At 44.2% G+C, this 72,089-nt stretch overlaps 1 protein-coding gene across 2 annotated transcripts; it reads left to right on the top strand.

Annotated features, from left to right (window-relative positions):
* The first annotated feature begins 22,459 nt into the window (after positions 1-22,459).
* Positions 22,460-40,431, top strand: UTP14A (UTP14A small subunit processome component). Of its 2 annotated transcripts, XM_045538003.1 has the most exons (15): positions 22,460-22,577; positions 23,600-23,675; positions 24,812-24,882; positions 25,455-25,519; positions 27,421-27,563; positions 27,865-28,020; positions 31,903-32,022; positions 32,120-32,214; positions 32,823-32,946; positions 33,038-33,115; positions 34,098-34,488; positions 36,352-36,755; positions 37,487-37,680; positions 37,810-37,909; positions 39,996-40,431. In XM_045538003.1, the coding sequence occupies exons 1-15, from the start codon at positions 22,552-22,554 to the stop codon at positions 40,266-40,268; spliced, it is 2,316 nt and encodes a 771-aa protein (XP_045393959.1). In that variant the 5' UTR covers positions 22,460-22,551; the 3' UTR covers positions 40,269-40,431. The 2 variants fall into 2 exon arrangements, with proteins under 2 accessions (XP_045393959.1, XP_045393960.1); XM_045538004.1 differs by lacking the exon at positions 39,996-40,431 and having other exon boundaries at positions 22,489-22,577; positions 37,487-37,588; positions 37,810-37,906.
* The last annotated feature ends 31,658 nt before the right edge of the window (positions 40,432-72,089 follow it).

Below are 72,089 nucleotides of genomic sequence, written 5' to 3' on the forward strand. Positions count from 1 at the left end.
CTGTAAATCTAAAATTATTCCAAAATTAAAAGTTTATTTAAAACAAACTTCATAAATCCAAAAGTAGACAAGGTCCTAGCACTCTGGGAGGCTGAGGCGGGAGGATTGCTCGAGGTCAGGAGTTCGAGACCAGCCTGAACAAGAGCGAGACCCCGTCTCTACTAAAAATAGAAAGAAATTATATGGGCAACTAAAAAAATATATATATATAAAATTAGCCAGGCATGGTGGTGCATGCCTGTAGTCCCAGCTACTCAGGAGGCTGAGGCAGGAGGATTGCTTGAGCCCAGGAGTTTGAGGTTGCTGTGAGCTGGGCTGATGCCACAGCACTCACCCAGGCAACAGAGCGAGACTCTGTCTCAAAAAAAAAAAAAAAAAAAACACTAGACGAGGAAAAAAGGAAACAAAGAGGAGATAGGACAAATATAAAACAAGTAGAAAGATAGTAAATATAAACCCTAATGTGTTAATAATTACATTAAATGTAACTGGATTAATACTCAAAGAAACAGTTTAGGGTGCACTGTACACTATTCAGGTGATAGGTACATTAAAAACCCAGATATCACCACTATACAATTCATCCATGTAACAAAAAACCACTTGTACCCCTAAATCTATTGAAATAAAAAAAAAAAAACAGTTCAACTATATTTTTAAAAAGTCAATTATATGCTGCTTGCAAGAGGCACATTTTAAATGTAAGGATATAAAATGATGAAAAGTTAACAAATGGCAAAAAGATATATCATGCAAGCAATAACCAAAATAAGTCAGAATAACTATGAATATCAGACAGAATACTATAAGGGAATCAGCATTACTAGAGACAAACAGGGACTTTTCATAGTGACAAAAGGTTGGCTTCAACAAGAAATGAGAACAATCTTAAATTTGTATATACTTAATAAAATGGTCACATAATATACAAGTAAAAACAGACAGAACTAAAAGAATAATTAAAGAAATTCACAATCACGTTGGGAGATTTATGCACATCACCCTCAGTAATTGACAGAAAAGTAGACAGAAAAAATGATTAAGCATACAGAAAAGTTGAACAACATGATCAACAAACTTGACCTGACAAGTATATAACACCATATCCAACAACTGAAGAATACACATTCTATTCAAGAACAAATGAAACATTTACCAAAATTATCCATGTTATGGGTCATAAAGCAAGTTTTAACAAACTTCAAAGGATTGACATCATAGAATATGTTATCTGACCACAGTGGAATTAAGCTAGGAATCAATAACAAAAAGAAAACAGGAATATCCCTAATTATTTGAAAACTATATAATACACATCCAAATGACCCAGGGATCAGTGGAGAAATAAATTATAATGAAAAGATAAGTTGCCCAAAAGTTTATGGGATACACCTAAAACAGCAAGGACATTTATAGCTCAAAAGGCAAATAGTAGAAAAGAAGTGAGAAATGCTAAAGGAAATTTTTTAAGTAGAAGGAAAATAACACCGGATGGAAATTCAGATCTTCAGGATGAAAAGAATATGAAAATATTAAAGTAAATAAAAATCTATTTTGTTCTTTCTTTAATTCTTTAAAAGTCAATTGATTGTTTAAAGCAAAATTAATAAAATAAATTATAGGATTTATAATATAGGAAAATATAAAATATATGACAATAGCACAAAGGACAAGATGAAGTGAAAATAGAATTATGTAGTTGTAATATTCCTATATAATATGTAAAGTTGTATAATTTTAATTGAGGTAGACTGGGATAAATTAAGGAGGCCTATTGTAATCCCTACAGTAACCACTAAAAAATAATATAGAATGTCTTCGCGATGGGCACCGTCTGGGGGATGGACACACTTGAAGCTCTACTCAGGTGGGGCAAGGGCAATATACGTAACGTAAACTTCTGTACCCCCATAATATGCTGAAATTTTAAAAAATTTAAAAAATATAAAGAGTTTTAGCTAAAAAGTCAACAGAATAGGTAGAATGGAATACTGAAAAAGAATTAATTAATCCAAAAGAAGATAAGAAAGAGGAAAAAAAGGAACAAAGCACAGAGGAGACAAGTAGGAAACAAAGAGCAGGATGATAGACTTACACCCAACTATATCAATAATTATATAAACTATAAATACCAAATAAAAAGCAAAGATTGTCAGACTGTATTTAAAAAAGGTAAGACCCAACTATATGATGCTTATAAAAATATACATTAAATATAATGACAGATAGTTTGAAAGTAGAAGGATGAAAAAAGATATTCCATGCAAACACTAAGCATAACAAATATGATATGGCTACATTAATATAAGGCACAGGCACAATGTACACTAAGACAAGGAGTATTGCCAGAGATCAGAGACAAAGAGGATTATTTTGGAAAAACAAAAGAATTGATTCATTAAAAAGACATAACAATCCAAAATACGAATGAACTTAATAACAAAGTCTTAAAATACACGAGCAAAACTGGACCAAATTAAAGAGATAAATAAGCAAATTCATAATCATTGGCAGAGATTTTAACATCCTCTCTCAGTATTGATGAAACAAGTGCACACAAAAAAAAATCAGTAAAGCTATGGAAGATTTGAACAACTGTATTAACTAATTGGACCTAACATTTATAGATTGTTATACCCAACAGCTGCAGAATGCATACTCTTTTCTAGAGCACATGGAACATCAACCAAGATAGACTATATACTGGGTCATAAAACATGTCAGTCAATTTAAAAGACTTAAATTCTTACAGAGTATATTCTGTAACAACAGTGGAATTAAATTAGAAAGCAATAGCAATAAGATATTAATATCTAGAAAATTCCCCAAATGATTGTTTCTGCTTCTGGACAAGATGGATTGAAAGTTACTCAATTTACCCTCTCACCTGAAGCAACCAAAGATCCCAGATAATATATATGAAATGGTTTTTAAAACACTGGACATCAAATAACAAAGGGCAATGATCCCTGAGAAATGGGGAACAAATGAGATTAGCTATATAATTTCTCCACCTTACTGTCCTGAGGGAGTTTCAAGGCTGTGGCACAGGAAGGAGAAACCCAGGCTGACGCCAGCAGACTCCCTAAGTTGAGATGGCGCTGAGAGTCTGGCGACAAAACCGTGACTAAAGTTCTCAGAATAGAATCCTAGAGAGAAGAGAGTGTTCTCCTTAAAGATATAGCTGAGCACTTCCCAGCACATGTGTGTGAGGAAACCACCAAAGGCTAGGAAAGAACCACCCAGAAGAATTAGACATAACAGTGCCTGGCCCTCTCATAGAGCACAAAAATTGCCTGTTTCCACCAGCCAGATGGAAAAGCTCAGGATTCACAGGGGAGTGAGTAGAGTACACGGAAAGGTCTTGCCTCAGTAGTGGGGAATAATTAGCCCTAGACTAAGCCCTAGACTAAGCACTACTCCATTTCCACAATTTTTTTTTTTTGAGACAGAGTCTCGCTCTGTTACCCGGGCTACAGTGAGTGCCGTGGCATCAGCCTTTCTCATAGAAACCTCAAACTCCTGGGCTCAAGCGATCCTTCTGCCTCAGCCTCCCAAGTAGCTGGGACTACAGGCATGCGCCACCATGCCCGGATAATTTTTCCTATACATGTATTTTTAGCTGTCCAGATCATTTCTTTCTATTTTTAGTAGAGACGGGGTCTTGCTCTTGTTCAGGCTGGTCTCAAACTTCTGACCTCAAGCAATCCTCCCGCCTTGGCCTCCCAGAGTGCTAGGATTATAGGCGTGAGCCACTGCACCCGGCACACAACAAATTTTAAACACAAGATTCAAAAGGATCAAACTGTTTCCAAGTAACTTAACTGCATCCCAAAACAAAATTCAACAATATTTATAAGAATACAAAAATATGCAACACCTAACAAGGTAAAATTCACAATGTCTGCTATCCAATCAAAAGTTACTAGGCATATTCTGAAATTATATTCTGTTGATGGTTGCACAAATCTGTGGAGAGAAAACTACAAATGAGTGGATTATATGGCATATGAATTACATCTCCAAAAGTTGTTAAAAAATGACTAGGCATGACAGGACTTCCAGAATGGCACAGTGAAGAGCTTGCCAAATCCTCTCCCCAAAAAGGAATGATGAAACTGGACAAAATTATAAAAATCAACCATTTCATGACCCTGGAAAGCATACAACACATTGAAAAGTCTTTGTACAAGAAAAGCTACTGAACCTCAGCAAGAACAATAGGGTCTGTGGTGTTTTAACTTAAAGCGCTTCCATGCCCCCAGTTCCATGGTGTAGTAGCCTTAAGGACTCAAGGACTGGCAGCTTCACTGTAGCTGAAGGGGGTTGGCCTTAATTTGAAGCTCTGCAGAAAAGCCCCATGCCCGATAGTGATCTCAGGGGCAAACATTCAGGGAAGGCCTACATCACAACTGCCTAAGGCTGCAATACTGTTTAGAACACAACAGATTAGTTAAAATATTTAAAAGAACATCTGGAAAATTAGATAGCTGTAAGGAGCTTTGATAAGCTCCTACATATTCCAAGGGATCTGGAAGGCTGTGTGCATGCACAGGGCTGCACACATATTCAGGGGAGACCAGAGATGTTCCCAGTTACCTGCTTATTCAGAGCTTGTGAACTGCCTGAAATTTGAATGAGTGTTCCAACAAGTGCATAGATTCCCCAGGAAAAGGGTAGAAATTTTACTGGCTCAAGGTGGTTAAGCAAAATTTCTAACCAATAATTGGCTGGTCACTAAGCTATGATGACCTAAGAGTGAACCCTAGGTAGCTAAGCTTAAAGACAAAAACAAGAATTTTTTTTAAACACTGAACAGAGATTCTGGTTGTTGTACATTGCACTGGAATAGATACTATGTGATTAGTCCAAGCACATCACTAAACAAAAACAAAAATATAAAATAAAAAACAGCAAAAAAAAAAAAATACCCTAAAAAATACCTGAGGAGGGGCAAATCAGAATCTACAGTTGTTATATCTAAAATGTTCAGTTTCTACCAAAAGCATATGAGATATGCAAAGAATCAAGGTATGGCCTATGAACAGAAACAAAAGCAGCTTATATAAGTTGTCTCTGGACTGGCCCTGATGATATTAATACATTTAGTACATAAAGGCTTCAAGTAAGCTATTATAAATATGTTCAAAGAACTGAATGAATATTGTTTAAAGAATTAAAGGAATGTATGATAATGACTCATCAAATAGAAAATATTAATAAAGAGATACAAATTATAATAGAGAAATGAATAGACTGGCCGGGCGTGGTGGCTCATGCCTATAATCCTAGCACTCTGGGAGGCCGAGGCCGGCGGATCGTTTGAGCTCAGGAGTTCGAGACCAGCCTGAGCAAGAGCGAGACCCCGTCTCTACTAAAAATAGAAAGAAATTATATGGACAGCTAAAAATTACATATATAGAAAAAATTAGCCAGGCATGGTGGCGCATGCCTGTAGTCCCAGCTACTCGGGAGGCTGAGGCAGGAGGATCGCTTGAGCCCAGGAGTTTGAGGTTGCTGTGAGCTAGGCTGATGCCACAGCACTCACTCTAGCCCGGGCAACAGAGTGAGACTCTGTCTCAAAAAAAAAAAAAAAAGAAAGAAAGAAAGAAATAAAAAAGAAAAAAAAGAGAAATAAATAGAAATTCTGAAGTTGAAAGGTACAACTTCTACAGAGGCTCAACAGCAGATTTGAGCATGCAGCAGAAAGAATCGGTAACCACAAAGATAAATCAATAGAGATTATCCAGTCTGAAGAACAGAATATTAAAAGAATGAAGAGAACTGAAGAACCTGAAAGACCTGTGAGACACCATCAAACATACTACATACAAATAATGGGAGTCTCAGAAGAGGAGAAAAGGAAACATAAAAAGCATGTGAAGAAATAATAGGTTAAAACTTCTCAAATTTGATAACAGAAATTAATCTACAATCCAAGAAATTCAGTAAACTACAAGTAGAGCAAACTCAAAAATATTCACACCTAAACAGATTAATAGTCCAACTGGCGGGGCGCGGTGGCTCACCCCTGTAATCCTAGCACTCTGGCAGGCCGAGGCGGGAGGATGGCTTGAGGTCAGGAGTTTGAGATCAGCCTGAGCAAGAGCAAGACCCCATCTCTACTAAAAATAGAAAAAATTAGCGGGCATGGTGGTGTGCACCTGTAGTCCCAGCTACTCGGGAGGCTGAGGCAGGAGGATCACTTGAGCCCAGGAGTTTGAGGTTGCTGTGAGCTAGGCTGATACCACAGCACTCGCCTGGGTGACAGAGTGAGACTCTGTCTCAAAAAAAAAAAAAAAAAAAAGTCAAACTATTGAAAGCCAAAGCCAAAGAGAAAATCTTGAAAATAGCAAGAGGAAACAACATGCTATGTACAAAGGAACCACTGATTTCTCAGCGGAAACAATGGAGATAAGAAGACAGTGACATGTATTCAAAGTGCTGGGGGGGGTGGATGGGGATTGTCATCCAAGAATTCTATACCTTGCAAAATAATCCTTCAAAAAACGAAGGCCAAAGACGTTCCCAGAAAAAACAAAGCCTAAGAGAACTAATTGTTACCAGACATGCCTTAAAGAAATAAACAAACAAAAGGAAGTCCTTCAGGCTGAAAAGAAATCATAACTCAAATCCACACAAAGAAATAAAGAGCATTAGTAAAGAAGACATAAAATATAATATGAATATTTTTTCTTCTCTTCTCATAACTGATTTTAAAAACATATGCATAAAACAATAATTATTAAAATATTGTAGGGTCTAGAATATATAAAGATGTAATGTAAATGACAATAATAGCACAGAGAAGGGAGAGAAGGGAGCTATACTGGAGCAAAACTTCCATATAATACAGGAAATAAATTAACATTAATGTCAAGTATATTGTTTTAAGTTAAGATGTGTATTGTAAGCCCCAGAGCAACCACTAAGAAAATAATTCAAAAAATAGAGTAAATAAAGGGAATTTAAATGGTACATTAGAAAATATCTATTTAATGCAAAAGTAGGCAGAAAGGAGAAATAGAGGAGAAAAATACATAAATCATATAGAACACAAATAACAAAACGGCAGTTATAAATCATTGTGTGGGAGAGGGCATATAATCATGGCTCTCCCGGTGCCCCAATGCTCGCACCATATCAAGGCACAAGCAGGAGAAATTCTAGCACATCACCTTGGAGGAGGACCAGGGAAAGCAGCAGCCAACCCTGGAGTTTGCAGATACAGCCCCAGTGACACCAGAGGCAGAGAGCTTGGGGCACCAATGAACCATCCAGGGAATGTTGATAAAATGAATGGGGACAGAGCAATGGTAAAGCAGCTTCGCTGGGAGGAGACTCACATCTGTAAGAAATTCCACCCTGGGCGACATAGCAAGACTCTGTCTCTAAAAAGAAAAAAAAAAATACAATATTCCTTCGACCTTAGAACCTTAAGTAGGATGCTCTCAAATGGATTTATTTTGATATTAGGGAGTCAATCAATGTGTGTGTTTTTGCTTATTTAAATACAGTTCAGCTAAAGCCCCAAGAGTGCCAACGTATTCCCCACACTTCCCAGATGCCCTTAGCCTTCATGAACACCAAAAGAGGTGGGCACCTAAATAGGGAATCTCAGGTGAGTTAATTTAGTTCACCAGTGCCTACTCTATTGAAAAACTCAGTTTTCATTCTAGAGAAGAAACTCATGGAAGGGCATGTTTCCTACCACAGGTTCAAATACTAATATATATATATATATTTTTTTTTTTTTTTTTTTGAGACAGGGTCTCACTCTGTCACTTGGGCTAGAGTGCAGTGGCACGATCATAACTCAGTGCAATCTCGAACTCCCTGGGCTCAAGCGATCCTCCTGCCTCAGCCTCCCAAGGAGCTGGGACCATGACGCCCAGCTAATTTTTCTTTCTTTTTCTTTTTTTCTCTTTTTGTAGAGACAGGGTCTTACTATGTTGCTTGGGCTGGTCTCAAACTCCTGGCCTCAAGTGATCCTCCCACCTTGGCTCCACAAAGTGCTAGGATTAGAGGCGTGAGCCACTGCACCCAGCCCCATATATTAATATTTTAAAAATATCCTTGGTGCAACTTATGCCAAGTAGTTATAAAGATTTGCCCCCTGAGTATTGCATGAAGGCTACAAAGTGGGAACAGGCAACTCCTGGATGTGAAAACTTTAATTTATATACCTCATTTATTTTTTATTTTTCTAGCTATAGTCTCTATATTCCTATTTTATGACCAATGAAGTATTCCCAGGCCCTGTCTTAAACCTAAGAATTGACTTATTGGTGGAAACAGCTGGATTTTCAAGATATTTTTGTGATTCCTTTTTTAATCCCTTTTTGTGTATGTAATAATACTGAGCAAACAATGAAACGTCTCTCTAACGGTTTAACAAGGAAAGAGAAAGAAAGACCCTAAATTTTTGGCGGAGAAGCTTTTCTCCTGTATGTATTATAAAAGGCTCTTCTTGAAATGTGGATCAAGACTGTTACCCAAAGTTTTGTCTCTTAAGTTATTGCAACGGACTTTAGGACCCAACTTTTTTTTCTAAGCTCTGCCTTTCCTTCTGAAATTGTAAGTGAACACTGTAATGGTGATAGCATTAGTAAGTTTTGAAAAATGGAGGTGAAAATTCTCTCATTGGCTCTTTTTCAAAGTTGTTTCACTATTCTGGGTCCTTGGCACTTCTATATACTATACATATTTTACGAGCAGTTTGCCAATTTCTACAAAAATAAAGCTTGCTGGAATTTTTGTAGGCATTCATTTCATTTACAGATCAATTTGGTGAGAACTGTCATCTTAGCAATATTGAGTCTTTCAATTCATGAACATGGAATTTCTCTCCATTTCTGTAGATCTATAATTTTCCTAAACAACGTTTTGTAGTTTTTGTGTATAAATCTACATTTTTTGCTAAATTTAATTCTAAGTACTTTATTTTTTTGGTGTTAACCTAAATAGAGTCTTCTTCCTACTTTCATTTTCACATTTTTCATTGCTAGTATGTAGATACATAATTTATTTTTTACATTCAATCTTTCATCTCACATCCTTGCTAAACTCATTTATTAGCCTAGAAGCTTTTTTTTCAGATTCTTTATGACTTTTTACATTGAGGATTGTCATCTGCAAATAAAGCTGGTTTTCCTTCCGTTTCCATTCTGGATGGCTTTTATTTCTTTTTCTTTCCTGATTACATTGGCTTTGAATCTCCAGCACAGTGTTGTATTGAATACAAGTTGCAAGAGTGGACGTCCTTTTTCTTTCTTTCTTTTTTTTAAGAGACAGAGTCTCACTCTGTCTCCCAGGCTGAAAGACAGTGGTGCATTCATAGCTCACTGCAGCCTTGAACTCCTGGGCTCAAGCCATTCTCCTGCCTCAGCCTCCCAAGTAGCTGAGACTACAGGTATGTGCCAACACACACAGCAAAAATCTATTTCATCTCTGTTTAAAATGCAGATAAAATAGAATCATAAAAATCACAATCCAAAAGAAGATAAGAAAAGAGAAAATAAAGGGAACAAAACAATTGAGTAAAATAAAAAATAATTACAGAAATAATAGATTTAAACTTAATCATATAAATAATCACATTAAATGATAATGGTCTAAATACTCCAATCAAAAGCAAAGATTATTAGATTGGATGAAAAAGCAAAAACCAACTATATACTTTCTATAACAAACACACTTTAAATATGAAGCCACAAATAAGTTAAAAAGTAAAAAGGATGAAAAAAGATACACATGCTAACACCAATGAAAAGAAAGCTCTAGGGGCTATATTAATATTGAATCAGACTTCAGAAGACGGAATATTACCAAGGATAAAAATGATCATTTTGTAATGATAAAGTGGTAAGTTCACCAAGAGGACCCAATAATCTTTTTTTTTTTTTTTTGAGACAGAGTCTCACTCTGTTGCCCAGGGTAGAGTGCTGTGGCGTCAGTCTAGCTCACAGCAACCTTAAACTCCTGAGGACCTAATAATCTTAAGTGTTTATGCACTTGTATTAGTTTTCTCTTGTTGCATAACAAATTACCACAAACTTATCAACTTAATATTTTTATTTTTTCATTTTTCAGTCCCATTTACCTTGACTTGACAAATTTATCAACTTAACACATATTTATTATCTTTCAGTTTATATAGATCAGAAGCCTGGGCACAACTTAGCTAAGTCCTCTGCTCAGAATCTAACAAGGCTGCAATCAAGGTAGGAGCTGAGCTTTGTTCTCCTGTGGAAGCTCAACTAGGAAAGAATACATTTCCAGGCTCATTCTGGATGGTCAGCAGACTATTTTCTTGTGACTGTCTGAGTGAGGGCCATACCAACTTGACCTATTGACCAAATTAACCTAATTTACATTTATAGAACACTCTAAGCAATAACAGCAGAATATACATATTTTTCAAAAGCTCAGAGAACATTTACCAATAAATTACCATATTTTGAGCCATAAAACAAGTATCAATATACTGTAAAGAAGTCAAATCATAAAAAGTATTTTCTCTAATCACAAGTGAATTAAAGTAAAAGTCAATAACACGCTGGGCGCGGTGGCTCACACCTGTAATCCTAGCACTCTGGGAGGCCGAGGCAGGCGGATTGTTTCAGCTCAGGAGTTCGATACCAGCCTGAGCAAGAGCCAGACCCCGTCTCTACTAAAAATAGAAATTATATGGACAGCTAAAAATATATATAGAAAAATTAGCCGGGCATGGTGGTGCATGCCTGTAGTCCCAGCTACTTGGGAGGCTGAGGCAGAAGAATTGCTTAAACCCAGGAGTTTGAGGTTGCTGTGAGCTTGACGCCATGGCACTCTAGCCTGGGCAACTGAGCAAGACTCTGTCTAAAAAAAAAAAAAAAAAATTCTAGCCAGTCTTATCTTAGGAAAAAATAGAGAGAAGACACAAATAACAATATCAGCAATAAGAGAAGTGACATCAGTACAGATTCTACAGATATTAAAAGAATAATAAGGAAATTTCATTAATAACTTTATGCCAATAAATATTAAAATTTTAAAAAATGGAAAAATTCCTTTAAAACACAAGCTACCAAAGCTCGCTCAAGAAAAATAAAAGATAACCTGAATAGCCCTGTATCCATTAATGAAATTGAATTTCTTGTAAAAAATCATCCTATAAAAAATTGGCTTCACTGGTGAATTCTAATAAACATTTAATGAAAAAATAACCCACATCCACCAGAATAGCTATAATCAAAAGGACATAAACAAGTTTTGGCAAGGATATGAAGAAACTAAAAGCCTCATACATTGCTGGTGGGAATGTAAAATGGTGCAGACACATTGGATTGGGCTGTTCATTACCATCTGACTCAGAAATTTCACTCCTAGATATGTACCCAAGAGAAATGAAAACTTAAATTCACACAAAAAAACTTGTACAAAAATGTTCAACATGCGTATAATACCAAAAATAATACCATCATCATAATAGTAAAAAGGTAGAAACAATACAAATATCCACCAACTGATCAATAGATAAATAAAAGGTGGTACAATGAAATATTATTCTAAAATAAAAAGATATGAACTACTGATACCGGCTATAACATAGGCAAACCTTGAAAACATTATGCTAAGTGAGAGAAGCTAGTCAGTCACAAAATGCCACTTATTATGATTCCATTTATATGAAATGTCTGTAATAGGCAAATCTATAGAGAGGAAAAGTAGATCAATGGTCACTTATGGCTGGTGGTGGGGAAACAGGGAGTGACAGATAATGGGCACAGAGCTTCTTTTAGGGGGGACAAAATGTTCTAAACTTGATTGTGGTGATGGTTGCACAACCATGTGAATATACTTTAAAAATATCGCATTGTGCACTGTAAGTGAATGAATCGTATGGTATGTGAATTATATCTCAATAAAGCTGTTAAAACATTTTAAATGAAAAAATATCTAAACAAAAGTTGAGCAAATTAAATTCATTAATATATAAAAAGGATAATGCATCATGACCAAGTGGAGTTTATCTCAGGAATGAAAACTTAGTTTAACATTAGAAACCCTGTCAATGGAATTCACCATGTTAACAAACTAAAGAAGAAAAACCATGCGATCATCTCCATAGACACACAAAAAAATCATTTGACGGTACAAATGCATTCCTAAGAATAACTCTCAGCAAGCTAGAAATAGAAAAGAATTTTCCTCAACCTAATAAAGGACATCTACAAAAAAACTATGGCTAAATCATAAATACTTAATAGTGAAAGACTGCTTCCTCTAAGATCAGGACCAAGACAATGATGTCCACTCCTACCTCTTTATTCAACATTGTATTGTAAGTTAAAGACAATGCAATGAGATAAGGGGGGGAATGAATGCCATGAATATTGGAAAGGAAGAAATAAAACTTTGGGTTTTTTGCAGATTACATGATTTATTATGTAGAAAATTAGATAGAAATTACAAAAAAAACCTACTAACTAATAAGCAACCTTAGAAGGATTGCAGGATAAGAGATCAACATACAAATTTTGATTTCATTTCTATACATTAACAGTGAACAATTGGAAAATGAAATTTAAAAAGCAATACCATTTTAAATCACATAAAAATAACAAAATGCTTAGAAATAAATCTGACAAAATAGTTGCAAGACCTGTACCCCAAAAACTATGAAATAGTAATAAGAGAAATTAAAGAAGACCTAAATAAATGGAAAGACATACCTGTTCATGGGTCACAAAACTTAATATTGTTGAGATGGTGATTTTGCCCAAATTAATCTACAGATTTAACAGAATCCTAATCAAAATCCCTACAGGCTTTTCTTTTGCAACAAATTGACAAGCTGATTCTAAAATTCATATGGAAATCCAAAGGACCTAAACAACACCCCCCAAAAATTGAAAAAGAACAACAAAAGCAGTACACTGACTTTGTTTCTAATACCATTCTGCAGAAAAAAAAAAAAAAAAAGAGCCAAGGTTCCTTGAAGAAATGGCTGATTCTAGGACCAGGCAAGAAATATACAAAAAAGAGTCTACAGCATCTTGTAGTGTCAGAAAGTAAGGAAGGACTAAAATAAAATAAAACAAAACCACATTGTTGGCCGGGCGCGGTGGCTCACGCCTATAATCCTAGCACTCTGGGAGGCCGAGGTGGGTGGATCGTTTGAACTTAGGAGTTCGAGACCAGCCTGAGCAAGAGTGAGACCCCGTCTCTACTAAAAATAGAAAGAAATTATCTGGCCAACTAAAAATATACACAGAAAAAAAAAAATTAGCCGGGCATGGTGGCGCATGCCTGTAGTCCCAGCTACTCGGGAGGCTGAGGCAGTAGGATCGCTTAAGTCCAGGAGTTTGAGGTTGCTGTGAGCTAGTCTGACGCCACGGCACTCACTCTAGCTGGGCAACAGAGCAAGACTCTGTCTCAAAAAAAAAAAAAAATAGAAAGAAATTATCTGCAGCCTGAGCAAGAGCGAGACCCCGTCTCTACTAAAAAAAATAGAAAGAAATTATCTGGTCAACTAAAATATATATAGAAAAAATTAGCTGGGCATGGTGGCGCATGCCTGTAGCCCCAGCTACTCGGGAGGCTGAGGCAGGAGGATCGCTTAAGCCCAGGAGTTTGAGGTTGCTATGAGCTGGGCTGATGCCACGGCACTCACTCTAGCCCGGGCAACAAAGTGAGACCCTGTCTCAAAAGAAAAAAAAAAAAAAAGAAGAAAAAAAAAAGAAAGAAAATATCTGGACAGCAAAAAATATATATAGAAAAAAATTAGCCGGGCATGGTGGCGCATGCCTGTAGTCCCAGCTACTCGGGAGGCTGAGGCAGGAGGATCGCTTAAGCCCAGGAGTTTGAGGTTGCTGTGAGCTAGGCTGACGCCATGGCACTCTAGCCCAGGCAACAGAGTGAGACTCTGTCTCAAAAAAAAAAAAACCAAAAAAAAAACCACATTGTTGAGGGTATGTCAAAGGGACACAGGAACCAACAGAAAGAGCTCTCAATTGTCAAAGCTGTACTAATTTCAGCAACAAAATAAAGTAGTAGTATTTATTTTATAACACAATGTATAAAGTAAATATTAATGAGTCCATACTGGTATAAATAAATGACTGAATACATTAATACATGAGAGAGAAGGAACAAATCTCACGTGCAGAAGAATTCCAAATAATTTATATAGACATTCAGCCCTCGAGGAGGGAAACCATAACTCTCTACTCCTAGAGTGTGAGCTATACATACTGATTTCCTTCCAAAGAGTACAGTAGGGAAAACAATCACTTTATAGTGGAAAAACCTGACAAACACTACCTCAGCCATGTGATCAAGGCCCCCATCAACGATGATAAGTCATGTTGATAATGTGTATCTTTCATACGACGTGATGAAATGGCACTTTACCTCTCTGATCTTCCTCCCAAAACCCATAACCAAGGCTATTCATGAAGAAACAACAGACAAATTCTGAAAGAAGGCCATCCTACAAGATACCTGGCCAGTACTCCTCATAACTGTCAAGGTCACTGAAACAAGGAGAGTCTGAGAAACTGTCACAACCAAGAGGAGCCTAAGGAGATTAAATGTAATGTGTGTGATATCCTGGATGGGATTCTAGAATAGACAAAGAACATTAGGTAAAAACTAAGAAAATCTGAATAAAGTATGGACTTTAGTTAATAATAATGTATCGATATACTATTATAATACGATGAAATCAGATCCAGAAATATATAAAAATGATAATTTATCATGACAAGTAAGTTTTATCCCAGGAATGCAAAGTTGGTTCAACATTTAAAAAAAATCAATGTAATTGACCAGTTTAACAGAATAAAGTTTTTAAAATTATATATTCATTTTAACAAATGCATAAAAAGCATTTGAAAAAATCATAATGAGTGTGATGCGCACCGTCTGGGGGATGGACACGCTTGAAGCTCTGACTCGGGTGGGGCAAGGGCAATATATGTAACCTAAACATTTGTACCCCCATAATATGCTGAAATAAAAAAGAAAAAATCCATACCCATTCATGATACTAAAAAAATTTTTTTCAACTAGCTAGAAATGGAAAAGATCTTCCTCAATCTGATAAAAAAGAAGCTATGAAAATCTTACAGCTAACATGCTATATAATGGTAAACGAATAAGGTTTTCCCCTAAAGAATGGGAACAAGGCAAGGATGTCTCCTTTCACAACTTCAATTCTACATTGTCCTGGAAGTGCTAACCAGTGCAATAAGTCAAGGAAAAGAAATGAGGCCGGGCATGGTGGCTCATGCCTGTAATCCTAGCACTCTGGGAGGCCGAGGCAGGAGGATCACTTGAGGTCAGGAATTTGTAGATCAACCTGAGCAAGAGCGAGACCCTGTCTCTACTAAAAATAGAAATAAATTAGCTGGACAACTAAAAATATATAGAAAAAATTAGCCGGGCATGGTGGCGCATGCCTGTAGTCCCAGCTACTCGGGAAGCTGAGGCAGGAGGATCACTTGAGCCTGGGAGTCTGAGGTTGCTGTGAGCTAGGCTGATGCCACAGCACTCTAGCCCTGGCAACAGAGCCTGAGACTCTGTCTCAAAAAAAAAAAGAAAAAGAAAAAGAAAGCCGTCCAGATTGAAAAGGAAGAAATAAAATTGTCTTTATTCACAGACGACATGACTGTTTATATGGAAAATCCTCAGGAGACTACAAAAACTGAATACCAGAACAAATCAGTGAATATAGCAATATCACAGGCTACAAGATCAATAATTTAATTGTATCTCTATATACTAGCAACAAAAATTGGAAATTAAATTTTACAAAATACCATTTACAACAGCATCAAAAAAATATAAAATGCTTAGGGACAAATTAAATAAAGATGTGCGTGACCTCTACATTGAAATGTACAAAATAGCTTAGAGAGAAATTAAAGAAGATTTAAATAAGTAGAGAACTATACTATGTTTATGGGAGACTCAATATTAAGATATCAATTCTCCTCAAATTTATGTATAGATTCAATTAATTCCAATCAAAATCCTAGCAGGTTGTTTTTATGGAAATTGACAAACTGGGTCTTAAATATATATGGAATAGAAAAATACCTATAATACCCAGAACAATTTTTGAAAAAAAAGAACAAAGCTGAAGAATTTAAACGACCTGATTTCAAGACCTGCTACAAAGCTACAAACATACAGATATCAAAACAGCATAGTTGTAGAGCTGCTACCAAAAATTTTTAAATTAAAATTAAAAACCAGCATAGTTATAGTGCAATAATAGACACCTGTAATCCCAGCTACTTGGGAGGCTGAGGCGGGAGGTTCGCTTGAGCTCAAGAGTTCGAGGCTGTAGTGCACTGTGACTGCACCTGTGAATAGTCACTGCACTCCAGCTTGGGCAAGATAGTGAGACCTCACTTCTAAGAAATTTTATATATATTCACAAAAGACCACATATTGTATAATTCCATTCATATGAGATGTCCAGAATAGGGAAATCTTTTTCTTTTTCTTTTTTTTAAGAGACAAGGTCTTGCTCTGTTACCCAGGCTGGGAAGGAACTGGGACTACAGAGTGCACCCAGCTAATTGTTTTTCATTATTGTAGAGACTTGCTGTCTTGAACATCTGGCTTCAAGTGATCCTTCCGCCTCAGCCTCCCCGGTGGCTGGGATTACAGGTATGAGCCACCGCGCTCAGCCAGAACAGGGAAATCTGTAGAGACAAAGTAGATGAGTGGTTGCTTAGGATTGTGGTGACTGTGGAAATAGAGGAATGGAGGAATAGCTAAAATGTATGGGGTTTCATTTTGAGGTGATAAAAATGCTCTAAAATTGACTATGGTGATGATCACACATATCTGTGATTATACTAAAATCCATTGAATTGTACACTTACAATGAGTAATCTGTGTGGTATGTGATTCAAGCTGTTTAAAAAAAGAAGAAAAATGAAGGTGAAATGAAGACATTTCCAGATAAACAAAAACTGAGAGAATTCATCACCGACAGAGCAACAAAGGAAAGTTTTTAAGGCTGAAAGGGAATGATACCAGAACAGGAGTTAAATCTTCGGGAAGGAATGTGAACATCACAAATGATAAATAACTGGGTAAATATAAAAGACATTTTTCCTGTTAATTTATTTAAAATATACTGAATTAAAATTTTTGTTTTGTTTTGTTTTTTGAAATGAGGATTCCCTATGTTGCCCAGTCTGGTCTTGAATGAACTCTTGGCCTCAAGCGATCCTCCTGCCTGGCCTTCCCAAATCCTCAGAAGTTTTTGATCAGCACATTGACTTCCTGTTGTTTCTAAAAACTGTTGTATGTTAACCATTATTAACTTACATTGCTCTCAGTGAGCACAGGATGTATCCTTTCAGCCAAATGTGTACAAATTACATAGATAACCACCATTTCACAGCTCAAATAACCTTCAAAATCATTTATTCTAAGAAGTGATGTACTGACAAATATTTAACAGGCTGAGGGTTGGGGGAGGTAATGCTGATTTGTAACATGCTGGTTTCTGTGGTGTAAATACTCCTACCATGGTCAATTTCAACATGAAATCAACCAGCTCATGAAGATCCTGAAATTTTGCCAGCCAGTTTTCGGGACTTGGTATGAGCTGGTTCCAGTACCCCACTGACTCTAAGCCCCTTGCTTTACATCTTCTTAAGGTTTGGGGTGACAGATGGAGGTGTGAAGAGAAACAATAGTCGTTCATACTATGTTTAGCTTGAATCCACTGTCATATAGGAGAAAGCACACTGAAGTCAGAATCAGAAGTTAAGGATTGAAGCTGTCTGGCTCTGCCACTTACCAGCTATGTGACCTTGGACAAATCCTCTCTCCCCTCTGAACCCCAGTTTCCTTGTTTGTAAAATGAAGATAATGATTCTTGCCGTCTCACTTACCAGTAAGAATTAAACCACATGAAAACATGTCCATACACAAACTTTGTACAAGATTGTTCGTAGCAGCATTATTCATAGCAGCCAAAAATTGGAAACAACCCAAATGTCCACCAACCAATGAGTGGATAAATAAAATGTGGTCTATCCATACAATGGGAGATTATTCAGCAATAAGGAATGAAGTACTGATACATGCTAGAACGTAAATGGACCTTGAAAAATTATGCTAATAAAAGAAGCCAGTCACAAAATACTCATATGATTCCATTCATATGAAATGTCCAGAATAGACAAATCTGTAAAGGCAGAAAATAGATAAATGGTTGTCTAGAGCTGGGAGGGAGAAGGACTGGGGGAAATGACTAAAGGGTACAAGGTTTCTTTTTGAGATGATGAAAATGTTCTAAAATTTACTGTGGTAGTGGTTGCACAACTCTGAATACACAAAAAAACCATTGAATTGTACATTTATAAAGCAAAAAAAAAAAAAAGAACGAACTATTGATACACACAATAACCTGAAATAAATGTCCAGTCAAAAAACCCAATCCCAAGAAGTTACATCCTATATGATTCTATTTATATGAAATTCTTGAAATGACAAAATTCTATTATAGAAATGGAGAACAGATTAGCGGTTGCTAGGAGTTAAGGAGGAGGCACGGTGGGAGGGGAGTAGAAGTGCTACAAAAAGGCAACATGACTGATTGTGGTGATGGAGTTTTTCTGTGTGTTGACTATATCAGTATCAGTATCTTGGCTGTAATATTGTATTAGAGTTTTGCCAGATTTTACCATTAGAGGAAAGTGGGTAAAGAATACACAGGATGTCTCTGTATCATTTCTTAAGTTGTATGTGAACCTACAAATATCTCAAAATAGAAGGTTTAATTTAAAAAGAATTAAATGGCTTTCTTGAAAGGAGGTTCAAGGAAATAAAAAGAATTAAATGGCATAATAAATGTTTAAAAATATGTTAAATTTTAAAATTGTGTACAAATTATTAGGCATCTTTTATGAGAATAGCATGGGACCCTTATGATTTTATTCACTTATTAATTCAAAAAGCACCTGTTGAGTCCCTACTATGTTCAAGGACTAGGTTAGATGCTGCAGGGAATAAAGAGTTATAAACTTATGGTAAAATCATAATTGTTGCCATGTTGCAAGTTTTGGCTGAGCCTGGATCCTTTTTGTGAAATGTTAAGTACCGTGAAATATTAATATAAACATACTTGTGGGGGGATGTATATTTTTATTTAATGATGATCACTGACTGCTTTAATCAAGATCAAGTGTTTTTAACTAATCATTCTTCACAATTAATTCCCATAACCAACTACATAACTTATATCTCCACTTGGGCATTTAGCTCTCAAACCTCAAAAATACAAAACTGAAACATTTGGTCTCACTCCCCAAATCTATTTCCTCCATCATTAGTCTTCTTCATCTTAGTAAATAGTTTACCACCCACTCACTTGTTCAAGCCAGTAATTTAGGCATAATCTTTCTCTTTGCATTACCTCCCACATTCCCCTGGTGGGCCCCCATCAACAACTATCTCCACAGCCAGCACCCTATTCCAAGCCATCCCCATCTCCTGCTGTGCTACACAATAGCTTCCTGAATGGTCTTCCTGCGTTCACTCTCGCCTCCCTTCAAGTCATTCTCCACACAACCACCAAAATGATTTCCTTAAAACTGAAATTGTCACCCCTCTACATAACCTTTTATTTGTGGCTCATTTTATACTTACAGCAAATTTCAAATTCCACCATGGCCTACAAGGCCCAATATGACCTGAACCCTACCATCTCTCCATCCTTCTCTGTTATGCACCATGATCCAGCCACACTGGCTTTTCAGTTGCTAAAATATATCTAGCTTTTCTCAACCCTGAGGGTCTGTGTATGCATTATTTGCCTTGCCCTGAACACTCTTCCTCAGTTATTTGCAAAGCTAGCTCCTTGTCAGCCTTTAGGTCTCAGCTAAAATATTGCATTGACTTCCATAATTCTACCTAAGAGGAAAAGGGGGCAGCAATCTGGTTAATGCTGTGAAGGGGGAGTTCCTAGGAGATCTGTCTCAAAGCTGTATTTGCATAGCAAACACACTGTCTTTACTTAGATTAAGTATAGATCAATAAAAAGTCAGTGTTTTCTAAAATGCTTTTATTCATATTTTATATAAGATTAAGGAAACATCATCTGTCCATAAAAGTATAATTTAGAGTACCCTGAGGGAAGTGGCAAGCGATTCCAAGATGATGGAGAGGTTGACAAGGACTAGAGATTTTTATTTTCTTAGTCACAAGGGTCTATTTGCATATTTTAAGTGGGTGCATGACGTGGTACAATTTACATGATTGGCAAGACTAAAGACTAAAGGCCAGTAAAAATTATTATAACTAACATTTATTGAGCATTTAATCTGTGACAGGTACAGTCAACCATCATTATTCCAGAGGGATTGATTCCAGGACCCCTGTGGATACCAAACTCTGTGGATGCTCAAGTCCCTGATAAAAAATGGCATAGTATTTGCATATAATCTATGCACATCATCCTATATGCCTTAAATCATCTCTAGATTACAATGTCAATATTATGTAAATAATCGTTATACAGTATTGTTTTTGTATTATTTTTATTGTTGTATTATTTTTTTATTTTTCAAACATTTTCTGTCTTTGGTTGGTTGAATCAGATGTGGATCCCAAGGATACAGATGGCTAACTGTGCTATTCTAAGGTTTTTCCATTTATTCTCCTGTTTTATGTAGATTAATTCATTTAGCCCTCCCAGCTACCCAATGTATTATCATCATCCCCATTTTAAAGATGAGAAAACAAAGGCACAGGGAGGTTAAGTGACTTTTTCCAGAATCACAAAGCTAGTAAGTGACAGAGCTAAGATTCTCTAGCGTCAAAACTCATGCTCTTCATCAATGTGGTATAATGGTCCCCTTTTCTATAAGATTGCTGCAATGCCACAGGCTTGAAATTGCAAAGGTCAGAATTACTATTATACAATGGCAATAATGATGAAAAGGTGGGGAGATACTTGTGAGAAGTTCAGGACGTAAAACTGACAATGTGGGGGAACAGCTGTAGAACAAGAAGAAGAGGGGAATCTAAGATGACTCTCAGACTTCTGACTTGACTAACTGGGTAGTGGATGGGCCATTCATAGAAATAGGAAATTCAAGAGAAAAACCTCTGGTGGAAAAGATACAAATTATTGGTCATTTCATGTTTGATGTGCCTGTGAGACAAAAAAGATAGCCAGGAAGCAATCAGAGATGCTAGTCTGGAGCGTAAGAAAGAGATCTAGGCTAGAGGGGATTTTGGAGTTCTCATACAGATTTGTTAAAGGCAATTTCACTTAAGAAGAGTATGAGGAACAGAGGACTAAGAGCAGAATTCTGGGGACCATCATCATTTAGGGAATAAGACATTAAAAGTATCCAGTAGAGAAATTAAGATACCAGAAGAGAGTGGTGTCATGAAATTCCAGGATGGAGTTTCAACTAGGACAAAATTGTCTTTAATCCCACTAGAAAGTAAGCTCTATGAAGCCATGGGACATATCTGTTTTATTCACCAATGTATCCTCAATGCCTGGAAACCTGGCACATAGTAGATGGTCAAAAACATTTCCCGGCCTAATGAGTAAGAAAACAAATCAACAGTATTAAATCCCACACAAAGTTATGGGAAGACAAAGACTGAGAAGTATCCATTTTATTTAGCAACTTTGGGAGTGACTCACTTGACGATCTTGTCCAGAACAATTTCAGTGGCATAGTGGGGCAAAAGCAAAATGGGAATGCCTTTAAAGAATAAATAACAAAAAAGTTTTCATGTATTACTTTTCTACATTTAATTGAAAAAAATTCTTGGGGTGCATCCAGAAAGGTGGCCGCCCCCTCGCCCGTCACGCAACGCATTTTTTTTTTATTAAATAGAAAAAGAATGATAAAAAATTCATAGAAGTTGATGGGAGTGAGGAAGGGTAGCCACTGGCACAGCCCATTTCTGGATGAAATCTTGTCACGCAGGAAATAAGGAACATAGAGCTGCAATTACAAGGGGCACACGATCAAAAGGCATTTTTCCTTAAAATGGGGGGAAACTTGCTTTGTTCACCGTCGAATTGCCGGGGGCAGGCACAATCTGGCCACTTAACAAGAGTATTCAATGAAGCCCTGAGCTGCCCGGTGGCCGGCCTGCAGGACGCTGTCGAACACAGACGGGCGCTGGAGTCTTTCCTTTTGGATTAGACAGGGACAAACGAAAGCTCAGGCTCCGTCCCTGACAGCGCAGCACACCCCGCTAAGCTCACTCACTTTAGACCGCGTGGAAACCAGGGACCAATAAGCCGGACACGGGCGCACCAGCGTTGCAGAGTGGGAGGGGAAAGCACAGCCCCGCCCGCTAACAGGCCTCTCATCTCCCTTCAGCCCGTTTTCTGCAGGCCCCTCCCGAAATGGCTCTACTTTCTGACACGCCCCGCACGAAGCGGAAGTGACGTCACCTGTCGCGCGCGATTGGCGGAAGCAGAAACTGCTTTGCGGCCCGCACGGAAATTGCTTTCTTTTCGGCTTCCGCTCTTGGTCCATGTGAGACAAGCAGACTGCTGAGATGAGCGCGAACCGAGCTGCGGAGAGGTGAGGGATAAATAGAGGATGGTGGGTTCTGGGTCTCCTTGAGGGCCGGGTTCCCCAGGTTTGGGGAAATGGGAGCTGCCTTTTAACAGACGACGGTGGCTCCCTTCCTAAGATTTCGCCACTCGTTACTATTTTCTGTGACCCATTCTTTCTAGCCTGTTTAATTTAATTTAATTAGCTCCTTCCGCTGCTCAGCTTTTTAGCAGCATCTTCGTTGGTCCTGATGCTGCCTCTCTTACTCCAGCTAAGTTAATGTTTCACTTTCCTCGTCACGTGACTCCTTTTTCCTGCCTCTGCCCGGCCCGCTTTAACTATATGCGCAGGCGGTGCAGTGGTTATTAAACTCCCGCATCTTGGAACCCTTTGCTGACTGGAGTCATTCACCACGTTTTCGCATGATATTTCATGCCCCTCCCCGAACTAGATTTAGTCCGTTTAGTAATGTTTGCCTTGCAACTACCGATACGTGCTGTTAGGTAACAGTAGACGTTATAGTTTGTTTGTGGGTACTAACCTCCTTAGCTTAAGCACCTACCTTACCGAGCAAACCCCAAGAAAAATGGCTTACTCAGCTGCTTTCGACCAATTCCCTGTTTCCCTATTCCTGGGAGCAAGTGATCAAGGTGACAGACACTTTTGAGTAGGAGTACACTTAGAAATAATAATAGTGAAACTGCCCTACCTCAAGGGCCAGCAACAGCGTCTTCTGCCACCTTAAACCCTAGAGTTTGACATTTTTATAGCTTCCCAGAGGTCAATAGGAAATGTAGTGCCAATCGGTGCAGTGTTAGAGCTTTTTCAGGCATTTTCGTATGGGCTATCACCAACCACTATTCACCTCTTAGAGGTAATGTCTGACTTCGGTCTAAATTCAATGTCTTGACAAATTTCCAAAGGCATTCACACTGTTTTCTTTGTACATCTTCTAAGAGATGGGACTATTCCAGTGCTGAAAACTAAGTTATAATCTTTTAATAGAAATTTATTCCAAATGATACTATTTCTCTGTTGCCTTTTAACAGCCTTCTGGCTTTGAGCCAACACGAAGAACTGGTGGATTTGCCAGAAGACTACCCCTTGAGTGCCAGTGAAGATGAGGTGGGTGACAGCTGCTAAACTGCCCTCAAAAGTAGGGTAGACAGCACCTTCCTGGAAAGGAAAGGGGTGGTAACATTGTATATATTTGTTAATGTCTCTCAAATAAATTACAGAATTATTTAGTATTTCATGTATAAGTATTATATTCAGTGCTTTGCAAATTTGAAGTCTATAAGTTACAGTCACTGTCCTCAAGTTGGTTAAGTATAGTTTATAAGGCCAAAACACATGGTCCTCATTATATGATTTCCCCATTTCCCAAGTTTGGATTTCTGTGAAGAGTTATTTAATTATCTGACTGAAATATACATAAATATTTTTAGCTGGATTTCCAGCAGATGCTATAGGAATTCCAACTCTTTATTCCCTTGACAAAACTACTTAAATTGGTTTTTCTTGGGTGGGGGCATACAGCATATCTGTTTTAATAACAAGGAGAGGGGTTTTGTTTGCTTTTTTCTTCCTTTTTTTTTTTTTTAAATTTGGAGACAGAGTATCACTCTGTCACCTGGGGCTAGAGTGCCATGGCGTCAGCCTAGCTCACGTCAACCTCAAACTCCTGAGCTCAAGCAATCCTCCTTCCTGAGCCTCCTGAGTAACTGGGACTACAGGTGTGCCACCATACCCCAGCTAATTTTTTCTATTTTTAGTACAGACAGGGTCTTACTATTACTCAGGCTGGTTTCAAATTTCTGAGCTCAAGCAATCCTCCTGCCTTGGCCCCCCAGAGTGCTACAATTAGAGGCATGAGCCACCACACCCAGCCCAGTTGTTTTCTCTAGGAAAATCCACCTTGGTGATTGTGGCCATGACTTATACTATATGTTAGGGGTTTTGTGTCACATCACACTATACTATACAGAAACATTCTCGGCCCTTTTTGTCCCAAAACAAGTTAGGACAGAGGCATGACATTAGCTACCAAGTTACTAAGGGTCTATGTTTCTTAGAATGAGAGAGTTTGGATTTTGAAGCTGTTCTTTCAGTTTGAGCTAGAATGCCTGCACACCAGACCTCATCTGATTTCCCCATTCTCCACTGACCAAAAGAATGAGAGATTTTATATGGGCCTCAATTTCCATGTTGTCTTTTCCCTCCTCTTGTTATTCTGATGGTTTTTCCTTTTCTGTGTCTAGGGGGACAGTGATGGAGAGAGAAAGCATCAAAAGCTTCTGGAAACAATCAGTTCCCTTGGTGGAAAGAATAGGTAACATTCCCGTCAGTTTGGGCAGGTTATAACTAGCTGATTCCATGAGACTTCTCTCCAGCTAACATTTATTGAGTGCCTAGTGTAAAGTTCTTAATACCAGTGCTTGGCAAATAGTCAGCATTATATAATTGTTAGCTATTATTATCCTTACTGCTGTTACTGTGTTAGGCCTTCATGCATTTGAATTCTCACTTAATTCACACTTACAATCTTTTGAAGCATTGAGTAGCCATTACTTATTCCCATTGGAGAATGGGAATAAGTTAATTGACTTACCCTCAAGGTCACCTGGCTCATAAGTGGCAGATTCAGGTGTTTGAATCCAAGTCCAATATGTTTTCCACTATGCCTACCTTGTATTACCTTGTGTTCTTGAGAGGCTAAGTCTACATAAAGAGAAGAGATGAGGGTTAGACTACCGAGTCCAGATTAGAAATAGATTTCCTGGTTGCTTCGTGACAAAACCTGACCCTATGAGAGAAATACATAAAACTGAAGCCTTGTTTGAGAAGTGTTTGTTCTCCTGCAAAATCTACCCATTCCTATTGTGTTGTTTTGCCTAATTCCAGGCGGAAATTGGCTGAGAGATCTGAGGCTAGTCTGAAAGTGTCAGAGTTCAATGTCAGTTCTGAAGGTAAGTTGAACAAAGGAAGATATCTATGCATGGAGCTTGTGCAGTTCCAGAAGCACAGTGGTCACCTCACACCCGCCCCCACCCCCGCAGGAGCTGTCTTTGATGTGGTTAATGACTCATACCAAATGTACCAAGGAGGGTGGGTGAAGAAGGGTAGTGAAGTGCCCTTGAATTTCTTCCAGTTCTCAAAGAAAGCCTAGAAGGCTATGTTCTTGACCTATGGAGCTTGATGAGATACTTCTGGGATAGAGGATGCCTCTTACTAGCTTAGTCATACTTCATATTTGTATAGCTCTTTAGTGTGCACAATTTCATTTTTATTTCAGTTCTCTCAAAATGCTTTGAGTTAAGACAGGCAGATGTTTTCTTCAGATGGAGCTCAGAGGTCAAGTTACTTAAGGGCCATCACCTAGTACAGTGTTTCTCAACCTTTTTTTCTTTAGACATTTTTATTCTTTGCTGCTTCCCACCCCCTGCCTCCCCTCCACCCCATGAAATCAAATACTAAGGAATAAGATTTTGTTGGACAGTGTTGAGCTTTGGAGGAACACAAAGCTTTGTAATATCTGAGAATTTTTTCCAACCCCTCCCCACCCCAAACCAATTTCTACCCCCGGGGATTGGTGAAAAATCACCCATGTGAAAAATACATACTCTAATAAGTGTGGCAGAGTTGGGATTTTAAGCTAATACCAAGTCTTTTTCACCCTCTTCACAACTTAGGCAACTGGAATGGGTTTTGTGTTTGTGGTAACTACTGGTATAGCCTCTCAGAGCAAGTAACAATGTATTTATTCCAAATATATTCATTCAGATATTTATTGTGCTTCTCCTATGTATCAGTAATTGTTCTAGATACTAAGGCTACAGTGAAGAATAAGACATGATCTCAGAGGGCTTACATTCTGATGAGGGGAGACAATCAGTGAATCAAAACAAAATGATGCATCCTAGCACTTGGGGAGACCAAGGCAGGAGGATCTCTTGAGGTCAGGAGTTCAAGAACAGCCTGATAAAGCACAAGACCCTGTCTCTACAGAAAATAGAAAAATTAGCCAGGCGTGGTGGCACGCACCTGTAGCCTCAGCTACTTGGGAGGTAGAGGCTGGAGGATTGTTTGAACCCAGTAGTGTGAGGTTGCAGGGAGCTATGATGACGCCACTGCACTCTAGCCTGGGTGACAGAGTGAGACCCTGTCTCCAAAAAAAAAGAAGAGTAAAGCAAGATGATGCAATAAAGTGACTAAGTGGCTACTTTAGATTGATTGGTCATGAAAGGTCCATGAAGAAGCAAAATTTGAGATCTGAATAACAAAGTCAACCATGCAAAAATAGGGGAAGGCATTTCAGGCCAGGGAAGTGCAAAGGCTCTTAGGAAGAAACAGCACAGCATGTTGGAAGGATAGGAAGAAGGCTCATGTGACTAGAGAGCATAGTAGAGAGTGGGGAATGACATGAAGTTGGAGAGGCAAATGGGGACAGATCCCATAGGGCTATGTCCTTTAGGTTGATGAGATTCCAGGTACGATGGGGAGTCATTGGGGGATTTTCAGCAGGATCATGACATGCTGTGGTTTATATTTTCAAAAGATTACTTTGGCTGCTGTGTTAAGAATGAATTGCGGTATGGCAAGAGTGGAAGCAGAAAAACCAGGAGAAAAGCAAATGACTTTTTTTGAATAAATGTTTTTCTTCTCTCTTCTGCCCCCCAACACATTTGCGGGTGAACGTAGGAGAGTGATGGTGTCACCATGGTTAGGAATAGGAGATTGAAGTAAGAAAATTATTCTTGCTTCCCTGCACATTTGCTGATCTACCAGCATTTTCTACTGAGGATACTCCCTACATTACATTGAGATTTTGCCCTACTCAGTCTGACCGGAAAGTTTGGCCTTTCTATAGGATCAGGAGAAAAGCTGGTCCTTGCAGATCTGCTTGAGCCTGTTAAAACTTCATCCTCATTGGCCACTGTGAAAAAGCAACTGAATAGAGTCAAATCAAAGAAGACTGTGGAGTTACCCCTTAACAAAGAAGAGGTTGAACAGGTGAGTTACAGAGAAAGTGGTCCACTAAAGGGAAGAAGTTGAATTGACAAGGGAAAATAGAGTAATACAAGAGCAAGAGGGAAAAGGCCAGAAAATGGGGGGAGGGGAAGTTGTGATTTCCCTATCACGGATAAAATTAAAAATAATCTAGGGGGAAATGCGGTCCTGAGAAGCAAGAGGTAATCTCTAGCATGCTGATTCTTTCTTGGGCTAAAAAACATTGACTCTAATTCTTGTTAGTGCTTTGCATTTGATGCTTAATCTTGTGGCTCTTTCCTTTTGTGGACTTGGCCTGCTTCAGATCCACAGAGAAGTTGCATTCAATAAAACCTCACAAATCCTCTCCAAATGGGATCCTATCGTCCTGAAGAACCGGCAAGCAGAGCAGCTGGTTTTCCCCATGGAGAAGGAGCAGCCAGCCTTTGCTCCCATTGAACATGTGCTCAGTGGCTGGAAGGTGAGTACAACAAAATGAAACTGAACCTTGAAAGGTGAGATTTTCCAACTTTGAGATTTCAGAGCCTGCAGTTGATTTGATTGGACATGTTAAGCCTAAATCCCAGCTTAAGTCATCTTAGCTTAGTGGTCAGAAAGGGAGAAAGTGGGGTAGTATATCTTCATTGTCAGTCATGCAATATGCAGGAGCTCTGTAGTCACTTTTCATTTGCTTTTAGCATACGGTACTTGGCTTTTTCCATGTTTTTGTGTTAAAACATCTGATTGCCAATATAGAGGGAACATAACAATATTTTCTTTCCTATACTCCAGTTTTTAAAAAGCATTTAAAGCTACATTCTAATCCTAGGAAACTTGGGAACTGGGTAGCATTAATGATGCCTTAAGATATATAAGCAACAGAACCCAAAGTCTGCTTGTAAAGGAATGCCATGCTAAAATATAATGTGTTGCTAGTAATGACTAGAACTTTAGCAAGTAACTCATAATGACTCTGAGCTGCAAGGGGCAGAGGGAAATGATATTTTAGAACTGGGTTTCCCAGACACTGACCCCTGACAAAGTTTTTATCCATCTGAAGCAAAAGGGTAATTGCAAGTATGTTTGGTACCCACCAAATGTTGCCAGCTCTTCTTTATTATGAGGTTATCCTTTCTATTTGAATGATGTTCATATCTTCTTTTATGACATTATGATGGTAGTAAATGATGGGGTTGGGTGGAATGGTAGTTATGCTCTTGGCAAAATTAAAAGTTGGCAATCCTATGTGTTGGTCCCTAAAGTCTCAGTTTTTGGTCTATGAATGACTGCTTTAGAACAGCTAGCCTACTTTTCCAATACACCATTGGTATGGAGTCTGTAATGGGATGCTCTGTCTTAAATAATAGTGAAAAATAGCAATGCCTGAGCCATGAATAGATGCCCTCTTTATGCTTCTCTGTGCTTTCTAAAAATCCAGGAATGACAGTGTCTTATGTGTTGAAAAGTTGAACTCATTAAAGCTAATTAAAATAAACATTGCTTGCCACGATAACTAGAAATTGAGCAAGTAGTTACTTATTAAGGAGATAAGCTCTGTTTCTGATATTGCTGTTGAAGTCACTACCATTCTAGGAGACTTCCTTTTCCACGTGAAAAAGAGATCAGGTTTAAAGTGTGGCTCCAGAATGAAGGGAGACTTTAGGAAAAAAAATTTAAGAGGTAATACAATTCGTAGGATTCAAAAATAAAAGGCATAGAAATTATGTAGTGAAAAGTCTGACCCCACCCCTGTGCCCCATCTGGTCATTTTTACCCCCATACTCACCCAGAAGTAACCAGTCATAAGCTTTTTACTGTTGTTGTTGACCTAAAAGTTTTATTCATATATTCATGTTTACCTCCTTTTTAAATCAAAAAATGGTAGTATGCTATTACCACTGTTCTGCACCTTGCTTTTTCCAGGTGACAGTGTAATCTTGGAGATAGCAGGAAAATACCAAGTTTGTTATTAAAGATGATTCTTGTGTCACTAAGAATGACACAACTTCTTCAAGACATAGTGGGGCCAGGTGCTATGTGTTGAATATACTGTACCATTTATTCATTCTAAGATTTATTTTTGAAAAATTATGCCAATGTGGCACAGAGAAATAAAGAAATGCTTAGTTCAGGGGGTGCTTTGTGGCTAGCAACTCCCAGTTCTCTATAACTTAGAGTGCAAAGTCCCAAGGACTAGTATATACTGTACTACGATTTCTGGAGATTGAGAATCAAAAAAGTCTGGCCATAGTTTTGGTCCAGCTTCCTAAGATTTCATTTGACTCTAGCTGTGAAGAATTAAATGGGATAATACATGAGAACGCATTTGTAAACTGCGAAGTACTAGAAATGATGTAAGGTAACTTCTTCCACCCCCTTTCTCCTTTCCATTGTCTGTCTACACTGGCATTTCTCAAAGTGTTCTCAAAACCTTAGTCTCTCAATAAGCCCTCACAAGGGGGGGGCTCCATTGCTAGAAAATGCTGCGTGCTCCTGCTGGAGATTGGAGATTCATGGCATAGCATTTTAAAGGCTATGAAACGATGTTGAAGACACCTGTTGGACCTAATCTAACCAGGATATAAAAGCTAGTTTTGTTTAAATTTGAATAAATTGAATTTCAAGCTTTAAAAAAGCAAATCTTGTTATCTGATGAGGACCAGGTTTGGGGAAGAATAAAATAAAAGCACCTAGCATTTTAGCTACACTGGACAACACATTGTTCTCTTACATACACTCATTTCCCTATATCTGTGTTTTTGCTTAATGCTCATCTCTGTGGATTTTTTTTCCTTCTCACAGAATTGCACTTAGGCTTCAAAGCCAATTCAAAAAGTCACTTCCTTTCCACAAGCCTAACCTACCTCCTAATAACAATTGATGGTTCTTCCCTCTGATACCCCTGTAAAATAACATTTAACCCATTATGTTATGTTGTTAGTGCTGTATGTGTCTCTTTGCTCTGAAAGACTATGAGCTCTATGAGGACAGGAACTATCTTAATCAGTTGTGTATTCCTAGCACCCCACACAAGTGCCTGGAATGTAGCTGTGATCAATAAATGTTTGTAAATTAAATTGAATTGAAGGGAGATTACAACATTGTAATATAAATGACTGTGTGCCCTGTGATTGATCACTACTGCAAATCCAAAAAATGGAAGAACATGCACCTTTACTATTCAGTAGAATAGGTTTATGGTTAAATCAATAGCACCATGTAATGTGTGATGATGTGTGTTTATGCATTTGTCCAGATATCTGAAGTTTAATACTGGCCACGATGCATATGGCTATTGAGGAAAACCACACATAATATGTGTGTGAGGTTTGAAACTGGCTCTGTTGCCTAGGGCTGTCTTTGTGCCTTGCCTGAGTGGACTGTGGCCTGATTGGCCTGATTATTTTAGCCATTCTTACAATATCAGTTAAGCAGCAAACAAGAGCTTTTGTGGACATGTGAAATAACTGGTTCACATTTCATTCATTTCATACATACACACACTGCCTAGCATGCAAAATCAGCTAGAAACCAAGGAATTGGAGCCAAAGTTAGAAAATGAGAGTTTGAACTGCCAGGAAGCAGGCTAATTACATAAAGGTCATATTTTTTTTAGGCAGTGTCCTTTTGTGCTCAGGAAATTAAAACACATACCCTGCCATAAACTAAATTTGTAGAATGCGCCAAAGAATGCTGTTTTCATTGTTTCCTTTCAGCAGTAATTAATGACACCAGGAATATACACATACATGATTAGTAGCAATTGGCTGTGGTTTGGAAAAGTGGGGGTTCCCCTGTGAGCCATTGTGTAGATCCATTTCCTGGTTATACCATCAATGGCAAATAATGCTTATCTTAAGATCTAACCTCTCCTTCCCTCTAGAAATATTCTTAAATGGAGGCTTATGATATGAATCTGAGATTTCCTAACTATAGGGTAATGTGTGCTTCAAATATACATTACAATATAAGGACTGTTTTGACTGTCAAAACTGTTACAGTCTGGTACTCCTGTTCTCTGTCATGCCAGCATTTACTTTAAGGGCATCCTGCTTAGATTCCTAAGAGAATGAAATTCTGTTTTACGTATGTTGGTAAGCTGAACACAGGGTGGTTCTCCTCAGTAATATTAGAGAGTAGCCTCAAAATTCCCTTGCTGAAATTGTCTTAAATGAGAATAAAATAAGGTTTTATTTACATAGCTGAACAGCAAGACCAGAACACCCTTCTTTTACTGTAACAGACAATCCTATCCAGTTACTGATTCCAATTACAGCGTCATAAATTAGACAGTCATAGGAATGTAGAGAGAGAGCTGTAAGAGCATGGCTTAAGACTTAGAATGTTTTGTTACCTCCTTAAGGCAAGAACTCCGCTGGAGCAGGAAATTTTTAACCTCCTCCATAAGAACAAGCAGCCAGTGACAGACCCTTTACTGACTCCTGTGGAAAAGGCCTCTCTCAGAGCCATGAGCCTAGAAGAGGTAAGTGTCACAGGCCCTTGGACATACCCGGCATGCTATGCTTCTCCCAGCATTTGCTCTCACGGCTTAGCCTGTAAATGTCCTTCATGCGTTGTAGGCAAAGATGCGCCGAGCAGAGCTTCAGAGGGCCAGGGCTCTACAGTCCTACTATGAAGCCAGGGCTCGAAGAGAGAAGAAAATCAAAAGCAAAAAGTAAGGAGGCCCCTGTGAACTGGCCTTGGGTTCCGTGGAAGAAAGTGATGTGGCTAGTCATAAATTCTTAGGAGAGAACCTTTCATGTGATAACTAGGGTCATGTAGAAAAGGTCCAAAATAGGAATGACTAGCCTTTTTTCCCCTCAAGCCAACTTCATATAGTTTTGCCTGATTGAGTAATGCACTCTCCTCTGGCTTTGGCTTTCATTCTTGGTTTTGCCAAAGAGGATTGTTCAGTTACTTTCTCTCCGTTTCCCCTTATCATGGAGTAGTTCTGCAGAATAAGCTCTTCCACAGCTGTTGAAGCCAGTAGGGCTTCCTTCCTGCCTTTTTCCCTCTTTGAAATTTGTTCTACTCCTCCTTTCAGCTATAGAAGGAAAGGAGACTCTGCCCTGCAGACGTCTGCCCCTGGGGACTGCAGGCACCAACAGTCCTGCTAGTCATCTCAGGTCCCAAACTGGCTCCCTACAGCCAGCTAGCTCTATGATGTCCATTCTAGCCCCCTACTTGGGGAAACCCCTTGGGTAGCATGGGCACTTGTGCCTGTGGCATCAGTGCTTTAGCTAAACCTCTAAGCCCTTCCCTCCTGCCCCTCTTACCCTATAGGTATCACAGAGTCATGAAGAAAGCAAAGGCTAAGGAAGCCCTAAAAGAGTTTGAGCAGCTGCAGAAGATCAACCCAACTGCAGCTTTGGAAGAACTGGAAAAAATTGAAAAGGCCAGAATGATGGTGAGACTTCTCTTGGCCCTCTCACCTCCACCCCTTCGAACCACCTTTCCCTGGAAGGTGCTAAGGATCTCAAACTGTCGTCTCTTTCCAGGAGCGAATGAGCCTTAAGCACCAGAACAGTGGGAAATGGGCCAAGTCAAAGGCAATTATGGCCAAATATGACCTGGAGGTAAGAGACCATCAGGGTGACAGAAGATTTGGCATTGGAGGAAAGAAAGGAAAATCAGTCCATAAGGATGCTAGCAGAAGCAGAGTTGGGGAAGAGCCACGAGGATGGATGGAAAACCAGGAATCTAAAAATCTCTAAGGCAGAGAGGAAAATGACCAGGAACAAGGTGGAAAAGGAGAGATGAAAGGGAAACAGCACTGAAGGCAAGTCCAGTAAAGGGGAGAGGAGCTTTTTTTTTATTACTATTATTTTGTTTTACATGTTGATTCCTTGGGGGCAAAGAATTTGTCTTCCAGGCCAGGCGCGGTGGCTCATGCCTGTAATCCTAGCACTCTGGGAGGCCGAGGCGGGAGGATCGTTTGAGCTCAGGAGTTCGAGGCCAGCCTGAGCAAGAGCGAGACCCCATCTCTACTACAAATAGAAAGAAATTAGCTGGACAACTAAAAATATATAGAAAAAATTTGGGCATCGTGGTGCATGCCTGTAGTCCCAGCTACTCGGGAGGCTGAGGCAAAAGAATCACTTGAGCTTAGGAGTTTGAAGTTGCTGTGAGCTAGGCTGACGCCATGGCACTCTAGCCTGGGCGACAGAGTGAGACTCTGTCTCAAAAGAAGGAAAAAAAAAATTGTCTTCCATTTTATTCCATAGCTACTAACACAATAGTGTATGTGCAGTTGAAACAGTAAATATACCAGTAAGAAATGCTTGTCAAATCAAGAGGAGGCAACTTTGAGACATGTACCAGGCTAGCCAGCCATGGTGGCACACACCTATAGTCCTAGCTACCCGAGAGACTGAGGTGGAAGAATTCTTTGAGCCTAGGAGATTGAGGCTGCACTGAGCTATGATGGTGCCACTGAACTCCAGCCTGGGTGACAGAAAGAGACCCTGTCTCTTTAAAAAAAAAAAGGAAGAAGAAAGAAATGGACAAGGAAAGGTGTTAGTGTGATTACTAATGACAAGGCTCTCATTCTTTCTCCAGGCTCGACAAGCTATGCAGGAACAACTGGCCAAGAACAAAGAACTGACGCAGAAACTCCAGGTAGCCTCACAAAGTGAGGAAGAAGAGGGAGGCACAGAAGTGGAGGAGCTCCTCGTCCCTGATGCAATGCATGAAGCACAGATGAATGCAGATGGACCAAATCCCTGGATGCTCAGGAGTTGCACCAGTGATGCACAAGAGGCTGAAATCCAGGAGGACCCTGAACAACTGCCAGAGCCTTTGGCCCACAATGTTTCTGAAAGTGAGGGAGATGAAAGACCGGTGGCAGAGGAAGAAATTTTGTTGAAAGAGTTTGAGGAAAAGCGATCCCTTAGAAAAAGGTCCGAGCTCAACCAGGATGCTGAGTCAGTGGGCAGTCAAGAAACAAAAGGTGAGCTGTGATAAAATGGAAGGGAGAACTTCATAGTGCTATGGATGGACTGTGAAAGAAAAGTGTCCACCCACACATGCTGCATAGAGATTAGGCCCTGGGGACTTTCAAGAGTGAGTACACTGGGTCCCTGAAGAGAAATTAGATTCATAATAATAGGTATTTAATAAGCAGTCATCTGCATGACTGTGCAGTGTGTTCAATCAGACACATTTTCTGCTCTTGGGGGCTTACGGCCTTCAGAAAGACATAACCATCCTCAAAGTAAGTGCATGAGTTAGCATTCCTAGTACCTACAAACCAGAGAGAAGTGCCTATGGTAGGATGGCAAATCTGAAAATCCATTCACACCTATAGACATAGATAGGTGGATTTTGAGACATTGTAAAACTTCTTCAAATTGCTGGAGTTTTTTGTTTGTAAGTAGGAGTGGCTTTTTTTTACAGTTCTTAATGCTAGTTTATATGTGTCTATGGAGTGAGACTTTACAGGAGTGAATGGTTCCACAGGCTACCTGGCAAATTAGAATTGTAACCCCATACTCAGACTCTATTTGTATGTTTTCTACCTGTTACTTGAAGAGATTTTATGTTAACAATGTTAGTATCCTTGAGATTGGTCAGAGAGCTCCCGTTCTGGGAATAAACCAGGATATTATGAAGCCTGCTTAGGAGACTACCTACATTCAGAAATCACCTGGCTATCTGGACAGATTCTTAGGTCTGATTTGATTTCATATAGGAATGCATTTAAATGACAGCAAAAATCTGTTTTTACATGGCAAAAATTTATTTTAAAAGTCCTGTCATTTAGAATATGTTGTAGGGACCTTAGTGGTTTCAGCTAAAGATTTCTGAGATTAATAGTTACAAGTAGCCACTTCTGAAAGGATTTTGGAAAGTAGCACTGTAGGCTGAGATTGTGGGGCAGGCCATATACAATCACAGGACCTAGCAGCGTCTTCCTGAGCCCTCTTAACTGGCCATCTAGCTAAATGTGTAGAGCAGTTGGTTGTAGTATGAAAGGTGGATTTGGATTTCTGGATAATAAATAAATAGAATTTTCCCAAACCTTCTGAAAAAAGAGTGTCCTAAAATAGTGAGAAGTCGTGGACTCCAATCAAAATAAGCAAAACTTGATTCTTGAGAAATAAATGTGTATGTGTCCAAAGGCCAGATCTGAGGAGCTGCAATGGCTTCAAGCCAAAGCTTAGAGAGCAGGATCAACATGGGAATGAAGGCAACTTGCGTCAGTACAAAGGACACGTTAGAAGTCTGCCGCTGCCATGTTTCCCTTCAGGCTGTCGAGACTTAGTGGTATTTGCTCAGATGGTGCCAGTGACTGGAAAGTGCAAGCTACATCCACTATTAGAAAGCAGCTACTTCATCTGTTCTTGACTTGGCCACAGCAGATTATGAAATACTGCCTTAAGATATGGAGTGGGAATTCTTGAGTCAAGATAAAACAATCCTGGATAAGGTTTTTATAAGCAGTAAAGCATATTCAGAGGCCACATGTTAAAATGGCTTTTTTTAAATTTGGAACTTGGGGCAATCTTCCCAAGCAGGGTTTACTGTACAGGAAAATTTAAGCCACAGTCCCAGTTATACAGTGAGTCATTGGTGAAGCTGGGAATAGGACCCAGGACGTCTGCTTCCCAACATGCTGCTTTAAACTGCTAAATTCTGGTAATGATTAGTGAACTCTCCAGGAGATCCAGCATGCAGAATCTTCTCTTCCCCGTTTGTCCTTGTTAGAATGTCTTACGTGGTATCTAGCTCACCCAGTGGGTGCTCAACACGTGCTTGTTGACAAAGCAACTTCCAAACCACCTTTTCTGACAGCTTCCATTTTTCCCCCCAGATTCTATCAGCCGGGAGGTGCTATTTGAATTGAGAACACTGTCTCAGAAACTCAAGGAAAACCATCAGTCCAGGAAGCAAAAAGCAAGTTCAGTGGGGACTGTTCCCCAGGTCCAGAGAGAGGTACCTGCCCTGGAAGAAGAAGAAGAACCTCTATTGCTGCAGAGGCCAGAGAAAGTACAGACTCTGGAAGAGCTAGAAGAGCTGGAGAAAGAAGGATGTCTTCAAAATAAGGAGCTTCCCAGACCTGTGTTAGAAGGGCATCGGTTGAAGAAGAACCCAAATAATCAGACTGATTCCCCTAAGAAGAAAAAGAAGGAGCATATGATTGACCTACAGAACCTCCTAACCACAAAATCTCCTTCCGTTAAGTCTTTGGCAGTTCCCACAACAATAGAGGAGTTGGTGAGCAGAGCCAGGGTCATGGGCCATTGTGGGCAATCAGATCTGGTGCGGAAAGTATCCTCCTTGCGCAAGGAGTGGTGAAGCTTTGTTTTGCTTTTCAGTAATTGAGACGTCCAGAATGGTGCAGGGCCAGGCTGGTCCCAGTGACATTTTTAACAGATGCAAATATGTGGGTGCTGCCATGGCGCCCATATCCTAAATCCTGAGCCACCAAAACTTCTCCGAAGTGGCTCTAAAACTGCCCTCAGAGGATAGAGGGAGTAACTCAGAGCTCTGAACAGACCCCAGGCAGGACAACTCAAAGTGAGTTCTTGAGCTATTGCCAAAGTTTTACTCAGTGGGATCTGATATGGCCCATGACTCCTTAATGAAGTAATTGAAACTGCTAAAATGCCTGTCTTTTCAGGGACATAAGCTAGAAGATGCCCACATTCCGGCCAGGCCGCTTGGAATTCCTGCTACTAACACAGTCCATTCCTTCCTCTACTCTGCAGCTTCCTCACTGAAAAGTTTAAAATTGTGTCATATGATAATGAGCTAGGGATATTTACCCTAGAGAGAAGAAAATTAGAGCGTGATTGGCTACCAATTGGTTTATATTGCAAGACCATCATTGTTTGGCACTTCCCCCTAGGGGGCGCCAAAATGTCACGACCTAAGATTCAAGCGTGCTTGTGGTGAACCATGGCCCATAAGGCAAGCTTGTAGTTCTCGTTCTTGTTTCTTCCCAGGAAGATGAAGCGGAGAGAGACCAAAAGCAGATGATAAAGGAAGCTTTTGCTGGGGATGATGTCATCAGAGACTTCTTGAAAGAGAAGAGGGAAGCTGTGGAGGCGAGTAAGCCGCAGGACGTGGACCTGACGCTACCTGGCTGGGGAGAGTGGGGTGGTGTGGGCCTGAGGCCCAGTGCCAAGAAAAGACGCCGGTAAGAGCAAGGAAGAAAGCCTGTCAGAAAGGCACCAGATTCTCCCACCTCGGCCTTAAGTGTCCTCCCTGCCCTTTTGATTAAGTTCTTAATGCTCCTAGTCAGACATCCTGCTGTTTTGCTTTCCAGGTTTCTCATAAAAGCCCCTGAGGGTCCTCCAAGAAAAGACAAGAATTTGCCAAATGTGATTATCAATGAGAAGCGCAACATCTATGCAGCAGCTCATCAGGTGGGGACTTAGCTCTTTAGCTGCCTACTCTCTTTACCACCTGGCTCTCTTGCTTGAGAGGAGTATTCTAGTGATCTGTGGTCAAGAGGGATGTGTGATCTTGACCACAGAATCAAATCTATTGTTTTCACTGGCTGTGAGATTAATAATTCCAGATAAGTTATGTTGTTTTAATTACTAACTGGGAAGAAGGTTTAGACTTAAAGGATAATATTTGCAGCAATAGTAAGGCTCCCAAATCTGCATTTTCAGCTAGTACACCAGATAATTCTGGTACAATTAGCTCTTAACCACAGTAAGAATCACCATTCTGCAGGCTTGTATTTATAGTCAAGGTAATGATCAAACAGGGGCTATAAGGTTTGAGCTGTCTCTTAGGAAAAATGAAGACAAACTGGTACTTGTTCTGGAGAGTGGAAGGATTTTAAATTGTGTCATTTGATAATAAGCTAGGGATGTTTATAATAGAGAAGAAAATTTGAGCATGATCATGGTCTTCAAGTATGTATAAGGCTGTTTAAGTGGAGTCACATAAAGTAGAAGTTAGAGGAGAGGCAGGATTCAGGGCTGCTCTGGGGTTTGAGCATGTGTAAAGGGGACTCAAGAATGAGATTAGACTAGACCTTTATGGTCCCTTCTATTCTGAGATCTGTCCCCAGCCAGTATAATATTGGAAAGAAAAAAGAACTATTTAACTGGGTACAGAACAGAGGTGAAAAAGTATACATTTCAGTAACCATAATACTCTATTTGATCTTTGTGAACCAATCGCTGCAGAAATTGAATTATAACCACTACAATCCCAATTGAGGATACATAACTAAAAATAGGCAGTTGCACTGGCGGTTAAGGGAGAGGGGGAAAGGGTGCTTTGACAGGCCAGGATTCCAGGTGGTAGGTAGGGTGTGGACCTCAATAAAGATCACCCTTCCCTTTCAGGAGTCTTACCTATTAGTTCTTTAATACAGTCACAGCGAACTAACAGTTTTTCAAAACTCTCCCTTGATTTTCCTCATCTTTTTAATAAGCCATATGTTGCAGGTTCCAACATGCAGTAGAATAAAGTGCTTCAAAGAAGGGTGGTGGGAAAACTTCTGAGACTAAATACTTTGTCCAGGTGGATTTTTTCCTCTTCCCCTGGGTGACATGCATTGATCTAGCCATCAACCCAAATAAGACATTCCCCTAACCTAAAGAGAATCTGTTTCCTTCACTACGACCAGGACCACCACATAGTACTCAGCTTCTCTTGACTGTTCCATTGAATATCTCCAAAGACTACTGATTTTAACTCCCCCCACCTTTTTTTTTCCTTATGTGTTTTTCCTCCTTTGGCCATTGGGGAACTGTTTAAAGATTGTTTAAATGTCTGAAGGTGGCAATGTAATGGAGTACAGAAGAGTACCAGGCAAGGAAACAGGAGCCCTCAGTTCCGTTCTCCTGTGCTGCTCCTAATTTACTTACATAAATCACTTCCCTTCTCTAAGCCAAATCTTGAGGCTAAGGGAGATGACCAATTGCCAATATCTGGGGTCTTCCAGCTCTGCATTCTGTGATGCCAAAAAGGATGAAGCTAAGCATGACAACTTGGTAGAGTTCGGGATTCAGAGTGTATCTTTGGGTTCCTTAAAACATCAATCATATGTATCAAGGAGAGGTTAGGAAGGGATTGGGAAAAATGAAGAGGGTAGAAGGGTCATAAAGTCCACGGGGATACACAAAGGCCTGGGTGCTTCCTGAAGTCATGGTGTTAAATAGGAAAACTCACTCTGGCCCGGCAGCCTTAGAGCTACTGTAGCTAGACAGGGGAAGTGTCAGGGTGGTTTTTTAATCCCAAATTGTTAGGTAAACCCAGGGGGTTCCTGAGTTAATTTAGGCCCCTTTACTCCTAAATGTCCTCGAGCACATTGGGACTCCTAAGGTTAGATGGGAGCACTGGGATGCCTTGGCGTCTCAGTAGCTTCACTCACTGGCAGTCATCTTGTAGGACCTCAACCAAAACAGTACCTGACTAGAATTGCCATTAGAGTATATAACTGCACCGTAGGCCTGGCTCACACCAAATCACTCTCCCTTCCTTTTCCAGGTGCGAGTGCTCCCATATCCATTCACCCACCATCGGCAATTTGAAAGGACCATCCAGACCCCTATAGGATCTACATGGAACACCCAGAGGGCCTTCCAAAAACTGACTACTCCCAAGATTGTCACCAAGGCAGGCCATATCATTAAGCCCATAAAAGCAGAGAACGTGGGCTACCGATCTTCCTCAAGGTCAGACCTCTCTGTCCTACAGAGGAATCCAAAACGGCTCTCCGCACATCACAAAAAACAGCTGAAGAAAAACTCCATAGATTGAGTTGCTGGAAGAGTGACATCTTGATGCCTGGGACCAGGAGCCCTGATTACTCCTGGTTTGGCCCAGTTTTATTCTGCTGCAGGATGGATTCCAAAACTGGCTTAGCACACTGTGGGTGTTGTCAAGCTACATTTTAGAAATAAATGCATTTTTATCTCTTTAACTACAGCGTGTTCTGTGTTGTCTCCCAGTTGAATCATTTTCTTCAAGTCATACACCTTTGGATGCTCCAGCCTTGCATTTCTCGAGTTGTATTTGTGAGGGCCCCCCCCCATTTTCTTACCAAGGATTATGCAGTTTGTCCTAAATCAGAATGGAGAAAATTTACCCTAGTCTATGATCTTAAATATGTCACATCAGATATGATCCACCATAAATAACTGCCAGTTTGAAGAGTCAAGAATAGTGATAAAATATTGTATATTTTAGGCCAGGCACATTGGCTCATGCCCGTAATCCTAATATTCTGGGAGGCCGAGGCAAGGAGGATCGCTGGAGGTCAGGAGTTCAAGACCAGCCTGAGCAAGAGGGAGACCCTGTCCCTACCAAAAATAGAAAAACTAGTTGTGTGGTGGCATGTGCCTACAGTCCCAGGTACTTGGGAGGCTGAGGCAGGAGGATCGCTTGAGCCTAGGAGTTTGAGGTTGTAGTGAGCTATGATGCCACTGCACTCTAGCCCCGGCAACAGAGCAAGACTCTGTCTCAGAAAAAAAAAATGTATACTTTAACCTCTGAACCTAGAAACAGGACATACAAACTCTGCAAATGGATTCTGTCCTAGACTGATCCTAAGACCAGGGTGGTGCTGAAGCTGGGTTCTGTCCCCCACAAGTCTAGCCACTATCATTTTCTTGACATGTGTGAGCTTCCCAGCTTATACAGATTACTGTCCAGAGTATCTCAAACTTACTTTCTCATAACAAGACCGGGAAGTTTTACCCTTACTTTACAGATAAGGTAGATGTGATTTCAGAAGTAAACCTCTATTCCCTTTCCTTCATAGCTCAGGGCCAAGCACTCACCGTAAATTCAAAGTATAGTTTCTTCCAGCATTACTTTGCAATATGGCAGTATTGAGTTCTCAGCTCTGAGGAACTTGCCTTTCTTTGGATGACAAGAAACAAGGAAAGAGCCCTGCGACTGGGATTCCTACCAAGGAATTTAGGGAACCCCTCTGATTCCAAAGACATACATACCACTACTGCACTTCACCTCCTGCCTTGGAAGTTCAGTCCCACCCTCGGCATTTTTAGACTAAAATGGGTTAATTGTTCTGTGTCACAAGCCCCTCTGAAAATTTGATGAAAGTTACGAACCCTCTCCAGAAAAATGCACAAACATGTACATCATTTCACATAAAATTTCAGGGGCTTTAGAGACATTTAGAATTCCCGAGTCAAAATCTCTACCGCTCCCAAGTTTTCTTTTGCAATTCCCCGGATATGGCCCTCTCTTCCAAGGACATTACTCCAAATCAGTTCCAAAATGTTCAGACCTCAAAGGTAACTAGTCCCAATACCTTTATTTTGTAGGCAAAAGATTTCAGAAAAGAGTGGTGTATCTAGTGTTACACATTAAATTAGTGACTGATCGGGGACTAGGATCCTAAATTAACTCTGAAGCCAAAAGCCACACGAGAAATTTCTATGACTTTCCCAGTGGCAGCTGTGGCGCCCCTACCATTGCTCATCCTCTTAAGAAACCACCTGGGACTTGGGAGGGAAGGGAAACAAGTATGTTGAGCGTGTTCGGTGCCCAAAGGGCATTTTAAAATTATCTATTGGTTTGAGATTATCCACGATCCATGTGCTGGTTGACACTTAAGTCAGTAGCCAGGCGTGGGGAATGGGGGACCCTGCCCACTCCAGCCTCCGTTTAAGAGACCACAACACGCTCTCACTCTTTTGAGCACAAAGCTGCCACCTCCGTCCCACCCACCCCCAAATTGAAGCGCCCAATCAAGTGCCCCCAGTAAACGGCCAATCCCCGTCTACTTTCCCGGGACCCTCCTAGGCTCCGTTTGCTCCCCACTGCCCAAGAGTGATGCGAGCGACCCCATCCTTCAAAGGGGAGGGCAGGCGCCAGAACGGGCTATAAACGACGCCCACTCCCAGCCTTCCAAGCCCCCAAACGGATCCGATTGTTGTTTCGTGGGGCTTTTTTTTTTTCTTTTCTTCCTCCGAACCTCCGAAGTGTTCTCCCTTCCCATTGGCCGAAGCTGCCCCTTGACGCCACCCTGGCCTTGCTTGCTGATTGGTCCATTCTGGATGTGCCCAAGCCTTTTTCCCAGGGTGTGGCGCCCCCCCCCGCCCCCTACAGGGTTCTGACCCCTGGCTCCTCCCTTCCCCCCAAGCCCCCCTCTCTGTTCCGAATGGTACCGCCCTGGCTCGGCTCCCCCACGGCCCAGGCCTCTGCCCTTAGGGCCCCCGGACGGGGCGGGGCACGCTGGGGACGGGCAGAGGGCGGTGGTGGCGCCTTCCTGCCGAGCCCGAGGCCGCCCCGCCACCCTTCTCCAGCCCGTGTAGGTCCCACTTTCCCCTGGGCAGTTTTCGTCCTGCCTTGGTAGCCCCGTCCCGTCTGTGCAGCCCCCACAGTGCTCTCTCGATCATCCCGAACAGCGGCGTTAAATCCCAGCCCTCAGCGCTCCACACACGCCCATCCGCCTCCACCCTCGGGATCTCGCAGCACTCCCCTTCCCTGTCTCTGCTCACCCTTCCCCTCCCGAGCCCGCCGAAGCCCCGGCCCCCCTTCCCTGCGGAGTGTCCATCCCCAGGACCCCCTCCCTGTGTGTGGTCAGTCCTCCCAGCGGCCTCCCCTTCGCAGCCTCCCCTCCCCTTCGTGGCCAGCGTGGTGGAGCACTCCCGCCCCCCCTTTCTCCGTACCCCGGCGCTCCCTTCTTATGTTGTCCCTTCACGTCCCTCTCTAAGCCCCTCCCACACATGTCCCCCCACACACATACCCCTCCCTCCCCGGCGTCCCCCGGCGCCCCTCCCGTACCCCCGCTTGTCTATGCCCCTCCCACCCACCCCGTCCTTTTGTCTCCTCTTTGGTCTCTGAGTCCCCCGCCCCTCCCTCACTCCCTCCCTAGCTGGCTGCGAGCACGCTCTTATCTTCCCCAGGTCCCGGCGCCCCGCCCCCTGGCCGCGCCCCGCCCGCCCCCTCCCTTCCGCGGCCCCATCTCCGCCCTCCGCGCTCCGCCCTCCCCCCCGCGGCTCCGGCCCGCCAGCCCGGCCGACCTCCCTGTTCCCGGCTTGCTCCTCCTGCCGCCGCCGCCGCCGCCGCTCCCCGATCCACCCTTCCCCGGGCCGGCGGCTCGCGCTCCCGCGCGCTCTCCCCGCACACGCACTCCCTCCGCCCGCCTCGCTCGCCCAGGCCCTGCAGCGACCGGGCCCAGCGCAGCGCGCAGCCCGCCCTCGGGGGAGCCTCGGCGCCCCGTGGCCGCGAGCACCTCTCGGGCGGGCGTTCGGCCTGGGAGCGCGAGACCCCGCCCAGCCCGGCCCTCGGAAGCCGCCCGGGGCGCAGGCGCCCGTCGAAGTGTTCGGGGGACCGGCCGGCCACGACTCCTCCCGCCACCCAGGCCTGGCCGGCGCACTCAGGGGAGTCGCCGCGACCGGACCTCCGGGGATGACTTGACCTGGAGCCTTCTCCCGGCTCCCGCCCCAAACCTGTGCCACCTAGGCGGAGCGGGCAGCTGGAACTCGAGGCCAGCGGGGTGAGGGTGGGGGAACTTAACTGCGGACGGTCAGGCCCAGGGAAGCGAGGTCTGGTGACACGCCCGGGCCACCCAGGGAGAGAGGGCGAGCCCATGCCCAGCACCTTCAACCCCCAGCCTCCTTGCCCCGGGTTCTGCCCACCGTGCCACGCAGAGCAACGTAGCCTCTGGCCCTCTGAATTATCAGCCCCGCCGTGGGGGACTGGAGCCAAACCCTCGACCCGGGCTGAGGGCTGTGGCTCAAGTAGACAGAAAATCCAGCCACACGTCATTAGGCACTAAGAGAAAAAAGTCTGTTCAATGATGCCCAAGTTGACCTTGTTTCCTCCCTTGAACCTTTTCTCCCGGCTCTCATGCAGTCCTACCTATTTACCCACCAGACTGGAAGCTCTTTGAAGGGGGCCCTGTTTGTTGCTGTGGCTCACTCAATGGATCCCTTGTGATTGGTGGACAAGTGGATGTATTTGTTAACTGCCCGCCTTTGGGATCTGTGTCATTGTTGTGTGACTTAAGGTTGTAAACTCGGGAGGGCCAGGACTGGGTCGGGATTACTAGCTCGTGCCAGGCACAGCATGATGCCCAAAGGCATGGGCCATCAATGCTTTTTGAGACTGATGTAACTAATTATGCAGGAGACAGATGCCTACCTCTTGGTCCCCAGAACTCCCAGTTCCAGGGCATGTCCTGAGTGAGGAAGAAACTAAGGAGCTGTCATAGCTCATCCCCCCATCAGAGGCTGACTTGCAGGGGCCAGATACGGTTACAGTCACCATCAAAACACACTGATGTGGCTTTCCAGTACCCAGAATGGTTTGCAGAGAGCCATAACCATCTGGGCTTCAACTCCAGTTTGCAGCTGGCGCTGGGAGGAAGTAAGTAGCCAGGTTTTTCTCAGTGTGAATAAAACTGTCCCATACAAGGATCAAACCTGTAGCTTTTCATCCATTTGCCCCAAAGTCGAGCTGAACCCCAATCTGGCATAAGAGGGAGGCTGCAAACACACTGGACTAGATCAACAGCAATGATCAACAGCAATTAGCTTAGGGGAGGGGGGGACAATGGAAGCGCTCCTGTCTGCCGTTTGTGGATGCAAGATTCACCTTGTACTTTGCAGCAGCTCATTTGTAACCTGGTCATTTCAGAATTACTCCAGCTCCCTGCCCACCTCACACCCCCACCCCCAGCCAGAAGGGTCCTCTCGGTCCTTCCTAAGCCCTACCCAAGCCAGCCTGCTCTAAATGGACACGGTCAGTGATCCAAGCAGAAACTGAAACAGTAACAATCGGACAGTGTCAAGAGACTCTGGCAGAGATGCCTCGGAGCGCCCGGCCTCCTCTGCCTTGGCACAGATGTTCTTATTGTCCTGGAAAGAAATACCAAATTCCCTCCCCAAGCGTAAAGTGGGGATACTCTGGGAATTAGCTTCCAAAGACAGAGTCCCCTGCCCAGCCCAGTTCCTCTGCCCCCTAAGTATTCAAACTGAGACTGTCACCATCCCTCTTCCTCATCCTAACCAAGACTTCTCCCCCTCACCAAGGAGATTATGAGTATGGGGCTAGAGCTGCATGAGAAGATTCCTAAACTGTTCTGCACTTCTCTTTAGGGACTGTTAGCACATCAAAATACATATTTGGAAAATGCTCACAATTAACACTGGGAGAAAAACAGTAAACACAGTGTCACTTTGCCAGGCTCAACAGTTTTGTTTTGTTTTGTTTAAATGCTAATGGCCTCAAATGGGGAGCAGCATCCATCAGTTAAATAAACAAGCCATTAGACGAGACTAGAAGTGTCAACACATGACTAATCTACTAATTGGGAGAAGACATCGTGTGTAGTGAGGAGCGAGGCAGCAAAGCATGCTGGAGGCTGTGCCGTCGACGGCTCACGCACATAGCACGTGGGGTTGCAGCCGACAAGACCTGAGTTTGAGTCCTGGCTCTACCAGTTGTTAGCTGTATAGCCTTCAGTGAGTTATTTCATTTCTCTGAGCCTTTGCTTCCCATTCTGTAAAATGGGAACATTACTAGTACCTACATCACAGGGTTGTGATGGGGGTGAACTGAGATAATACAAATAAAGTTCTTGGTGCACACCGTACAAGCCTGCCACATCATATATATCTGATACCTATTGGCTAGTATTGATAATAGTAAAGTACCTCGTACATAGTAGACACTCAAAAAAAGATGAAAAAGAATTGACTAGGGTTGGCCGGGCATGGTGGCTCACGCCTGTAATCCTAGCACTCTGGGAGGCCGAGGAGGGAGGATCACTCAAGGTCAGGAGTTCGAGACCAGCCTGAGCAAGATGAAGACCCCCATGTCTACTAAAAATATAGAAAGAAATTATATGGACAGCTAAAAATATATATATAGAAAAATTAGCCAGGCATGGTGGCGCATGCCTGTAGTCCCAGCTACTCGGGAGGCTGAGGCAGGAGGATCACTTGAGCCCAGGAGTTTGAGGTTGCTGTGAGCTAGGCTGACGCCACGGCACTCTAGCCCGGGCGAGAGAGCAAGACTCTGTCTCAAAAAAAAAAAAGAATTGACTAGGGTTGCTAGATATTAGCCATAAAAGGTGAACATGGTCCCCAGGAATGGACTCCTGGTGTCCCCAGACCCGCCCCCCAAATACAACTAGCAAAGGGATGCTTTTGGTTGGTTAATTCCAACTTCTTAAGGCCATCCCTTTAACCTGGAATTCACTCTAGCCCTTAAGGATGGACTGTCTTGTCCCAAGGTTGCTGGACTCTGGATTCTTCTCTCCTGGCACCTGCCTAAGAAGCTTGGGTTAAGCTGACCCTCCTAGGTGGGGACCAGCTGGGCAGTGTCCTAAGCATCCTTCCCCAGCCAGCTAGGCCCATCCTTGTAGAGAGTATTGTGGGCTGTTCTTGGTTGCCTCCTTCGTATTATATGTGGAAGCAGGTGGTGATCATGGTACTGACCAGGGGCCAGAGTATGGGGTAGGGGAAGGAACCCCCAGGAGAAATAACTGTTACGTAGACAAAGTTGTTGGTCTTTGTTGCCTTTCCCCACCCTGTCCTTTTGAAGCCCACTGTCCTGGTCACCTGTGAAGAAGGCCTGTCTTTGGCCAAACTGAGTCTCCCTCTTCAATTGCCAGCCCTACGCTCCTTCATGGACACTCCTCTAGCCCTCTCCTCTCTGCCCCTCCTGTTCTAGGAGAGTCGTGCTCTCTATCTGAAAGGTTGGTGAGTTTAGAGAATTCCTTCTGTGCAGGGAAGGAGCTGAGCTGATAGTGGCTTAACATGCCACCCCCTCCCCAGGTCTTGTAGTTGCATAGGAGCCTCCTTAAGGTGCCTAGAAAGGGATGAAAACAGGTATCAGGGGATTTCTGGCCCTTTGAGAGGCTGAGGTGGCATGGGAAGAAGAAAAGTTTTACTCTTTAGGGCCCATCATGCTCTGTTTTCCCCCATTATAAGGGCCTTGAGCAGAGCCACACTAGGTATTCTGCTCTCCAATACCACACCTGAATTAACCCCTCCCCAGCTACCAGATTAGTTCTAAAGCTTCATTCTCCTTCATCCTCATCTCCCAGCTGAGCCCTGAAAAATAGGCCCCTTCCTGGCTCTTCACTTACTTAGCAAATAGCAGGTTAACCTGATCAATTAAGCCTTCTCCACAACCGTCAAGTGCTAAGGGGTTAATGTATTTCCCCTCCTGCGACCCCCACCCGAACTGCTGTTCTCAAAGCACAGGAGGCACATTCTGTTCCAGAGTCTGTAATGTTACCAATAGTTCTGGAAGACTAGACCACTGTAACCAGGACCCCCCACCTTGTTCTCTGCAAATCAAACTCTCTCCCTTAAAGGGCCAGCGGAATTGCCCCTGCCTCCACAAAGCTGCCCACAGTACTCCCAGGTGAAGACATCTTCCCCTCCCCTGTGTGTTTACAGCACTATGCCTTCTCTTTGAGGGCCTCCTTGCCCATCCTGCCTGGGATAAGCATTAGCTGCTGGCTTGTTTTCTCCTATAGGCTAGATGTAATCTTCTTGTGCACGGAGAAATGCTTCTACTTCTTTTTGTCCTTTGTTTCAAATCTACACAAATAAGTGGATCATACCGTAACCCCCCATCCCTTCTATTCCACTACTGTCAAGATCTTGCCATGCTCTTTTTTGCTTCAGGTTTGTATGCCCCCTCCCACACGAACAGAAGTGCTTCTATTTCTTTTTGTACTTTGTTTGAAATCCACACAAATAAGTGGATCACACCATGAACCCCCATCACTTAGATTCCAGTACTGTCAGGATTTTGCCATACTTTTTTCTGCTTCAGGTTTGTGTGCCCCCTCCCACACAAACAGTGCCTAGCACTGCCTTGAACAGCACTTTGCACAAAGAAGCCAGGACTTCGTGGGAAATGGTGGGAATTCAGGTTTTCAGGGCAGATTCCTGGGGATGGCACGGACTGGGGGAGTGGGTAACTAATATAAAAAGCTGTCCATGCTTGAGCACCTATTATGAGCCAGGTGCTTTACAGGTTATCTCCTTTCACCCTCACCACAACTTTACAGGGTGGGTACTGTTATCCCCATTTTATAGATGAGGAAATGAGGCTCAAAGGAGGTTAAGGGACTTCCTCTGGGTCACCCAGGTAGGCAACGGCAGAACTGGGATTTGAATCCAAGTCCTGTGCCCTACAGCCTGCCTCAGAGGGTTCCAAATGGGCTGCCACCTGCTCTGCTTCCGTTTTAAGGCGTGCAAGACATGCTTTGTGCATGCCCTTGCAAAGTAGCATGCACACGTACACACATGCACCTGCATGGTCACAGTATGATTGTAAAATAATTACACTGATTTTTGTCCTTATGCACAGTCTCATTTTGTAAGTCGACCTCTTAACCCTGCAAGCATGGGAGTGGGGGGTAGCTGCAGATTGGGCAAGAGGGCTGAGCCCAGGTGTTGAGGGAAGAGGAAAAGCCTCCCCCATAGTCTCCTGAGGCCATTTAGTTCTCAAAAGGGAAACAAAGTCTTTTTTCCTTGCTCCCACCTGTGCAGTGCATTCTCTTCTGATCTCCATATGACCTTGAAACTGACACCCCTCCTCTTCAGCCTTGCTGCAAGCCGCCCTGCTGCAACAATCATTGCTCTTTGTAGCCTTTGTTCTTTTGCACCACCACCCTGCCACCTCCACCTGGACTCATGATGTTCCTCTAGCCTAAGCCCTCCTTATCACTGTATACCTAAATTCTCCAAGTCAAAGCCAAGTCTCACCTCCTTCCAGAGGCCTTCCTTGATTCTGATCACCATTCAACTTTTTGATCTGGTCTGTTGTTTTTTCTTTTATTTTTTTTTCTTTTTATTTTTTTTACCTCAATATTGATGCTCTGCTCTCTCTCCTTGTTCTTTGGTTATTTCTTGTAAGCTGTTTCCTTGACCACATTGTAAGCCCCTTAAGCTCACTGTTTCAGCTACAGAGAAATAAAGGAAAGTCTTTCAGGAAAGACATGTGGTCAGTTTCCTTTTTCTTCCTATGTCCTCTTGCTTCCCCCATGTTGCCTCTTGGGTGTCTTTGCTGTCACTGGCATCTTTTCTACAAAGACCATGAGGTAAAAAGGAGATTCACATGTTTACCTTAATCTCTCCTTTTTATTTTTTTCATTCTTGTCTTTCATTTGCCCAGGTGGGCAGAAGGCTAACTGGGGTCTGAAAAGCCTTAAACCACAGGAAATTCCCCCTGAAGCTACTCACTGGCTTTTCGGCCTAAGCATTTGTGGGAGGAGAAACAAAATCTACTGGACATGTTATTGCCTGCAACACTGCTTCCCACTTCCCTCCTCTTTATCTACTTCACCTCCTCCTCCTCCCCTCCCCGCACTCCCCTGCACATATGCACACATGCACATGCGATCAACAGCTAACAAGAGACAACCCATTTTCCAGATTTCAGGAACTTCAAGCAGAGAAGTGTTGGGTAACAACATTCCACAGACTCAGAGACAGGGCCACCTCATACCACTAGAGGAATTCTTTCCACTTGACAAAATTCTGGCCATTGAGGAGTCACCTTAATCTTTGAGCAGTGACAATAGGAATAGGACTGCCCTACCAGGCCAGGCAGGATAGAGAGAGGCAAGGATTGAGCACCCCCACACACACACCCCGAAAGTCTAAGCTGGAGGTAGTGTGGAACAGTGTCCTGCTCTTTAAAAGGCCCAGGCCAAATTCCCAGCCTTCCAGTGCCTGTCAGTAAAGGAGCCAAAATTGAATTGTAACTCTTTTGGCGCCGCACATACCTCCCAGTTGGGGCTGAAACTAGACATGCTTCAAGCGTGTTGTACCCCATTCTCTTTTGTATTCTCACATATCCCCCCTCACACACACCCCTGCATCAAAGAGGCAGGAGCAGGAAGGCTATTGCTGCTCCATTGTACAGATGGGGGAACTGAGGCACTGAGAGGATGACATAACTGGTCCAATTTTCTCACAGGAAGGGAAATTCCTTTCCAGTTTTGGGGACCTCCTTATCCCTGGGGGAGGCCCAGTCACCTCAGCTGGGATTCCCAGCATTGAGGGGTTCTGACAGAGCTTCCAGGAATGGAGGTGAAGATGGAATGGTCCATTCATTTCTGTCACTCCAGTTCCTTTAACCAGACATCACAGGTCACATCTTCTTTTCCCTCGATCTTTTCTGGCACTGGTCCAACAGCTCTCTCAACACTCTCCGCCCCTGTGCCCCGCCCCTGCTTCCCAAAGGCCTTTCAAGAACCGCTCCGGTGCTGGGCTGCTCCCTCCCCTCAGCTAACAAGGGGACCAGGAAAAGTCTTCTGGGCCTGGCCCTTCTGATCCAGCAGGCTGAGGGCTCTGAATATCCACATGGACTGGTAAGAAAAGTTTTCTCGAGAGAAGACAGACTCTTCCCAAGTTCCAATGCTGGCTCTGGGCACCATCCCTCAGAGCTCTGAAGTTGCCCTTGCCCGTCTAGTTAAAAGATGCCTGCCTGCCTGCCTATAAGAAAATGCCACTCTTGACCCTTGAAGGGAGATGATATTGATTCACCCATATTCCACCCTATACCCCTTTCAAGCATACAGATTTGTATGATGGGGGTAAGCAGGTAGAGAAAGGGCTCACTGTGCCACACAGATGAAGATTCAGACTCTGGCCAGGGTTGGGAAGATTGGCCTGTGTATGGAGTTGAAGGGCCCATTTTGGCCTGGAGTACAGTGTGGCCAGGGTTAGGGCCAGGATTAGAAGTTAGGGGCAGTTGTCTATCTTTGAGGCATCCTATTCAAGACTGTCTGGTCATGATCCCTGTCAGGAACTGGGTTTAACTGGCATCTCTTGTTCTATGAGTCAGTGAAAGGTCCTTGGAGTCAGCCTCAGGGGGCTTGACTTCTAGTTCTGGCTCTGACACTAATTTTCTGTGTGGCGTTAAGCAAGTTACTTCCCCTCTCTGATCCTCAATTTCCTCATCCAAACAATGGGGTAATCAGTCTTAATCTCTAAGATCCCATCTAGTTCTGAAAATATACTACTTTGGGTCTATGGGCCTATAATAACCGTTCTATAGGTCTCGCAAGGTTAAAAATAAGATAACGTAGGAGAAAAGAATCTGTTAAAATGCAGAGTACCAAAGAGAAATGAAAGAAATATTAAAGACATGAAATATTAAAGAAATGAAAGACATATTTAAAATATTATAAAGGTATCATATGCTCATTATAGAACTTTTGAAAATACTGGAAACTATAAAGATCATATAAATCACTTGTAATCCTACCACATAAGAGTTTAGCACCATTAACATTTCAGTATTTTATTTATATTTATTATATATTTTAAAGGAAAATGGAATTGTGCTATATATAACTGTTTTGTAACCTGCATTTTTCATATAATATATATATATATTGCATTTTCCAGTTACATTAAAAATCCTTTGAAACATGATTTAAAATTTTTTTTTTGTAGAGACAGGATCTCACTATGCTACCCAGGCTGATCTTGAACTCCTGGGCTCAAGGGATCCTCCTGCCTCAGCCTCCCAAAGTGCTGGGATTACAGGTGTGAGGCACCTGCACCCAGCCAAAACATGATTTTTAAAGACTCCATGTGTTCTATTCAATGAATGTGCCATAATTTATTTACCCAAGCTTTTGTTGGGTATTTAGATTGTTTACACTTTTTGTTATTATAATTTCTTATTAACAACCTTTGTGCACATCTGATTTTGGGAACAACTGGATCAAGAGGTATGCATATTAAAAATCTATGATGGAAAATTGCAAACATCTACAAAAGTAAAATAGCATAACAAGCCCCAATCTTGTTTCACCTACATTGCCACCCATGTCCGCCTTCTAATGGATTATTTTTGAAGCAAATCCTGGACATCATATAATTTTGGCATGCATATTTTTAACATGTATAATCCCATTATATAAAATTCACAAAAATGCAAACAAAACTATAGTGACAGAAAGCAGATCCATGGTTGTCTGGAAACAGAGGTGGAGGAAGAGATAAACTATAAAGGGGTATGAGCAAAGTTTGGGGGGTGATGGATATATTTGGGGGTGATGGATATATTTCGTATCTTGATTGTGCCAGTGGTTTCATGAGTGGGTACACATGTCAAAACTTATTGAATTGTATGATTTAAATGGACTCAGCTAATTGTAACTAAATTATCCCCCTCAATAAAGCTGATCTTCAAAATATGCTTCCTTAAACTCTGACACTGACACACCCTAAAATAAATAAATGTTATTAAAATAAATAAGATGTATACAATACAGTTTTTTCCAACTTGATGGGTAAAAAATTGTATGCCAATATCTCAATATTTGAATTTGGGCTTCTTTAGTAATACTGAATGTTTTCACAAGTTTATCGGCCATTAGTAATTCTTGTTTTGTGAATTGCCAATTCATGTCCTTTGCCTACTTTTCTAACGAGGTGTTGTCTTTTTTTGTGGATTTGTAAGACTTCTTTATATATCAAGGATACTAAAACTCTGTCACATATTGCAAATACTCCTTGCCAGTTGGCCTTCTAATTTTGCTTTTGGAGTTATTATTTTTAAAATAAGAAGTTTTACATTTTTACATAGCCAAATCTAAGCATCATGTCCTTTATTGTTTCTTCTTTTACCTTTATGCCTAGAAAGACTTTCCCTATTCCCAAGATCAGGATAAGAAGGATATTCACCTTTTTTCTTTTTCTTTTCTTCCTTCCTTCCTTCCTTCTTTCCTTCCTTCCTTCCTTCCTTCCTTCCTTCCTTCCTTCCTTCCTTCCTTCTTTCTTCTCTCTCTCTCTCTTTCTTTCTTTCTTTCTTTCTTTTTTTTGACAGGGTTTTGCTCTGTCACTCAGGCTGGAGCGTAGTGGCCTGATCATAGCTCACTGCAGCCTTGAACTCTTGGGCTCAAGCAATCCTCTTGCTTCAGCCTCCAAAGTAGCTAAGATTACAGGTGTGTGCCACCATGCCTGGCTAATTTTTCTTATTTTTTGTAGAGACGAGGGTCTCGCTATGTTCCCCAGGCTGATCTTGAACTCCTGGTCTCAAGCAATCCTCCCGATCTGGCCTCCCAAAGTACTGAGATTACAACCATGAGCCACCATGCCTGACCTCACCCATTTTCTTCTAGATTGTTTATGATTTTATTTTTCCTGGTTCTCGATCACTCTGGAGTGGAGCATAGTGGAAGCATAGCATAGGCTCTGGAGTCAGATGAAGCTAGGACCAGATCTCAGCTCCACCTCTCCCTAGGTTTGTGTCCAAAGGCATCTTCAGCTTATCTATAAAATGGGGATGATAGTAGTTTCTAACTTACAGGGTTGCTTTAAGAATTAAATGAAATAATATTTGTGGAGCAGTTGGCTGGGCACCTAGCACATAGCTAGTGCTCTAACAACTTTAGGCCGGGCTCCGTGGCTGGTGCCTGTAATCCTACCACTCTGAGAGGGTGAAGCGGGAGGATCACTTGAGCTCAGGAGGAGTTTGAGACCAGCCTGAGCAAGAGCGAGACCCCGTTTCTACTAAAAATAGAAAAAAAAGTTAGCTGGGCAACTACAAATAGGAAAATTAGCCAGGTGTGGTGGTGTGTGCCTGCAGTCCCAGCTACTCGGGAGGCTGAGGCAGGAGGATTGCCTGAGCCCAGGAGTTTGACGTTGCTATGAGCTAGGGTGATGCCACGGCACTCTAGCCCGGGCAACAGAGTGAGACTCTGTCTCAAATGAAAAAAGAAAAAAAAAAGGCCGGGCTTGGTGGCTCACACCTGTAATCCTAGCATGCTGCGAGGCCGAGGCCGGCGGATTGTTTGAGCTCAGGAGTTCAAGACCACCCTGAGCAAGAGCAAGACCCCTGTCTCTACTAAAAAAATAGAAAGAAATTATACGGACAGCTAAAAATATATATAGAAAAATTAGCCGGCCATGGTGGCACATGCCTGTAGTCCCAGCTACTCGGGAGGCTGAGGCAGGAGGATCGCTTAAGCCCAGGAGTTTGAGGTTGCTGTGAGCTTGACGCCACGGCACTCACTCTAGCCCAGGCAACAGAGCGAGACTCTGTCTCAAAAAAAAAAAGAAACTTCAGCAACTGTAATTGACATTTTTGGCTTTGCTTGCTCAGTATGCAAATGCCCTGATGATTTGAAGCAAGTCCCGAGAAACATGGAAGGCAGATATTCCCTCTCCCTCTCCACTTGGCAACTAGGTAGTGGGGATGTGACTCAGGGTCTGCCAGCCAGATGCTATCTTTCTCTCTGGACGTTAGAACTTAAGCATTTCAGTACTGCAGGGCTGCAGTTCCCAACCCCTAAGCCATGGATCAGTACCCCGCCTGTGGCCTGTTAGGAACCTGACCGCACAGCAGGAGGAGATTGGTGGGTGAGCAAGGGAAGCTTCATCTGTATTCATAATCCCTCCCCGTAGCTGGCATCACCGCATAAGCTCCGCCTCCTGTCAGATCAGCGGTGGCATTAGATTCCCATAGGAGTTCGAACTATACTGTAAACTGCACATATGAGGGATCTAGGTTGAATGCTCCTTATGAGAATCTAACGCCTGATGATCTGAGGTGGAGCTGAGGCAGGGATGCTAGTGCTGGAGAGTGGCTGCAAATACAGATGATCTTTAGCAGAGAGTTTTGACTGCACAGTAAATGTAATGCACTTGAAATCATCCCGAAACCATCGCCCCCACCCTGGTCTGTGGAAAAATTGTCTTCCATGAAACTGGTCCCTGATGCCAAAAAGGTTGGGGACTGCTGCTGCAGGGAAGAGCAGCAATTATTCCCGGAAGTCTCAGCAGCCAGGCGACCAGAAGCACATTGGTTGGCAAGTCTCTGGAGGGGGCCGTGCTGTTGTGGCATCCTAAGCAAGCCAGGCCTGTGGCATGATCCTCGTTGTGCCTGCTTCCCCTGGTTCCTACCCTTTTCCTGAGGCTGGTTCTTCACATTTCCAGTCACAGTGAGATCTCCCATAGTCTTCCAGCAAACTCCTTTTCTGCTTCTGGTATAGTGAGATTCTGCGGTTTACAACCAAGAACCTGACTGACTGAGCTACTCTGGGACTGACTTGGGAGGATGGCATAAAGTGTTAACTTTTTTCTCCAAATAATCAGATATCTGCAAACCACTGGTTAAATAATGCATTATTTTCCCAGTGATTTGAAATGGGTGACATTTTCCATTGAAATGAGTTCTTGCCCTCAGGACTGTCCTGTTGTATAGAATCCCATGCCTCTCCTAGAACCCTAGCAAGTTTTTTTGTTCTCTTATCCACAAGGAAAGTTTCATGTTCTAGAACCCTAGACTGCCTGCTTGGTACTGAACACTCTGGATATCTAAGGCTTTCCCTTTCTTTCTTTCTTTCTTCTTTTTTTTTTTTTTGAGACAGAGTCTCGCTCTGTTGCCCAGGCTAGAGTGCCGTGGCATCAGCCTATCTCACAGCAACCTCAAACTCCTGGGCTCAAGCAATCCAACTGCCTCAGCCTCCCGAGTAGCGGGGACTACAGGCATGCACCATCATGCTCAGCTAATTTTTCTATATATATTTTTAGCTGTCCATATAATTTCTTTCTATTTTTAGTAGAGACGGGGGTCTCGCTCTTGCTCAGGCTGGTCTCAAACTCCTGACCTCGAGTGATCCACCCGCCTTGGCCTCCCAGAGTGCTAGGATTACAGGCGTGAACCACCGCGCCCGGCCTCTTTCCCTTTCTTGAAGCTGCAGGGCTGCACTCAGGAACATGTCTTCTGTGCTAGTTCCAGCCCCAGTTTGGAGAAACTCAAAGGCATAAGAGAGGTTTACCTAATGAAAAAAAGCAATGGCCCAAGTAAAGCACCCAGTCTCCCCCAGCCCCTCAGTGGCTCCCTATTACGTAATTCTCATTCTTACCAACACCCAAGACAGAAGAGGTTCCGTGAACCTTCCTCCAGATGCAGGAGCTTGATCTGGCCCTCCTGAGGCCTGTCAGTGGCTACAGTGCTTGCCTCCTGGTCTCCTTCTCTTTTTCCTGGTCTATCTACTTTTTTGGTGACATCAAAACTGAGTTTGCAGAACAGTGCCATCTCTGGCTGGAAATGTGGAAGCAGGACTAGCCTCCAAAGAATCCTGGAAGAACCCTGCAGCCCAGGCCCAGGGAGCAGGCTAGGGAGTGTGGAGAGGCAAAGATGGAGAGGGGAAGGAGGGGAGGGTCCTCCGCGGCATGGGTTGTGTTGAGTTACAACACGGTACCTCAAGGTGTGAGAATGTCTTAGCTGCCACTAAGTATAAGGGCAGACACCTGTGGAAATGCCCAAGTGAAAGCACCAATCCCAATAAATGTCTCAGGAAATCATTGAATCTGAATGTGCGGGATGGGGAACAGGTGGTTACATAATTGTCTTCAGCAAAGACAAGGATATTCCTGGGGTGGTCATGGGTAAAAGACAAAGGAGACAGTAGGCCTGGGAGCTTTTAAAAAGCAATAGGAATCTACACAATGGACTATTATGTGGCCACTAAAATGATATTTACAAAGACCTTTTTTAATAACATGAGGAAATTCTTGTTATAACTTCAAGTTTAAAAAAGGTAAGCTATAAAATTGTGTATTGAGTTGCATCACAAACTATATGGAAAAACCATGCATTTAAAAAATTACTAGAGGCTGGGCGCGGTGGCTCACGCCTATAATCCTAGCACTCTGGGAGGCCAAGGCGGGAGGATCGCTCGAGGTCAGGAGTTCGAGACCAGCCTGAGCAAGAGCGAGACCCCCGTCTCTACTAAAAATAGAAAGAAATGATCTGGACAGCTAAAAAAATATATATAGAAAAAAATTAGCCGGGCATGGTGGCACATGCCTGTAGTCCCAGCTACTCAGGAGGCTTGAGGCTGAAGGATTGCTTAAGCCCAAGAGTTTGAGGTTGCTGTGAGCTTGACGCCACGGCACTCTAGCCTGGGCAACAGAGTGAGACTCTGTCTCAAAAAAAAAAAAAATTACTAGAGGGAAATACACCAAAATGTTAATAGCAGTTGACTGTCTTTGGATGGTAGTTATGTAACAATATACCTGCAAAATAGTAAGGACTTATTAAGTACCATGTTCTGTGCTTGGCATCTTTCTTAGGTAAAGTTATCACCATGCCTTTGCATAATGACCCTGTGAGAATTACTCCCACTTTACAGAGGAGAAAACCAAGGCTCCCAGAGGTTACCTATCTAAAATCCACCCAGCGCAGAAGTGGCATAATTAAAAATTATTGATTAAACATGATTTTTTTATGCTTTCTGTATTTTCCAAATTTTTTGTAATGAGCATGCGCTTTCTGTCTTTTCCCAACTGTCCCTTTCCTCATTTAATTAATCCTTCTTGTATTAAGAACAAAGGGAAGCATGCTCTCCTGCTCCTTAGAATTTGTGCTATCTTTCTCAGTAGAGTGGGTAGCCCCTGGTAGGAAGGGACTCTGTCACCAGTTGTGAGCATAGAGGGGCACTCAGAGATGTTGAATAGATGTTTATGGAATAAAGGACTGAAGGGAGGAATAAATGAGTAACAGTCACACAAAGGTTGATCGTGATGATGTTGCTGCCTTGTATACAATACACAAGGTGTTTGGTGAGGGGACAGCCTTTCACCAGAACATTGAGAGGGGTGCTATTAGGTCTAAAGCCTTCCTAGGAGACTTTGATTTCCTTGCCCTGGGCAACCCAGCCAGCCATTTCTCAAGTGATATTCCTAGCCTTGGAGACCCCATGTTCCAGGCCTGCCACCCAATGGGCTTGTAGCTGCCATGTCCCTCCCCCCACTGCAATAGCCCTGTGTTTGTCAGGCCCCAACTCCCAGTGCAGCCCAGGGCAGACAGAGTGGAGAGGGGTCTAAGGTCAGGGAGAGGCTGGATTCCCAGGGTCCTTGGGAAGTCCTCTGAGGCTAACAGGGAGTTGACTGAATTTTGCAAACTAAAAGATAAAGTAATTTACATGATTAAGATGCCAATAAGAAAGGAACTGGATGCCCAAGGAACACGTGACCTGCTCACAGGGACCTGGAATCTGGATTTGGAATTCCTGCCCTTGCTGTCCAACCTGTCCAATGCCAGTGATTCCAGTGGTGAAGCCATGTGTGTCATGAGAGAGGCGGGCAATGCCAAGGCTCCTTTCAGTGCCCTTGGGCCATACTCACTGAGTGGGTGGCCACCTCCTATCCTTGTGGGGCAGGGGGACACGGGACAGGATACTGACTTCATTTCCTCCTGGCCCGCGTTTCCTCAGTGGAAAAAGCAGGCTGAGGAGAGGTTTCATTGAACTGGTAGCACTTTGGAAAATTGTAGCCAATTCTCAGTAATCAGCACCAACAAGGGGCCAGCAGTAGGGCCTGCAATTAGATAAAGAAAAATAGCAATGTTTACAATCCAATTTGTTTTAAAACAACAGATTTACTTTTATAATTATGAACCAGTGAAGGTTCCTGCTAGGAGCTGGCTTTGGCTCCAGTCCTTCTGCTCAGAATAATGCTTCCACCTGCCCCGCTACGTCCCTTGGACTCCAGAGTGCTCCTCAGCCTCCAAGGCCTAGCTCAAATCCTACTTCCTCCAAGAGGGCTTCCGGTTCCTTTGTCATTTCTTCTTCCTCTGTGCTCCCTCTAGCACTTTGGTAGCACTGGGCATAGCCCCTTTCACTGTCAGCCTTTTCTGTCTGTTTGTCTGTGACCATCTCTCCCTCTAGAGTAGAAGCTTCCAGAAGGCAGGCTCAGCTGTTTTGTCCATCTCAGCAGCCTCCTGGACTTAGCACAGTGCTTGGCATAGTGGACTCCTTCACCAAGCCTCATTTGCTGTTGCCCAATGGAATAGACTCGGCCTACCCAGGGTCCCAACTCCTAGCAGACTTGGTGGGCGGGGGACTCTAAAGTCAGGGAGGTTCCGGATTCCAGCGGCCCTGGGGAAGCCCCCTGCGGATAACAGGGAATTGCTTTTATTTTGCAAGCTAAAAAGGAGCATTTACCAGGCCCAGTTACAACCAATTTTGTCATTCCAGGAGTGGGGAAGCGTCAAAGCTAGCTGCAAGGGCAGAGTGAGATAGCAGGGGTGCGGGGAATAAAGGGCTCCCTGGGCGGGAGGATGGGCTCCCTGGCCCTCATTCGGTCACCTGGCCCCCCAAGTGTGAGGCCAGAGAGTTGAGGCTCAGGAAGAGAAGGACAGGGACGGGGAGGGCCAGGGCCGCGCTCCCCTCCTTCCCTCCCGCTCCTCTTTTCTCTCGTGGTCCATGCCGGCCTTGCTCTTTGGTTCTTTGTCCGTCTGTCTGTCCGCTTTCTCTGGTACAGGCTCTCCTCTCCGGCGCTCGCTCGCGCCTTCTCTCTCCCTCTCTCGCTCTCTCTCCCTCCTCAGTTCACGTGACCGCCTGCTCTCAACGGCTGTGATCACCTCTTCCTGAGGCTGCACCTTTCGGTTGGTAACAGGAGACACTCGGGTGTTGGGGGCAGGATGGGTTTCCTTCCTCCGCTTTTTCCTCCGGGCCTTCTTGGGCAGCTCCGGCCGCTCCTCTCGGCGCGGCCTCGGCCCTCCACCCCTCCGGCCTCTCCCAGCCCCCACAGTGCTCGCCCCGCTCCCCTCCCGCCCCGCCCCGGCCTCCCGCCCCACTCCCAGCCGGCCCTCTTTGGGGAGGGGGCTTCGGCGCGGGGGACAGACAAAAGGGCCGGCGGGGACTGGGGGCACCCTCCGCGGCGCCCCACCACGTGGCCCCTCCCTCCTCGGGCTGCGGGCGGCCCCCGCCCGCGCGTCCCTAGCCGGAGGTCTGGGCAGTTCGGGCCCCGAGGCATCCTTTCCGGGCCTGGTTCGCGCCAATCGCTCTGCCGCGGGTGCTGAGCCTCCGGGCGCATCGAATACCGAGGAATGCACCGGGCGAGGGTGGGAGAGACGCTCCGAGGGCGGAGGCAGCTCTCTTGGTTCCCAGGCGGGAGAACGGCCAGACTAAGGGAGGAGACTCAGGCCCGGCCGTCGGAAGGCTCCCAGTCCAGTGGGGGTGACAAGATCTCCAACCTCAGGGAGCCCGAAGTCTGACTGGAGAGACCCCAGCCTCTCACCCCTTTGCAGTCCAAACTCAAGAGATAAGGACAAATCCAAAAGTGGGAGGAACGTGCCCTGTAAAAGCGGAGCTGGACCTATGTATTCGTGAACTCCTGGCAGACCCAGATTGTGTTTCCGGGCCATCTTGCCCAGCGTTTAGCGAGCTGCTGCTCCCATCCTACCAACCACCAAAATTTGGAATTAAAAGTGAACTCCCTCCCATTTCATAGCAGGGCAAAATTTTAAACATAGACCATTGAGGATGGAAATTATCAAACAAATCAGACAAAACGTTTTCAAGGCTGCCTCGCTGTAAATGCACTCTTAGCTACTGTCTAGAGCCGTGGAACTAGCCTGGCCCTAGATACCACGTGTATCTATTTTAGAGCCTATGGAGGGACTATTTCCCTGAACCCCCCAGCTGACCACTTAATACCATTTTAGTCAATAAAGCTAAGTCCCCTCAGGGGATATTGCCTGTGGCCATAGCCACACTTGGTGCACCTTCGGCATAGCCCTGGCCAATCCGATAACAAATGACCCCAATGCTGGAAGGGGAGGGCTGCCAGAAGGAATTCCATCTCTCCAGGATCTTCGGGAGGGACTTGAGTGGAGAAGTGTTTCAGGCTTGACAGGTACCAGGCAAAACAGTACTTGCTTGCAACAAAACCTAGTAAGAATGGTCACCACAGCTACTATTCATCGAGCCCTTGCAAAGTGCCAAGTACATACCACACATCATATTTAATCCCAAGAACAGTGGCTCGTGTGGTAGGTACTATTATTATCTCTGCTTAACAGATAAGGAGACTATGGCTCAGAGAAGGTAACTTGAAGAGGTCACACAGCTGGTTAGTGGCAGAGTTGGAATCTAAGTCTGGTCAACACCCAAATCCAGGCCTTTAACCACTATACTATCCCGCCTCCTTCCCACATGGAATGATTCTAAAACTCTCCCAGAAGGAACAGAAATAATCGTGGGCCAGGGCACAATCTTGCTGGAAACTGGCTATTTACCAAAATGTGGAGGGATCAACAGGGGCCCAAGGTCATCCTGCTGGCTTTGTGAATGCCACAGACTCCCACACAAAAGTCCAGACTCCTAGATTCCTAACCTAGAATGCAAAGGAGACATCCTCTCTGCCCATCCCCACAGAAATCATCCCACTTCCGGTTTCTGTCTTTTCTGGGTAGCAGTGAGGTTTGCAGGATGCCAGGCCATGGGTGAGCTTCTTGGAGGCAATGTTGTGGGGAGTGGGCATGATAATGGACCCCCACTGCCCTACCCCCAGTCCTCCCTGGAGAGAGGACAAATAGGCCCATTGATTCGAAACTCTCCCAGAGGGCATTAGAGTAATGACTCTGGACTGTGTGATGCCTACACCCCCTTTGACCTCCTGACTGACCCCTGCCCTGGGAGGTTCCAAAGGCCACAAATCTCAGTTGCTTGTGGGCCATGTGGTTTGTGGCTGTTTGTAGTTTTGGAGGGGAGGGGGAAACGAGGGGAGTAGGGGACACTGCTTCTCACTGTGCCTGGCTTCCCGAGAGAACTAGCAAGGGGCGGGCAGGGCCCCTTCCAAATCCTGCCAAGACACACTGCAACTACTGATAGGGGCTCCATCATTTATTTTTGAAAGCAGCAGGGCTCTTGGCTCATTTGCATAAATGTTTGCACTGCCTGCTATATTTTGGTTTGGGAGAAGGGCACCAGGGCACAGAACGTATGTAACAGATTTGTAACTGGGCAGCTTGATCCTGCCCCTGGCTAGGTGAGCTAACCAGCCAGCCAAAGATGGCCCCTCACCCTCTGTGTCTATTTTTGAAAGCCCCTCTAAGTGCAAAGCCCAGCACCAGAGATATGTGGCAATAGAAAGATCTTGCCCCTAAGGGGGTGCTTCTAAGCCAGGTGTGTAGGTGGATGGGTAGATAAGGCAGCATTTGACTCAAAAAAGGCTGAGATTCTAGACTTCTCATTTCTATCATTCCACAAAGAAACATTTGAGTGTCTTCTATGTGCCAGGCACTTTACTAGGTGCTGAGATGAGATAATAAATATCAAGACCCTGTCTTCATCATCGAGGTACTCATAATCTAGCACTAAGTGACAGAAACACAATCAAATAGCCCTAGTGCTGTTTGCCATCAGAGAGAGGATAAGGGAGGATTGCTAAAGTAGCACTCAGCTAGTGGGGGTGGGGTCTAAAGAGACGTGGGAGGGGGATGGCTGCTTAACCTAAATCCTAAGCATCAACCCCTCCTCCCATTCCCAAGCTGTGTTTTAACCTCTATTCCTAACTCCCTGTGTGTGAGCTCAGCAAATGATTACGTTGTCTGGGTAGCCTCAGTTTCTGGATCTTTAAAATGGGGGCAATAATCTCTGATGTGGGCCCCTGTGTCCTGTGTGCCCTATCTCACACCTTGCCTGGTCCTATATCCAACATCGACCCTTCAGCGAGGGCGTAAGACCAATTTCCTCAAGATACCACGCAAACGTGTGGCAAGAGTTGGAGAGTACGGAATAATGAGAGGTGGTGGGAGTGAAAGGGCGATGCGGTTACGCGCAGGGGTGTGGCCCCAAAGGAAGGTGCAGGTAGAGGTGGGGGTTAAACCTCTACTCCGATTTAACCATCTTTATGTATTTAACCATCTTTCCAAAGCCCCTCCTCTCCCCCACAATTGAAGCGGGAGCTAAGTAGCGGCAATGCCCCACCCCACCCCTTGCAGCCTATCTTGAGGACGAGGCACGGAGGGATGGGCTGTCCTTTCCGACCAGCGCCGCTCAACGATTAGGGTCGCCTCAGTTTCTCTCTGGAGTCGAGCATTTGCCTGCAATTTTTTAAAAAATCCCAAATCCGCTCTCCTTTGGGGAGGGGGTTACCAGTTCCGTTAAGCTCGCTTCTCTCTGAGTGAAGAAGGACTTCCTTTTACTTGTCCTAAACTACTCCCTTGGGGCGTCAGGGGGGCACGAGAGCTCGGGGCCGGGCCGGGGCCGAGCAGGCTGCGCTGCCCCTCCAGGATTTCCTGCACTCGACGAGGCGAGGTCGGCTCGAACTTCGGCCTCGAAGGCGACTCCGCTTCCCTTTAAAATGCAGAAACTCCCAGCCCACACCCCCGCCCCTCGGGCCGCCTCCTCCTCTTTCCCCCTCCGCCCCCGCCCGGGCTTCGGCTCCTCCCAGAGCCCTCGGCGTGGGGGCCTCCCTGCCACCTGCCCGCTGCCCATCCCACATGCAAAGCGTGACCGCCGGGGAAGGAAGCCGAGCGCGCGCCCACACCGGCCCTGCGCCGTGGCGACAGCGGAGCTCGCCTACTCCGTCCGTCTGCGCTTACCCAGCATGCACTTCCAGGCCCTGAGCTATCTCGGAGCCGCAGCCCTGGGGTCAGAGCGGCCGGAAGAAACAGGAAGTTTGGGACGGTCCTAGTGGTGAGGCCGGGAGTCCTAAACGGCAGGCCCTTAACTCTGCGCTGCCTCTCCCTTCCCCCGCGCCTTCCCTCTGGCGGACTTCCCTGGGGTCCGTTTCGGGGGCTGGCCTGAACTCCAAAAATCCAGATGTGTTTGGGGGTCATTCAAGGCACACTCCCAGGGTTCCCTTCGCGGTAGCATCTCCTTGCTTTATGGATCGCGGGGTGGGAGGAGGAGGGAGTGCTCCCGCCCTGATGGGGTGGTAGTCCCCGAGGGTGGTTTGTCTTCTGCCCGAGGACAGAGGGAAAGACGCTAGGTTGGGATGGATGTTGGGGGGCTGGAGATTGGTTTCCCACGGCCAGTTCTTCGGCGGGAAGGGCAGCGGTTAGAACCTGCCTCTGAGTCCAAGGTTATTGTCCCTCCCTGCCCCTGCCTGTTGGCTTTGCGCTAATCTGCCCTCCACACTGACTTAGGTTGCCTCATTATCTGCAGCGACCATCTCACAAACACGCACTGCTGTTCACCAGGGGCACCAGGCAAGGGAGAGGGGACACCCAATGCAGTCCAGTTCCTAGTGCAGAGAACACAAAGGGCATGCCCTGTTGAAAGCGATCTCCATCCACACACCCCTTCAGCCAGGCAGGAAGGACTGGATTCTCAGTTCCCTTGGCCTCCCTGTCAGTCCCCACCCCTACCTCGGCGTTGGCTAAACCAGTGACACAGACAACCTCAACCATCCCCTCTTGAGCCTCTCGCTGGCCTATAGCTGAGAGGAGTATGGTTCACAGTTGATCCCAGCGGACGGTTTTGATCCCAGTATACCGTTGACCAATCCTTTTCTGGTTGTGCAGACAAGTCTTCGTCTGGACACACTCCACTCTCTTCCTAGAGCCTCACACTCCCCCAGCCAAGGGACTTCTACCTCCCTCCTCAACAGGGGTTTCTAAGTTCTCCCTGATGCCTTCCCACTTGCTGTGCATCTTCCTAGATTTGCTGAGAGAAGGTGAGGGAAAGCGAAGAACAAGGAAGAATATTTTGAAGTAGGAAAGTGAAGGTAAAAACTCTTTGGCTGTAGAATGATTGTAAAGTGAGACTGTCAGGGGCATAGTTTTCATCCCAGACACCCCCAAGCAGAATTAATTGGGCTTTCCCCTGTGCTCCCATAGCATACGATTTATACCTCTATTATAACATTGTATTGTAATTATTTGTTTACATGTTTCTCTGCCTCATAGATGGTGAGCTCCTGGAGGGCAGAAACTATGCTTTATTTATCTCTGCAGCTCCCTGCACAGATCCTAGCTCACAAAAGGGCTGTTGAATAAATAAATTAGAAATGCAAGACATTAAATGAGATGACCTCCAGGAACTCATTCAGCTCTACTGTTCTTGTGATGCACCTTAAACATGTACCCATGGAGGCACTCACATTCGTGTTAATACACAAACACAGCAAATATACAAATGCCATCATGCCACAGTCTGGGTGTCAGTAGAAGACCAATCCTTGGATAGTGAACAGATGTTACATGATGCCACATAACTGGCCTTTTGAAAGTTGAATCTCCAAACCTAAACATCTGAAATGTTGACAGGCAACATCACAACTGGTATGGCTGATTTTTTTTTTCACTGCCCTGACTTTTTAAGCAGCCACAGCCCTACATTGTAGAAACATTGACAAAGGGCTCTCTGAGATGCTCTGGTCCAAGCCTCTTCATTTTACAGATGAGAAAGTCCCTGGTCCTAAGTCAGACAGGAGCAGAAATGTCAGTCCTATATTCTTGACACTTGAAGCATACACATATGCGACACATGTCTGTATGCCGGCACCTGCCTCGACCTGCACACGTGACTGCTGACGTGCATGGACGTGGGTGCATCCCAAAATATCTGGCACCACTACACAGGGGCACACTCTCCCCCCAATACCCACACCAAACAAGTGAGGGTGGCCCTATCCCCACTTGGGAGGAGGCAAGGCTGGCTGTGGCTGATTAGGGAAGGGAGGGTAGGGGTCACCCGGGCCAAGCAGCCCTTGCCAGAGTGCGAAGGGGACCGGGAAGTTTGCAGCTGTCATTTAATGTGCTCGGCTTGCCCAGCTCCCCTCCGCTCTCCTCTGTCTGCAGAGGGCGAGAAGAGGAGACATTCCCAGCTCATTCTAGCGAGCCGTGTGCACGCTGCAGGCGTGGTATGTGAGTAAGCGATGCACTTCCAGCTGCTGCCTTACACTTCGGAGGGCTGACAGGCTACCCCCTCCCCCCAAAAAAACTGCCTAGTGGGGCCACCCTCACCCACCGCTGGCCTCCCTTCACATGGGCATGATTAAGGCAACCAGGACCATGGCACGCCCTTTTCAAAAGGAGAGAAATTGTGGCTTTTTCTGCACCTCGCCTGACCGCCTTTTCCTAGGGGATCGCCTCTCTCAGAGCCACCTCCAACTGGAAGTCCACTCAGACTTCACCTCCCCCTGCCCCCACCCTCACCTGCCTCTGATAGCCCCATTACAGCGTGCTCCTTTACCACTCCAGTGGATAGTTTGTACCCTAATCATGGTGTCCACTCCCACTTCTCATTAGGGTCCTCTCACCCACCTCCACCCCATTTAATATTTGCATCCCCTCCTTGCCTTTTTATAGTGCTTTACAGCTTTCAAAGCACTTCCCCGTACCTGTCTTACCACAACTTTGTAAGGCAAGTATTAGTAGCTTCATTTTACACTCCGGGAGACTGAGGCTCAGAGAAGATAAGCAAGCTGCCCAAGGTCACACAGCTAATACACTGGGACGGGGCAGGGCTACAATTCGCATGCTTTGTCCACTCTCACTCTACCACCCTAATGCCCAATTGATGTCCAGCTCCCCAGAGGGAGGGAGCCGTCCTTCCGCTTCTTTCGCACCTCCAGGGCACCTGATGTAGGACTGGATCTGTACATGGTGTGCATTCTGAGGCCTGGGTAGCTAGACAGACAGATGATACGACCTGCCAAGGAATCCTGGAAACTCCAGGAAAGGAGAGGCACTTGCAGACTAGTGGTGGTGTGCGCTGCCAGAGTCTTTGGCAGCCCCCACATCTTTTCGCTCTTCTCTGCCCCAAGTTGCTCCGAGAGAGAGAAGTGCCAAGGTGGAGAGGACAGCATCCCTCCCTGTGACCCCAGCTGTCTCCTTCCCCTCTCCTCTGGGGCTTCAGCATGTTCAGAGCTCATGAATAGAGCTAATATTGGAACTAGTCTTATACTAGTTGGAGAGGGACTGTTGTCTAGATCCTTCCTTGCAGGGACGGGTTATGCCAATAGACTGCCCCGAGGCCCCAGCCCTTTCGCGATGGCTGGCTAGAAATGAGGGCACCCCCCTCCAGCGCCCCTTGATGAGTCTCCGCTTATTTCCCTTGAGGGCGGCCCCACTAGGCAGCCCCCCCACCCCCACCGGACTCTCACACTACCTGGGCCCCGCCCTGACTGTCCTTAGGGGCGGGGCCCGCCCTAGGGCAAGCTGGGGCAGGAAGTGGTTGCAATTACACACTCCCGCCCCGCACTGGCTGCTGCTGCCTGAGCGACAGTGCTAACTTGGCCGGCCCCAAACGTCAGGGCAGGGGCTGGAAGAGGGCTCGGCCAGGGGGCTCCTGGGCTGGAATGAAGCTCCTTTCCTGAGGGAAGGGAGTTTCCAAGGCTGGGCAAGGCTGGAAGCCTCTACGGACTGCTGGGACTGCTTGTCACATCCAGAGATAAAGGGAGGGGGTGGTGGGTCTCCTGTCCCCACCCTAGCATGGCAGCCACTCGGCACCGTCATCCCATTTTATCCTGGCCACTAACTGACAGCAGCTTCTACCTGCTGTTTGGGCCCCCTGCTCACAACTGCCAAGACAGACAGCTCTGATCCCTCCTACCACGAGAGGACAGGCTTTGATCCTCTACTACTGCAAACCTCCACGGCACAGTGGTTTTATATCCCCTACTCCTCTCTCCTTTCTTAGGCATTCCCATCTGGGGCCGGCTCTGGGCCAGGTGGAGGGTGTGTGTGGTGTGGCCGCAGCCATGGGCTAAGAACCATGTAGGGAGAAGGATGAATGGGGGAGTTTGAGAATGTCTGGCTGGGATGGCTTCAGAACTCTCCCAGGTAGGCTTTCACTCAAAGCATCTTCAGCTCAGAAAATTGGGGCTACATTAGAGGAATGGAGGTAGAAAGGGAGTGAGAGTGAAGAAGCTGGACAGATGAAAGAAGATATGGGAGCATGTGAGGGAATAGGGATAAGAGAAGTAGTTAAGTTTTTTTTTAAAGGCCTAGAAACCCAGTGGCTACAACAGGGACTCTTCTTTGCCCTTCACTGGTATCTTCTCCTGCAAGCCTAGGTTGCTTGGTATGTCCACACCCTTCAAAGCCTGAACTTAGCGCTTGCCTTCCCAGCTTCGGAACTCAATTTAACATCCTCCTAAAAGCTTCAGGGTACCTTCCCTTCCTTGTTCTATTGAAACTGCTCCCTTTCTCTCAGGCCAGGCCTTCCCAATTTGCTGAGCAGGGCTAGGGCTCCCTTTGGGTCTGCCTGAAGAGAAGAGAAGGGTCTGCTCTCCCTACCCCACTGATCTGGGCTGGAGCCAAAGGCTTTGCATCCCAACTTGGAGGGCTAGCTGGCCAGCAGCCTCTTCCCCAAGGTTCCAGGCTCCCTGAAGGCCGGGAAGCTGAGTCACAGGCAACTTTAGGCTCCACAGACAGCACGGCAAGAGAAAGAGGGAAGGAAAAAGAAGGATAAAAAGAGAAAAACCCACCAAGATGTCTGTTACCAGAAGTCAGGAGGGCCTCTTGGTCCTGCCTTAGAGTCTTGCTTCACTCTCAGATGGAGATCGTAATCCGAAGATTGTCTTTGAATATGATGGCCAATGACAGGACCCCGGATAAAATAAGGGAATAAGGATTGAAGGGAATAAGGAATCAGTTCTATACGGATGTGAGGGATTACTATTATTATTAATATGCATTATAAACTTTCATTTTCTTCCCATGAATCTGGTTTATTCAATACTCTCCTTATATAGGAGCATGACAGAGCCAGGTTAGCCCCAGGAGTTCGGGAGCTCTGGGTGAAACCTCATGTGTGTGTATGTGTGAGAGAGAAAGAGAAAGATAAAGAGAGAAATGGGATGGGAGGGTGTGATTGAGTAAAACACCTTCCCTCAACATTTGTGCCCTGGCAAAATGGGGTTATAATGAACATGAAGGAGAGACTTGAAGGGGGAAGGACCTAACAAATCATATGGCCAGAGGGGTCCAGGAGACAAGTTTTTTTGTTTTTTTTTTTTAATACAGAGTCTTGCTCTGTTGCCCAGGCTAGAGTGCCGTGGCGTCAGCCTAGCTCACAGCAACCTCAAACTCCTGGGCTCAAGCAATCCTACTGCCTCAGCCTCCCTGGTACCTGGGACTACAGGCACGTACCACCACACCTGGATAATTTTTTGTATTTTCAGTAGAGATGGGTCTCGCTCTTGCTTAGGCTGGTCTCGAACTCCTGAGCTCAAGCAATCCTCCCACCTCGGCCTCCCAGTGTGCTGGGATTACAGGTGTGAGCCACCGCACCCAGCCTAAGAGACAAGTCTTGTTGTTTTTGTACCCTGAAGTGTTCACTCCTGCCCATTAAATGACTGATGGAATGAAATCAGAGAGCGTTGTTCCAACCCTTCAGCTTCCTTTGCTGCTGCTACGCTACTGATTTTGTACAAATGAGTCTCAGCTCCTTTCTGCTGCAGGAGTCACATCTCACCAGCCCCTGCCCCCAAGTGCTGGTGTGTCCCTGCAACTCTGGGGTAGCAAGTCATCCCTGCATATCTGTGGATATCCCTGGAGGTGTCCCTGGATATCTCTGCCACCATAAGAGGCCTGGTGCTTACAGGCCCAGCACACAGCCAAGGCCACTCACACCATACATGTTATTGCTATTTGAGTCTTCACAAGGCCCTTCAGGATCCTGCAAAGCCTCGGAACCTTCTGAACATCAGTCAACAAACAAATGGGGTCATGGATGGGGAAGCACTTTGTGACCTGCAATGCCCCATACAAATGTAAGGGATTTATTGTATTGCAGAAAAAAAAGCATTCCAATTCTTTAAGGATTGTGGCTATTTGGATTTTGGCAAATGGGAGTTCACTGCATTATAAAATATGTGTGTGTGTGGGGGGTGTCTGGCACGCATGTGCATCTTCAGTGTTAAGGCCCATAGACAGAAACCTGCCTGACCAAATAGCACATACAGTCATTTAGACCACACAGAGCCAATCTTGATGAGTTAACAAGAATTCTCTGCCCTTTTCTTTCTTTCTCTTTCTTTTCTTCTTTTTTTCTTTCTCCCTTCCTTCCTTTCTTTTTTTTCTTTTTCTTTTTTTTTTTCTTTTTTAGACAGAGTCTGACTGTGTTGCCTGGGCTAGAGTGCCGTGGCGTCAGCCTAGCTCACAGCAACCTCAAACTCCTGGGCTCAAGCGATTCTTCTGCCTCAGCCTCCTAAGTAGCTAGGACTACAGGCATGCGCCACCATGCCCGGCTAATTTTTTTTTTTCTATATACTTTTAGTTATCCAGCTAATTTCTTTCTGTTTTTAGTAGAGACAGGGTCTTGCTCTTGCTCAAACTGCTCTCAAACTCCTGAGCTCAAACGATCCTCCCGCCTCAGCCTCCCAGAGTGCTAGGATTACAGGTGTGAGCCACTGTGCCCAGCCTGTTTTTTTTTTTTTTTTCTTTTGAGATGGGGTCTTGCTGTATCACCCAGGCTGGTCTAGAATTCCTGGCCTCAAGTAATCCTCCGGCCTCAGCCTCCCAAGTAGCTGGGATTACAGGAGCAAGCCACTGCGCCTGGCCCCTCTATCCCTTTCAATATGCTTTTGTATAGGTGCTCTCATTGGATTCTCCCCACAACACTATGCCACTGTTAAGTTTCTCTGAGTTGAGTTTAGTAGAATAAAGTACACAGTGAACTCAGGGGAATCTACTTTTGAGACTTGCAGGCTCTGAGAACTTAGCCTGGGAGAAATTTTCAGGCAGAGAAAAACATAGTCTGTGTAGTCCTGGCAGGACGCTCCAGACCCATGCCAATTTCCCTCCATTCTCTGTCCCCACAGAGCTGCTCTACAATGTCTCCATGACACCTCCAGACCAAGAAGAAGGCTCTCTTTCACTCCTTCAATCAACAAACATGTATTGAGCACTTCTCTTTGGAGCCAGGCTTTCTGCTAGGCCCTGGGGCCATAGAAATGAGGAAGTGCCATTCACCCCCTCACCTCTCAAGTCACAGGTTTTGTGTCATCTTTTCCTCTTCAAGGCTCTCCTTGATGTTCATTTTATTCTGCTAAGTGAAGTCAGGGCTAATGGTTTTGAATCCAACCTGGTTATTTGGTCTCTGTTGAGCAGTAATGGACCCCTTTGGCGAAGGCAATGCTCAGAACCTCAAATGGGGTTCTCAGACACAGGCTGTGGGTATCACAAACCTCTAGAGGAGATGCAAGCCTGTTTTTTTTGTTTTTGTTTTTGTTTTTTTTTTCCACACCCTTGAAAAGTCAGAAGAAAAATCATGTGATCAGCGTTGTGTTGGAATAGCATTCTCACCTCAGGTTCTGTTAAAGCAGATGCTTCGGGACTGGAAGGCCTCCTCTAATAAATCCAGCCCAGGCTGTCACCATTCAGAGGGCAGTTAAGGGACTGACTATCTTATTGGACCCCAAGACATGGCTATATGCATCCTTACTGGTGAAACTCTAGCTAACTAGAACACTCAAGCAGAATGACATACTGGACTTTGGAATTTCTAATTTACTGAAGGTTAAGTTCCAACTCTTTTTTTCGGTTAGCTGCTTGGTGTGAAAAATCTAACATGCATGAGCCCACTTTCTGGATTGTCGGTAGAGTCTACTAAGCAACTTGATGGACTCCCTCTTTGTTGAGCGAGTTTCTTACGGGGATTTGCAATCAGTGAATCCCAAAATGGGGTTCCCCAACCCAACCCATAAAGTCTGCGAGAAATTCTACAAATTATGTCTGGTATTTCATAAAGTCTAGTGAAACCATTATATGAACCTGTTGCAGAGGTTTTCTTTTTTGGGCCCGCCCCCCATGCCGCCGCCTCTCGGAGAGGGACCGCAGCGGAGAGGATGGGACCTGTTGCAGAGGTTACCAACATCAAGTGGTTTTTGGCTTTGGCTGGAATTAAATGACTTCAGTGTGGCTATC

Source organism: Lemur catta, chromosome X (assembly GCF_020740605.2).
Source record: "Lemur catta isolate mLemCat1 chromosome X, mLemCat1.pri, whole genome shotgun sequence".
Classification (NCBI taxonomy): Eukaryota; Metazoa; Chordata; class Mammalia; order Primates; family Lemuridae; genus Lemur; species Lemur catta.

What these genes read in the sequence shown, in the direction of transcription:
- UTP14A (XM_045538003.1), top strand. Translation starts at nt 22,552, where the DNA reads ATGAGCGCGAACCGAGCTGCGGAGAG. An exon ending in AAGAAAATCAAAAGCAAAAA is followed by an intron (nt 32,215 to 32,822) that starts GTAAGGAGGCCC and finishes CTTACCCTATAG; the next exon opens with GTATCACAGAGTCATGAAGA. An exon ending in GGGCAGTCAAGAAACAAAAG is followed by an intron (nt 34,489 to 36,351) that starts GTGAGCTGTGAT and finishes TTTTCCCCCCAG; the next exon opens with ATTCTATCAGCCGGGAGGTG.